The sequence below is a fragment of the Ammospiza nelsoni genome, chromosome Z (genome assembly GCF_027579445.1).
Source record: "Ammospiza nelsoni isolate bAmmNel1 chromosome Z, bAmmNel1.pri, whole genome shotgun sequence".
NCBI lineage: Eukaryota > Metazoa > Chordata > Aves > Passeriformes > Passerellidae > Ammospiza > Ammospiza nelsoni.
The window spans coordinates 5,644,221-5,715,195 of record NC_080669.1 but is presented as its reverse complement, the minus strand read 5'-3'; the positions used below and the strand labels follow the sequence as shown (position 1 = coordinate 5,715,195).

The following is a 70,975-nucleotide window of genomic DNA, read 5'->3' as shown; positions in this document are numbered from 1 at the left end:
CTGGAACCCATTCCCTCACTCATAGGGCCCTGCCCCTCACCATTTCAGCCGTGCCCCTCAAACATGGAGCCCAGCCCCTCTCTGCATGGAGCCCGATCCCTAACTCATGGAGCCCCGCCCATCACTACCTAGAGCCCCGCCCCTCACTGACTGGATCCCCACCCCGGACAGCCTGGAACCCCTTCCCTCACTCATTGGGCTCTTACCCTCGCCATTTGAGCCCTGCCCCTGAAACATGGAGCCCTGCCCCTCACTGCATGGAGCCCGATCCCTAAGTCATGGAGCCCCGCCCATCACTGCCTAGTGGCCCGCCCCTCACTTACTGGATCCCACCCCTGACAGCCTGGAAACCCTTCCCTCACTCATAGGGCCCTGCCCCTCACCATTTGAGCTCCGACCCTGAAACATGGAGGGCCGCCTCTCACTTCATGGAGCCGAATCCCTAACTCAGTGAGCCCCGCCCATCAATGCCTATAGCACCGCCCGTCACTCACTGAATCCCAAGCCTTGACAGCCTGGAACCCCGCCCATCACGCATGGAACTCCTTCCCACACTCATACGGCCCTGATCATCACAATTTGAGCCCCGCCCCTCAAACATCGAGCCCTGCCCCTCACTGCATGGAGCCCGATCCCTAACTCATGGGGACCCGCCCATCACTGCCTAGAGCCCCTCCCCTCACAGACTGGATCCCCACCCCTGAACGCCTGGATCCCCTTCCCTCACTCATGGGGCCCTGCCCCTCACGATTTTAGCCCCTCCCCTCAAACATGGAGCCCTGCCCCTCACTGCAAGGAGCACAATCCATTACTCATGGAGCATCGCCCATCACTGCCTAGAGCCCCGACCCTCACTTACTGAATCGCAGCCACTGACAGCCTGGAACCCCGCCCATCACGCATGGAACCCCTTCCCTCACTTATGAGGCACTGACCCTCACCATTTCAGCCCCTCCCCTCAAACATGGAGCCCCTCCCCTCACTTCATGGAGCCCAATCCCTTACTCATGGAGCCCCGCCCATCACCGCCTAGAGCCCGCCACTCACTGACTGGATCCCCACCCCTGAAAGCCTGGAACCCCTTCCCTGACTCATGGGGCCCTGCCCCTCACCATTTCAGCCGCGCCCCTGAAACATGGAGCCCTGCCCCTCACTGCATGGAGCCCAAACTCTAACTGATGGAGCCCCGCCATCACCGCCTAGAGCCCCGCCCCTCACTGAATGGATCCCCACCCCTGAACCCCTGGAACCCCTTCCCTCAATCATGGAGCCCTGTCCCTCAACATTAGAGCCCCGGCCCTCAAACATGGAACCCTACCCCTCACTGCATGGAGCCCGATCCCTAACTCACGGAGCCCTGCCCATCACTTCCTAGAGCACCGACTTTCACTGACAGTATCCCAGCCCCTGAATGCCTGGAACCCCTTCCCTCACTCATGGGGCCCTGCCCCTCAACATTAGAGCCCCGCCCCTCAAACATATATCTCTGCCCCTTACCGAATGGAGCCCGATCTCTAACTCATGGAGCCCCGCCCATAACTGCCTTGAGCCCTGCCCATCACTGACTGGATCCCAGCCCCTGACATCCTGGAACCCCGCCCATCACGCATGGAACCCCTTCCCTCACTCATGGGGCCCTGCCCCTCACCATTCGAGCCCTGGCCCTCAAACATAGAGCCCTGCCCCTCACTGCCTGGGGCCTCATCCATAAATCATTGGGCCCCGCCCATCACATCATAGAGCAGCGCCCCTCACTGACTGGATCCTCACCCCTGACAGCCTGCAACCCCTTCCCTCACTCATGGGGCCCTGCCGATAAACATTTGAGCCCCGCCACTTAAACATGGAGCCTTGCCCCTTACTGCATAGGGCTTGATCCGTAATTCATGGAGCCCCGCCCATCACTGTCTAGAGCACAGCCTCTCACTTAATCCCAGGCCCTGACAGCGTGGAACCCCGCCCATCACGCATGAAACCCCTTCCCTCACTCATGGGGCCCTGACCCTCACCTGGTAGCCCTGCCCGTCACTGCATAGAGCCCGATCCCCAACTCATGGAGCCCCGCCCATCACAGCCTAGAACCCCGTCTCTCACTGACTGGATCCCCACCCCTGACAGCCTTGAACCCCTTCCCTCACTCATGGGGCCCTGCCCCTCACCATTTGAGCCCCGACCCTGAAACATGGAGCCCTGACCCATACTTCATGGAGTCGAATCCCTAACTCATGGAGCATCGCCCATCACTGCCTAGAGCCCCGACACTCACTGACTGAATCGCAGCCACTGACAGCCTGGAACCCAGCCCATCACGCATGGAACACCTTCCCTCACTTATGGGGCACTGACCCTCACCATTTAAGCCCCTCCCCTCAGACATGGAGCCCTGCCCCTCAATTCATGGAGCCCAATCCCTTACTCATGGAGCCCCGCCCATCACTGCCTAGAGCCCCGCCCCTCACTGAATGGATCCCCACCCCTGACAGCCTGGAACCCCTTCCCTCACTCATGGAGCCCTGCCCCTCAACATTAGAGCCCCGCCCCTCAAACATGGAACCCTACCCCTCACTGCATGGAGCCCGATCCCTAACTCACGGAGCCCCGCCCATCACTTCCTAGAGCACCGACTTTCACTGACAGTATCCCAGCCCCTAAATGCCTGGAACCCCTTCCCTCACTCATGGGGCCCTGCCCCTCAACATTAGAGCCCCGCCCCTCAAACATATATCTCTACCCCTTACTGCATGGAGCCCGGTCTCTAACTCATGGAGCCCCGCCCATAACTGCCTTGAGCCCTGCCCATCACTGACTGGATCCCAGCCCCTGACATCCTGGAACCCCGCCCATCACGCATGGAACCCCTTCCTTCACTCATGGGGCCCTGCCCCTCACCATTCGAGCCCCGGCCCTCAAACATAGAGCCCTGCCCCTCACTGCCTGGGGCCTCATCCATAAATCATTGGGCCCCGCCCATCACATCGCAGAGCCACGCCCCTCACTCACTGGATCCTCACCCCTGACAGCCTGCAACCCCTTCCCTCACTCATGGGGCCCTGCCGATAAACATTTGAGCCCCGCCACTTAAACATGGAGCCTTGCCCCTTACTGCATGGAGCTCGATCCGTAATTCATGGAGCCCCGCCCATCACTGTCTAGAGCACAGCCTCTCACTGAATCCCAGGCCCTGACAGCGTGGAACCCTGCCCATCACGCATGAAACCCCTTCCCTCACTCATGGGGCCCTGACCCTCACCTGGTAGCCCTGCCCCTCAAACATGGAGCCCTGCCCGTCACTGCATAGAGCCCGATCCCCAACTCATGGAGCCCCGCCCATAACAGCCTAGAACCCCGTCTCTCACGGACTGGATCCCCACCCCTGACAGCCTTGAACCCCTTCCCTCACTCATGGGGCCCTGCCCCTCACCATTTGAGCCCCTGCCCTCAAACATGGAGCCCTGCCCCATACTTCATGGAGCCGAATCCCTAACTCATGGAGCCCCGCACATCATTGTCTGGAGCCCCGCCCCTCACTCACTGAATCCTAAGCCCTGACAGCCTGGAACCTCGCCCATCATGCATGGAAACCCTTCCCTCACTCATAGGGCCCTGACCATGACCATTTGAGCCCCGCCCCTCAAACATGGAGCCCTGCCCCTCACTGCATGGAGCCCGATCACTTATTCATGAAGCCCCGCCCCTCACTGACTGGATCCCCACCCCTGACAGCCTGGAACCACTTCCCTCACTCATGGGGCCCTGCCCCTCACCATTTGAGCCCCGACCCTGAAACATGGAGCCCTGCCCCTCACTTCATGGAGCCGAATCCCTAACTCATGGAGCCTCGCCAATCATTACCTAGAGCCCCGACCCTCACTTACTGAATCGCAGGCACTGACAGCCTGGAACCCAGCCCATCACGCATGGAACCCCTTCCCTCACTTATGGGGTCCTGACCCTCACCATTTGAGCCCCTCCCCTCAAACATGGAGCCCTGCCCCTCACTGCATAGAGCCCGATCCTTAACTCATGGAGCCCCGCCCATCACATCCTAGAGCCCCGCCCCTCACTGAATGGATCCCCACCCCTGACAGCCTGCAACCCCTTCCCTCAATCATGGGGCCCTGCCTCTCACCATTTCAGCCGCGCCCCTCAAACATGGAGCCCTGCCCCTCACTGCATGGAGCGCGATCCCTAACTCATGGAGCCCCGCCCATCACTGCCTAGAGCACTGAATTTCACTGACTGGATCCCCACCCCTGACAGCCTGGAACCACTTCCCATCACGCATGGAACCCCTTCCCTGACTCATAAGGGTCTGACCCTCGCCATTTGAGCCCCGCCCCTCAAACATGTATCTCTGCCCCTCACTGCATGGAGGCCGATCTCTATCTCATGGAGCCCCGCCAATCACTGCCTATACCGCCACCCCTCACTGACTGGAACCCCACCCCTGAGCCCATAGAACCCCTTCCCTCAATCATGGGGCCGTGCCCCTCACCATTTGAGCCCCGCCCGTCAAACATGGAGCCCTGCCTCTCACTTCATGGAGCCCAAACCCTAACTCATGGAGCCCCACCCATCACAGCCTAGAGCCCCGCCGATCTCCGCCTAGAGCCCCGCCCCTCACTGACTGGATGCCCACTCCTGACAGCCTGGAACCCCTTCCCTCACTCATGCGGCCCTGCCTCTAACCATTTGAGACCCGCCCCTCAAACACTGAGGCCTGCCCCTCACTGCATGGAGCTCGATCCCTATCTCACGGAGCCCCGTCCATCACTGCCTAGAGTCCTGCCCCTCACAAACTGGATACCCACCCCTGACAGCCTGGAACCCCTTCCCTCACTCATGGGGCCCTGCCCCTCACCATTTGAGCCCCGCCCCTCAAACATGGAGCCCTGCCCCTCACTGCATGGAGCCCGAACCCCAACTCATGAAGCCCCGCACATCACTGCCTAGAGCCCCGCCCCTCACTGAGTGGATCCCAAACCCTGACAGCCTGGAACCCCTTCGCTCACTCATGGGGTCCTGACCCTCACCATTTGAGCCCCACGCCTCAACTATGGAGCCCTGAGCCTCACTTCATGGAGCCCGATCCCTAACTTATGGAGCCCCGCCCTTCACTGCCTAGAGCCCCGCCCCTCACTTACAGAATCGCAGCCCCTGATAGCCTGTAACCCCACCCCTGACAGCATGGAACCCCTTCGCTCACTCATGGGGCCCTGCCCCTCAACATTTGAGCCCCGACCCTCAAACATGGAGCCCTGCCCCTCACTGCATGGAGCCGAATCACTAACTCATGGAGTCCCGCACATCACGGCCTAGATCCCCACCCCTCACTGACTGGATCCCCACCCCTGACAGCCTAGGCGCCCTTCGCTCTCTCATAGGGCCCTGCCCCTCACGATTTGAGCCCCGGCCTCAAATATCCACCCCTGCCGCTGACTGCATGGAGCCTGATCGCTAACTCATGGAGCCCCTCGCATCACCGCCTACAGCCCCGCCTGTCACTGACTGGATCCACACCCCTGACAGCCTGGAACCCCTTCCCTCACACATGGAGCCCTGCCCCTCAACATTAGAGCCCCGGCCCTCAAACATATATCTCTGCCCCTCACTGCATGGATCCCGATCTCTATCTCTTGGAGCCCCGCCCATCACTGCCTAGAGCCCCGCCCCTCACTGACTGGATCCCCACCCCTGACAGCCTGGAAACCCTTCCCTAACTCATGGGGCCCTGCGCCTCACTATTTGAGCCCCGCACGTACAAGCATGGAGCTTTGCCCATCAGTGCATGCAACCCGATCCCTAACTCATGGAGCCCCGCCCATCACTGCCTAGAGCCCCGCACCTCACTTGCTGAATCCCATCCCCTGACGGCCTGGAACCCCACCCTGACCCTCTAAAACCCCTTCCTTCTCTCATGGAGACCTGCCCCTCACCATTTGAGCCCTGGCCCTCAAACATGGAGCCCTGCCTCTCACTGCATGGAGCCCGATCCCTAACTCACGGGGCCCCGGCCATCACTGCCTAGAGCCCCGCCCCTCACTTACTGAATCCCAGCCCCTGTAAGCCTGGAACCCCACCCCTGAAAGCATGGAACCCCTTCCCTCACTCATGGGGCCCTGCCCCTAACCATTTGAGCCCCTGCCTCAAACATGGAGCCCTGCCCCTCACTGCATGGAACCCAATCCGTATCTCACGGACGCCAACCGATCACTGCCTAGAGCCCCGCCCCTTACTTACTGAATCCCAGACCCTTACAGCCTGGAACCCCGCCCATCACGCATGGAACCCATTCCCTCACTTATTGGGCCCTGACCCTCAGCATTTGAGCCCCGCCCCGCAAACATGGAGCCCTGCCACTCACTGCATTGAGCCCAATCACTTACACATGGATCCAGGCCCATCACTGCCTAGAGCCCTGCCCCTCACAGACTGGATAACCACCCCTTACAGCCTGGAACCCCTTACGTCACACATGGGGCCCTGCCTCTCACCATTTGAGCCCTGCCCCTGAAACATGGAGCCCTGCCCCTCACTGCATGGAGCCTGATCCCTATCTCATAGAGCCCCGCCCATCACTTCCTAGAGCCCGCCCCTCACTGACTGGATCCCCTCCCCTGACAGCCTGGAACCCCGTCCCTCACTCATGGGCCCTGCCCCTCACCATTTGAGCCCCGACCCTGAAACATGGAGCCCTGCTCCTCACTGCATGTAGCCGGATCCCTAACTCATGGAGTCCCGCCAATCATTGCCTAGAGCCCCGACCCTCACTTACTGAATCGCAGGCACTGACAGCCTGGAACCCCACCCGTCACGCACGGAAACCCAACCCTCACTCATGGGGCCCTGACTCTCAACATTTGAGCCCCGCCCCTCAAATATGGAGCCCTGCCCCTTACTGCATCAAGCCCAATCCCTTACTCATGGAGCCCCGCCAATCACTGCCTAGAGCCGTGCTCCTCACTGACTGGATCCCCACCCCTTACAGCTTGGAACCCCTTCCCTCAGTCATGGGGACCTGCCCCTTACCATTTGAGCCCCGACCCTGAAACGTGGAGCCCTGCCCCTCATTGCATGGAGCCCGATTCCTAACTCATTGAGCCACGCCCATCACTTCCAAGAGCCCCGCCCCTCACTGACTGGATCCCTACACGGGACAGCCTGGATCCCCTTCCTTCACTCATGGGGCTCTGAGCGTCACCATTTGAGGCCCGCCCCTCAAACATGGAGCCCTGCCCCGCACTGCATGGAGCCCGATCACTAACTTACGGAGCCCCGCCAATCACTGCCTAGAGCCTTGCCCCTCACTGATTGGATCCCCACCCCTGAAAGCCTGGAACCCCTTCCCTAACTAATGGGGCCCTGCCCCTCACCATTTGAGCCCCGCCCCTCCAAAATGGAGCCCTGCCTCTCACTGCATGGAGCCCGATCCCTAACTCACCGAGCCCCGTCCACTACTGCCTAGTGCCCCGCCCCTCACTTGCTGAATGCCAACCCCTGACAGCCTGGAACCCCACACTGACCCCTTAGAACCCCCTCCCTCACTCATGGGGCCCTGCCCCTCACCATTTGAGCCACGCCCCTCAAACATGGAGCCCTGCCCCTCACTTCATGGAGCCCAATCCCTTACTCATGGAGCCCCGCCCATCACGGCCTAGAGCCCGCCACTCACTGACGGGATCCCCACCCCTGACACCTGGAACCCCTTCCCTCTCTCATGGGGCCCTGCCCCTCACCATTTGAGCCCCACCCCTCATACATGGAGCCCTGCCTCTCACTGCATGGAGCCCGATCCCTAACTCATTGAGTCCCGCCCATCACTGCCTAGAGCCCTGCCGCTCACTGACTGGATACCCATCCCTGACAGCCTGGAACCTCTACCCTGACTCATGGCGCCCTGCCCCTAACCATTTGAGCCCCGCCCCTAAAACATGGAGCCCTGCCCCTCACGGCATGGAGCCTGATCCCTATCTCATAGAGCCCCGCCCATCACTTCCTAGAGCCCCGCCCCTCACTGACTGGATCCCCTCCCCTGACAGCCTGGAACCCCTTCCCTCACTCATGGGCCCTGCCCCTCACTGCATGGAGCCCGATCCCTAACTCACAGAGCCCCACTTATAACTGCCTTGTGCCCCGCCCCTCACATACAGAATCCCAGCCCTTGACAGCCTGTAACTCCACCCCTGACCGCATGGAACCCCTTCCCTCACTCATGGGGCGCTTCCCCTTACCATTTGATTTCCACCCCTCGAACATGGAGCCCTGCCCCTCACTGCATGGAACCCCACCCCTGACAACCTGGAACCCCTTCCCTCACTCATGGGGCCCTGCCCCTCACCATTTGAGCCCCACCCTTCATACATGGAGCCTTGCCCCTCACTGCATGGAGCCCGATCCCTAACTCATGGAGCCCCGCCCACCACTGCCTTGAGCTCCGCCCCTCACTGACTGGATTTCCACCCCCTGATAGCCTGGAACCCCTTCCCTCACTCATGGGGCCCTGCCCCACACCATTTGAGCCCCGCGCCTCAAACATGGAGCCCTGCCCCTCACTGCATGGAGCCTGATCCCTAACTCATAGAGCATAGCCCACCACTGCCTAGAGCCCCACCCCTCACTTATAGAATCCCAGCCCCTGACAACCTAGAACCCCACCCCTGACAGCATGGAACCCCTTCCCTCTCTCATGGGGCTCTGCCCCTCACCATTTGAGTCCTGCCCCTTAAACATGGAGCCCTGCCCCTCACTGCATGGAGCCCGATCCCTAACTCATGTAACCCCGCCCATCACCGCCTAGAGCCCCGCCCCTCACTTACAGAATCCCAGCCCCTTACAGCCTGGAACCCCACCCCTGACAGCATGGAACCCCTTCCCTCACTCATGGGGCCCTGCCCCTCAGCATTTGAGCCCCGCCCCTCAAACATGGAGCCCTGCCCTTCACTGCATGGTGCCCGATCCCTAACTCATGGAGCCCCGCACATCACTGCCTAGAGCCCCGACTCTCAATAACAGAATCCCAGCCCCTGACAGCTTGGAACCCCACTCCTGCCAGCATGGAACCCCTTCCCTCACTCATAGGGCCCTGCCCCTCACTATTTGAGCCCCGCAGGTCAAACATGGAGGCCTGCCCCTCACTGCATGGAGCCCGATCCCTAACTCATGGAGCCCCGCCCATCACTGGCTATAGCTCCACCCCTCACTGACTGGATCCCCACCCCTGACAGCCTGGAACTCCTTCCCTCACACATGGGGCCCTGCCCCTCACCATTTGAGCCTATTGGGCTCTCCACTATATCATTTGTATTAAGTTCATCTCCTCTTCTCCGCCTATTGGTGTTCTGTAAACCCCTCCCGGGTCCACTGCTTCCCTTTATAACCCCTAAGCACCCTTTGTTCTTGGTCATTCGCTGGGACATCTTGGGCTTTCCAATAAACCAAGTTTAGCCCCCCAGCTCCTTCCTTCTTGTCGTTTAGCAGCGATCCAGTCCACAACCAGCACAGCCCGAGGCCTTACAACGCCAAGGTGTGCTGGCAGGTTATGCAGCAAGGTGTCAGCCTTAACCTCAGCTAGCCGGACTCTGACCTTCTCTGCTCTAGAAGGCTAGATACTCGTCGCTGCAAGAGCTCCTAAGAAGCAAATGTTGTGTTAGAATTCTCATGAGTGTATCCCTTAAGTTCATTGCTAGGAAACAGAAAGTAAAGCCAGGGTAGCAGAGCAGCTGGAAGCTGGTCACTCCCTGCAAAGTGCTAGTGTATGATGGGTGGGTATCACCACCACGTTCCAGGATGGGTGAGAAAGGTAAATCTGCTCAAGGTGCTGCAGATGAGGTTTGGGTTCACTCAGAGAGCAGTCAGGGCTGGTGAGCACTGGAAGGTCCAGCTGCAGTCCCCATCCATGTCCCTTTCAGTGCTGGCTTTAGGGTGTCTGCAGCCTGGGTCCAGAGCGCTCTGGGGGGCTCCTGTGGCTGCCTTTGCACCCAGGCTGAGGATGCCCAGGAGCCGCTGAGGCCGGCAGTGGGGACCAGGGCTGGGGCTTGTGGCCTGGCAGGTGTGGCTTTGGGGGCTGTGACATGCCAGGGCATGGGTCACTGTCACTGCCCTCCAGAGCCCTGGCTAGCTCTGTGGTGTTGCAGGGACAATGGCAAGAGTGGGGAACTGGCTAGGTTAGGGTTTTGCCTGAGCCAGAACCTCTAGGCCAGCTGCCTAGCAGTAGAGACCCCTGGAGGACTGAGTGAAGGAGGCAGAGGAAGCTCTTCTACAGTGTAAAGTGCAGAGAATTTGTCAGGAGAGACAGGGGGAAAGCACACAAGACAAAATTGCCAAAGGCAAGCAGAAGTAAAAACAACTCCCAGCACCCCTGTGCACGGCTTTTTAAAATCTTTCAAAACGGGGGGTGGACACCATATAGTAACCAATAAGGGACTCTCATAGTGCGGTTTCGAAGGCTACAACAAATCAGAACAAGGGGAGGTGTCCAGCTTTAGAGCAAATTTGGGGAAGAATCCCCCAAAGGAGCTCCGGTGGGAAAAGCAGATCCAATTGACCCCTTCCCCCAACTGGTCTGTGAGGAAAACATACCTCCTTGGAGAAAGGTGGAATAAAACTGTTTATTAAACAATAAGACCAAAACAATATCAAAACAATGAGACCCCTTGCCACTCTAAAAGAGATGACAAACTGAGAAAACCCCGGGTTCAAGCAGCAGCTCACTCAGTCTGATCAGTCCCTCCGGTGTTGGGATTGTCGCAAGCCAGGCCTGGCCTGGTGGACCACAGCTGCAGCTGCCGGTGCTCTCCTGGGTGCTCAGTCCAGAGCAGTTTCAAGAGGTCCAAAGAAAAAGGAAAAGAAACAGTCCAGGGAACTTCTTTGCCTCAGCTAGCTAACACTAACTAAAAAGCAAAAGAAGAGCTCTCTGCCCCGCTGTCTGTCCACAAACAACAGAGTCAGGAGCAGGAATGTGGAGGAGTGAATGCAGTGTCTGAAAACAAACTGCGCGCTTCTTCTCTACCCCCCTTCACTCTCTGGAACACTCTTAAAGGTACAAAACTTATTATTATTCAACATAAACAGAATGAGATGATTGGGGATAAAAGCATCATATAGTCAACCCAGGACAGGAGGAGAGAGGGTTGGGATAGGGATTGGATCTTAGGGTGAGGGACAGGGAACTTTCTGGAACAAAGGGTAGGGTTTGGGCTGATGGATGGGCCCAAGGGGCCGGGTCATCTTGACAGACAGGGAAAAATCTGGTGAGGAGGGAGGGGATTCCTTGAGGGACACTTGGGTAGGAGGGCATAACACAGGGGAGAAACTAACTGTAATAACTCAGGGAACACTTGAACAAGATAACAGAAGATCTGAGTCAATAAACTAGCACATTACAATAGAGAAATTCAGGGTTTCAGCAGCCGAGAGGTGGCACTGTTAGAACCCGCAGGAGCTGGTGAAAGCCATCTCTGTCCTTCAGGTTCCTGCTGTGTGGGAAGGTGCTGCGAGTTGTGGTGGCTGCACTCCCCCTTTGCTGGGAGGATGATCTGTACCAGGGGAGAACAGAAAGCTGCCGTGGTGAGCAGAACATGCTCAGAGCACTCCAGTTCAGAGAATGACACTGCCCCTGAAGGGCAAAAAGCTTGAAAGCATAGAATTCTGTGCAGAATCATTTTACAAATTTTGTCTTCTAGAACCTGCCCATTTTTGTATTCTGTAGATGAATACTCTGGATTTTATAAAATACATGGGGTTTTTTCCTTAAGGTTTTTGGGAGAACTTTCAAGTTTATTTCTATTTGCATTTTACATCCAGCAAGTATGCAGATTTTTTTTTCTTTTGCAAATACTTAGGGGAAAAATACCCAAGCATCTTTTAATCCTTTGGGATATTGTGATTAATATTCTTAGAAAGAAAACCTTGTTGAACAAGTGCGAAAACAGAGATAGAGGAAAAATAGCATAAAAGTCTTTTAGGGCTATACAGTGTAATAAGGACTGCAGAACTCTGTAATTCCTCCAAGGGCAGAATTAGCAAGTTATATTGCTAAGAATACCTGCCAAGATACTTCCTTAAATCAAGGGAAATGTGACCTGCAGCCATACGAAGTACAGCCAAAGCAAATGAAAACCTTTGGAAAAGAGGGAATTTTGCCAGTGACATGAGTCTGTCTGGATAACTGAGGTATGCCCATCAACCTTGCACTGCATTCCTCAATATTTGCAATGTCTTTTCTCCCAGCTTCTATGAAATGAATAAGCTGCAGTTGTTTACCATTAACTGAAGCTCTTAGGGGAATTACCCAGCCCCATAAATGTTTTTTGTAGCTGAGCAGGACTTGAATTTCCCAAATCTTTTACAAAGCAGAAGGGAACCACACAGTTACTTGTGCTAATGTTAAGGAAAGGTTTAATGAAAGCAGGTGAATGAGAGCATTGCATTATAAAACTTCCACATTCAAGAAAACAGGAGTACACTAAGAATAATACATATGAGGCTAGCATAACATCAGAACAGGATAAAATGAAATTGTTAGACAGGAAGTTATCTATCAGAAATGAAGTGTATCATTTCTCATACATCTGCATGCATTTGCAAGCTAAAACAGAAAAAGAAGGGCAGAGATAGAAAGGAATGAAGATTTTAAAGTTGCACTCTGCAGAAGAGAGACGTGAACCACCAGTGTAAACACATTTGAGAGATTCAGCTTGGAGTTGGATTGGAGTGGAATTCATTCACTGGAGGTTTTTGGTGCACAGGAGGGCTAAGACTGAGAAAAAAAGGAGAAAAGTTTAATTTCTGAAAGCCATTTAGATTCCTGGAAGCATTTTCTAAAGATCTAAGAAGCTAAAGCCTCAGAGAATCTGAACCTAAAACATCCCCAAATGGGTTGATAAGGTATTATGGGCACATCTCTGCTGTTTTCAGCGTCACTGAAACTGACTCTGTTACTTTAAGAACACCTTAATAAGGGACTTTAGGAACCGAACACTAACATTCTCACTCTGCTCTATTGAGTTTACATTTGAATACAGGCTGGTAGAAGGAGAGATCTGGCTTTAAATTCTCCCCAAGTTACCTGTTGCACATTCAGGTTAGGAGTAGATGTAAAATTCAGCTAATCACTCTCTCTATCCATGAATATTCCACTAGTGAACTGACATGTAGAAACATCCTTTTCTCTTGGTACCTTCCTAAATGGTGCCCTAATGAACAGGAGACTTACATAAATCTCACAGAAAATCACCAAAATTGCTGAAATTAACCCTCAATTCCATGATAAAAGCTTCTGAGAAAAGGCTTGACAGGATCACTGAACAAACTAAAGCTTGGAAAAGAAACATGCATTTTAGCACTGATCAAGGGGAAAGAAAGAGAAATGTAAAAATTCCAAGTGGAAGATAAGGAGAAAGACAGGCAGCACAGGAAGAACAAGGTCCTCCCTGTCAGATGACCTGTGGAAGGTAACTTTGTGCCCCAGCACTGTTAGAGGACGTTCCCTGTCATTGGTGCAAGCAGCTGGAGACATAAATACTGATTGATTTGGGAGCCACAGTCTTGGTAACTGCAGAGGTGGTTCAGTAACGTGACATGAGGGAGTTCCCTCAGAACAACTGGGATGCCTGAAAGAGGTGGACAGCTCATCACAGCCCGGCCCGCTCAGCTGCTTTTCCTTCTGACCCTCCTGGGGAGGCTCTGACATTTCCTCTTCCCTGACTGAAGTGCAGCAGCTGCCAAAGGAAACATCCCCATACTGACTCAGTGTTCCCTTTGCTTGCCAGATGTCCCATCTGCTGTCCCTGTCCAGGAGAGCTGCTCTGCACGGGAGGAGGAGCCCGAGGGAGAGCCTGGGAACATCGGCGCTGCAATCCCTCCTGACCTCGTGCTGTTTATGGATGTGTAGAGTTAGACTTGGATAGTTACAAGTGTAGAGATATTTACATGCATTGACTGGTATTTGTATGGGGATATTATGAATGTGTATCTAGTTACATTTATGGATGTATGTTATGCGTACATATATATGTATATATATGTGTAAATATAGATATAAACATAGATATGTATGCAGTTATGTGTATCTATGTATCTAGTTATATGTCTGTGTTCACTTTACATCCCTGCTTTCTTATATTCACCTATGTGTACAGTTGTACAGCTGCATAGTTCTACTGGTAAAGTTAGATGGATTTTTATATTGGTACATTGATATTTGTATTTACAGATAGGATTCTTATGTATATATTTACATGTGTCTTCTTATATGTAATATGTACACTTAATATATATTTATAGTGTACATTTGTGTGTTTACTTCTATTATATTAAAATGTGTATGGATTTGTATAGTTCTGAAATTGTATTCCTTTAATTTTAGGCCTAGGGTTATTTAGAGAGGGATATTGATATTTCTGTGTTTGTATATGGGCTGTACAGTTGTAGAAGTATGTAATAAATTTATTAAACTTCAATTGATATTTCCTTATAGTTAATGAGACAGAGTAGAGATCCATTCTGAATTAAGTGAAGTGTCTAAGAGAAGTGAAAAGTCTGTGAAGCCAAAGCTGAAAGAAAAGTCAGATGCCAGAGACAGCAAAATGACAGAGAAAGAAAAACAGAAATGACCACAAGGTCAATTTGCCCCCGACCTAAGAATTCCTTTGATAAAGGAGAACTAGCAATAAATGTCATGCAGAATGAATATGTATGAACCTATTGTGAAACTATATGCATATGCATTTAGAAAGGGAGATAAAAGGAGACCTGAGATCTTCAAGGGCACGCATGCCTTTTGAAGAGAATTTTCTCCGTATGCGTCCAACGCCGTAAATAAACATACCGGGCTTTACAACTTTTATAAAGTTGTGAAGTTTCTTCTTTTCTCTGCAAAACACTTAGTGTTTGTAGATGGTTTCAGTACATTAGTTTTTTAACTGCATTTGATATTTGTAAATATTTACATTGCATGATAGTAACAATAAATTTCTTTTGTAACCTTAAATTGATATTTGTATGTTGGCAGCACAGGTGTAGTAATTTATAAAAAATTTCATTTTTTAACTTAAGTTGATTTTTGTGTATTTGTTCACTGTTGCAGCATTGCAGGATGGTGGAAATGCTGCAGCCTTCTTTGAGGTGTCTCATGCAGAAGCTGCTCAGAGGAAGGCCACAAGAACAGCCACTTCCAGTCCATGTGTGCATGGACTCATGGACTCACAGATAGCTCAGCAGAGGAAAGACAGCAAAGGTCTTTTCACGAGATATTCCAGGGAGGGTTTTATTGCATCACTCACATCAAAGGGACCAGAGACAAAGGAGCAAACCATCTGTTTTGCATGACCTAAGTGTGGGGTCAGTGACCAATGACCGGAGGGCACAGGGGCGGGCAAAGGGCAGGGCCAAGGGCAACAACAACCTGTAGGGGGGATGAGGGATGAATAATTGGGGTGGGCAGTGTCAACGGGCCAATGGGGGAGACAAACTGATGTAGATTGGCAGTAGTGCTGCAGAGGGTCATGGGTTAAGTCTTCTCTATCAGCCTGGGTGGGGAAAACTGTATGATACTGAGTTTGAGGGGGGGAGTCAGAGGATTCCACAACTCCTCTGTTTTTCCTTACTATGAAGACTTCCCCAGTGGACCTCTGCAGACACTTAACTAAACAGGGAAACAGGGGTAAAAACAATGATTACAACCCAAAACATTCCTCTAAGAAATGATGAAATCTATCCTGTCAACCTCCATTGTCCAAAAAATTCATTGATGTCATCTGAGTTCTTCTCACCTTTTAAGTCCTTTACTTGCTCCTTCAGCCCTGGATGTTTACGTGCATAGATGCTGAGTGTGAAGAAAAGTTGAAGCAGAGCATCCTCTCAAAGTCGTGGCAGCTGTGTCCACAGGCAAGCAGTGAAAAGTCTATTGCTGCTGGTTTTATAGTGTTACATGCTTAGTGCCATTAGCATTTGTTAGCAGCTCACTTGGTGCTTAGGATGTAGCACTGGTTTGTTTCCTGAGCTAGCAGTTTCAATTCACTTAGCATTTTTTTTTAAGTTTTTTGCAGCAGTAACCCCAAGGACCAATACTGAGGCTGCTGTTTTCTTTTTTCTACCTCAAAATCAATTTTGTTTCTGCAGCCAGATTTAAACTGATGGACAAATCTGTTGAGCTTAATCTTTTTGGTCACAAATTATGGTAATGTTAGGTGCTGGCAGAGCAGGCTTCCCCAAGTCACGTGGGTCACTTTGGCCATGGGACCATTTATTTTCTGGTGGGGAGCAAGATTTCCAAGAGGCTTCATGGGCAAGCAGGGCTGCCTTGGAGGTAATTTCTTGGAAAACAACCTGTAAATAGAATACATCTGCAAGAAAAAATTAAATTGTAATAGGCTGCAAGATTTAATAAAGACTGAGTATTTGCAAACTTCAATTCACAAATTTGTTACGTCTAGAATACACCACTTGTTTTTTCAAATACATAGAGAGACAAAATTGTATTTAGTTACACATCCTTTTAGTGAGGCTGTTAGAGGGTTTTAGCTCTCTGCTTCTCAATGGCTTTAAAGACTCCTTATTCTTAAGACAAATTCACTTGGATCTTCTAATTACCATTATAAAAAGGAGACAGAGCTGTGCAGTTAGAATATAACAGAATTTTGAAAATGGAAAGCGTTCTTAAAAGCTCACAAGAAATAGCTATAAAAGAAGCTATTCCTTTTTTTGTAAATTTTTAATTATTTTATCAGATGACTTGTGTGTGTTTGACCAGTTGAACATTGGTATATATCTTTGCATGAAATTCACACATATAGAACAAAGAGTCTTATTTGTGGGCAGAATGGGGGGCGGCCAGTGGCAGGAGCGGCTCCTCGCCATGAAATGCGATGCTGCAGTGCAGGAGGGACTGTGGTGCAGGAGGGGCTGTGGTGCAGGAGGGGCTGCAGTGCAGGAGAGGCTGCAGTGCAGGAGGGGCTGCGGTGCAGGAGAGGCTGCAGTGCAGGAGGGGCTGCGGTGCAGGAGGGGCTGCGGAGCAGCAACGCCCGCTTCGTGGCCTCCATGAGCCGTATCCTGGAGGAGTATAATCGTCCCTTTGAAGACAACATACTTGTTCCCCTGGATGCTCTCACTTATAATACACCAGACAGACCAAAGAGAAGGGAGCAAGTGTCAAGGAAAGATTTTCAAAAATGGAAGAAGAAAACATTTAGGCATGATAGATGAAGTCAGAGAAATACAGAAATATCAAAGCAACAGAGCAGTTGCTTTGATATTTCTGTATTTCTTTGACTTGCCTTTTTTTTTTATAATCAGATGACTTGCATGTGTTTGAGCAATTGAACATTGGTATATGACTTTACATGACATTCACACATATAGAGCAAAGAGTCTTCTGCACTTCTGAAGTTGCTGCAGGTGAGGTTTGGGTTCCCCTAGAGGGTAGACAGGAGTGGTGAGCACTGGAAGATCCAGCTGCAGTCCCCATCCATGTCCCTTTCAGTGCTGGCTTTAGGGTGTCTGCAGCCTGGATCCAGAGCGCTCTGGGGGGCTCCTGTGGCTGCCTTTTCACTCAGGGTGAGGATGCCCAGGAGCTGCTGAGGTCGGCAGTGGGGACCAGGGCTGGGGCTTGTGGCCTGGCAGGTGTGGCTCTGGGGGCTGTGACATGCGAGGCCATGGGTCACAGTGGGAGCTGTTAGCAGGGGTGTTGAGAGTTTTTGCAGGACACTGGACATATGCAACATATGCACAATCCAGCCTTCATAGAAACTGAGAAAGGTCACAATGCCATTGAAGGACATGAAAGGAGAAAAATACACTGAGAAGCAGACAGTTCAGGATGCCAAGGCAGACAAGAAAACCGCAGCAAGATGCATGAAGAAGAAAGACTTAACCAAAATTAACTGAAATATTAAAATGAGTGTGTAAAAAGGGATTTAACCAATCAGGTATTACCTTGAGGCGTGAACAATAGAGAACAGCATAAATATAGTTTGCTTTTCATAATAAATCCGTTTCAACTGATCATATTGATGATGGCATGATGTCCTGTTACTGATCCTCCGCACAGGGGCATGGCCAGCTTGGCAGCTGAGTGACATGGTTCTGATGGCCGTGACATCACAGACGACAGGTCACGCTGGCACCTGTGTCCAGGGGCAGCACTGGGCAGTTGGATTCTGGCAGTCAGTGAGTGCACACACAGGGGGACAGCTGGGCTGGATGGGGGCTGGGAAAGATGTCCTGGGGATTTAAAGCCACAGGGAGAGTGGGGACTCTCGGGGCAGGGCACTGTCCCCAGGGCTGGGAGAAGTGGGGCTTGGGGCTCTCAGCATGGCAGGTGCCCAGAGAGGCTCTGGGGACATTGCAGTGTTTCCAGCCCCTTGCTCCCTCCCAGCCAGATGTGCTGAGCCCCCTTTCTCCCACCAGGCCATGTCTCCAACACTGGCCTTCATCCTGGCCCTGTTATGCACCCCCAGTGGGTTGAAAGCGGACATGAAAATTGATACGGATGTGGTCAGGCGGATGTGGGAGCGGGAGGAATTTCTGCATCAGAAGATGATTCAGCTTCTGCAGGAGGTGGATGACAACAAGTCTATCATGGAAAGCCTGTTCCTTTCTGCATGGCAGCTGCTGTGGCTGCCATGGCTCACCAACACTGGGCAGAAGGTGAATCCAGAAACTGAAAAGAGTGAAGCTGAATGGATGCAGGAGCACGAGGAGTATCTGCTTCAGGAAATGACTTGGCTCCTGCAGGAGATGGATGGCAACAATTCCATCATGGAAAGCCAGTTCCCTTCTGCACAGCAGCTGCTGTGGCTGCCTTTGCTCACTGAGGCTGTTCTGCTCTCTCTGGCCTTCTGGCTGGTCAGGAGATGGAACCGTGGCTCTGCCAGCTGCAGGACGCAGGAGGGATCCAGCAGCAAGTGGAACACTGTCAGGGGGAAGTTCAGCAGTAAGGAGAAGGTAAGTGAGCATGAGAAGGACAAAGGTGCAGACTGGAGTGGCAGCATTTTGTCTGTGCCCAGCCCATCACCAATGGGCACATCCAGGATAAGGCTGGAGTGGGCTGTGAGCAACCTGATCTCATTGGGAATGTCCCTGCTCATTGCTGTGGGGTTACACTGGATGGTCCACAAAGGTCACCCCCAAGCCCAGCTGTTCTATCATTCTGTGATTCTGCAGCAGGGCCTGCCCAGCATGAAGATGCTGCAGGAGCTGGTGGATGAGCTCCTCAGTGTCTGCTGAGTGCTCTCCCGGAGGAGCTTCATGCCGGAGCTGCACCCAGCTGTTGGGATGGACACCAGCCCTGCAGTCTATGGCATCCAGGAGAACAGCAGCACCTACCACACACTGGTCATCCTGCGGCCACCCCCCGGCCACTCCTTCAGCCTGGAGAACAGGAAGTGGCGGCCAGCCAGGCGCATCCGTGTGGCCCTGGAGTGCCTGTGCTCCAGGGAGCAGCTGCTCGGGCACACGTGCTTTCTGCATGCCTCTGATGGCCAGCTGCCCACGGATCAGGAGTGGTACCTGATGGACACCCTCTGCACAGGCTCTTACTTGGATGCCAAGAAAGTCACCCACTGGGTGCAAATGTTGGTGCTGTCGGCCTGGCTGCTCCTGCCAGCTCACGGCGCTGCCCTGCGGCAAGTCCTGCAGTTTCCGGCTGAGCGGCGCCTCTGGCCTGCACTGCAGCATCAAGATGGCTCTGGCCATGCAGCGAGGCTGCTCAGGTGCCTGCCTGAGCCTGGAGTAGGCAGCAGCCGGCTCTGCCAGCAGCCCCGTGTGGGCCAGAGAGCTGCCGCCTCTCAGACTCACTGCTGCAATGGCACTGCTGCTGAGGTGACAGCACAGCCACCGAAAAGGAGTTGAGGAAGGTGAAGAGAACCATTCCTCATGGACATTTTTTGTTTTCTGTTCGGATTCTTTAGTTCCTTATTATGAAATCTGAGAAATGTAGCCAGACCATTGTTTTGTGGAGAAAAGAAGAAACCTCACAACTTTATAAAAGTTGTAAAGCTCAGTATGTTTATTTACGGCGCCGGACACATGCAGAGAGAACTCTCCTCAAAAGGCATGCATACCTCTGAGAACTTCAGGTCTCTTTTTATCCTCCTCTCAAATACATATGCGTACAGTTTCACAATAGATTCATACATATTCATTTTTATGGGTTTCTTGTGACTTTTACCACTAGTTCCTTTTTATCAGAAAGAATTCCGAGGTCAGGCTGACTTGCCCTTACAGCAGTCCCTGTCTCTCTCTATCATCTTCTGTCTCCTCCCCTTTATCTCTGTCCTTCGTTGAAGTAACTTCACTGAGCTTAGGCCTTGCAGCCTGGCTAAATAACTACGATTTCCAACCACAGGCTCAACTCAAAAATGTACATTTCACCTAAATTAAAATGGATTTCTATCCTGAAAATTTTTCACTTTGCTTCACCATAATAATTGTAAAACCTCCCAAGGCAGAGCTGGGAAGGTTAACATGATTTCAAATACGTAGAAGTTTATGTTGATAAAAATTATACATCCATAGGAGTTTTCCTACACCACTTGTTTTTTCATTCAAAAAATAAAATGAAGTTCTTTAACTCATATTTAGTCTCCCAACATGTCACTTGTGATGAGAATACAGACAAGTCATAAATTAGTAAATTGTCAATAGAAGCAACTGTGGTGGCAATTCAAAATTTCATTGGCTCAGCCACAGCTCCATCTCAACTGTAGGAAGGTTTCTTTATAAAAGAAAAGAGAAAATTTGGCCCATTACATACCCATTATTAAAAGGAAAGAAAAGCCTCTTGTATCTATGCCAAAGGTGACAGAGCCTAAGTGAAAAATGATCATCACATCTCAATTTAAAACTGCTGGCAGGTGCCCCACACCCAGACTGGGTCTTCTGATCTTTAGCAGGGAGCTGGGGCCGTTCCTAGGAAAAGAAAACAACACAAACTTCCTGGGCAAAACCAAGCTGTGTAACTGCATCAACTTGGGATCTTTTGGGCTGGGTTCTAACTTGTATTGCATGAAGTGCTTGCTGCACTGCTCTTGTTGGTTCTCCCAACTTAATAACTACTGTGACACTACTTGCAAGCATAACTTAGCACCAACACCGAACCTCCTCTTTGTCTTCCTTCTGGGTTAGAACAAAATAAATTTGAAGAGGAATAGTGCCTGAAAATTTGTTCCTCTACAGCTGCAAGTTGATCCATAACAATTCTAAGAGACAGCAAGAGACTATCAGCTCTTCCAGAAGCTCTTGCGTGGTCATGGCTGAGGGAGCTTTTCCTGCAGCACTGGAAAGGGCTCCAGGGGCCCTTGGCCGAGGACGGGGATCAGGGCTCAGGGAAAAGAACCAACAGGCTCAAGGCAAAGGCTGAGAGGGCAGAGCTGCCACAGTGTGGCACAGAAAGAGCCTCATCATTTTTTTCCTTTTTTTTTTTTTTTGCTGTGAGGGAATGGAACCAAAGAAATTGGTCTCAGCGTGCCTTCTGGGACTGCAGAGATCCCCACACATCAAACCCCAGGTGAACCTTTACCCATACTAATTAGACCAATCTTGCATTTCTCCCTCATTTACAAACTGTATGCAAACTCTGAGGCAAAGGCTTAGGGATGCCAGATGAGAGTAATGGCCTCCTTCTAGTGACTGCATCTATGTGCACTTTGCAAACTTGCAGAATTATTCAAGAGAACTTAAAGAATGAAAGAGATTTCATCTCTCCTATCTCTTCCCGCAAAATCCCTGGTGTTTCTGGTCATTCAATGTCTTTTCTTTATGGTAAGTATTGCTGGCCGAGGGTCTATATACAAATAACAAACAGGATGGGACTTCTGTGGAACGCTCCTTGAGCTGTTTTGTTTTTCAGCGTCAGTCTCATTACATGGTTATGACAATGGGAAGATGCCAGCAGCTCACATCCCCAGCAGCAGACCAAGAACTTAATGTTACAACTTACGTTATAAGTTTTTTGACCAATCACACAAAGCAAAAGCATATTGACAGTAGTTCTATCCAACCACTATAAGCACATGTATCTGGTTAAAGCAATGGCTGCTTATTCCAAATACAATACCTGCTTGTAAGCCTTAAAACACAATGCATAGAGCTCCATTATTAAGCTTCAAACTTACTAATATCTTGCTAGATACACTTTTCTGAAGCTTAGGGACTTTATCTAGAGAAGCATTAATACACAAATTATTGCTCTATTTCTTTTTTATTTTCTACTTATGTAACTTTTCTGCTGACAAAACTGATTGCTACTTCTCAGCTTTAATCAAAGATCAGCTGTCTCTGAGGCCTGCCTTTTGCCACTTTCTCAAAACCCTCTTATTTGACGATGCCCACAGAGAGGTACTCTGTTTTCTGACTATTTCTGTTGCCTTGTTTTGTTTTTGTCACCCTGAGTTTCGTGAGAGAAAGAAACCCCAGGGACAGAAAGCACAATTTCTAGAGCACTGGCAGGGCAAAAGTCCCAGCAAAATGAAGCAACCAGAACAAATGGATGAGTGGGTTTCTGGGCCAGGTTTACCTGTGATGGCAAGGTCCTGCACATGAAGATAGAGGTGCAGATTGTCCCTATGCTCCTTATTCTGTGTCTTTCTAGGAACTAGAGGAATCCCGATGGAGCCTGTGAAGCACTTGAGCTTGGTAAGTCATGCTTCACTGTTCTTTATTGTTTTGGGCTTTATTTGTGAGCAGCATCCATTTGTAACATCAGCCAAGCCTGCTTCCTTCCTGGTGCCACTTATCATTTCAGTGAAGAGGAGGAAGGAGACGTTAACACTGTGATAATGACATCAGGACCATTTACTCCATAACTAGCTTAGAGTACGACTGTAGAGTAGGATTACAGAGAAGGATTGTAAATAAAGTTTCAGAAACTTCAACTCATCTGGAAGATTCCATTCTTTCTCACCCTGTGAATACGCTCACCATTTCTTTCTGAGTTGTCAGTTGTCCCTTGAATGTGCAAAGTTACATTTATGGCTTCTTTAGTGTGCTTTGAAAGTGGGGAAGGATCTTCTTCATTCATATTCTCCAGACCACAGTGCCTTTGGAATATGACCCACTGGCTGGTTTTTGCCTAGCTGTGGTATTTCTAGTTGAGACAGAAAGGGCAATGGCATTTGCAGGGAAAATCAAAAGAAGAATGGGGTAGCCCAAACATCCTGTGTGGATTCAGGCACTGAGCTATGATTCGAGAGCATTTGGGTTCCTGCCACATGGATTTGTATCCCTAAATGCAATTTCTTTGGCAGAAGGAGAGCCTTGCTCAAGTGAGAAAGCAGAAAGATCAGAGAGGGTGCTCAGGAAGGTCTCCTGTGGTGCAGAGCTGTCAGCACCTCTGAGGTGAGAGCGGGCCCGGCCTTGACCAGGGTGGAGCCCCAGCAGAGCACCGGCAGAGGCCGGAGCAGGCTGAGCCCCGGCAGAGGCAGGCTGGAAGGAGGCCCTTGGAGCTGGAAGAGGCAGCAGCCGGGCCCTGGGTGCCTGTTCCCGGCAGTGGGCGAATCCTCCGCTCTCAGAGCCCAGGTGGCAGCTGGCTGCTGCCGAGGGGAAGCGCAGCCGTGCTGGGCACAGCCCAGCCTGGAGGCATTGGCTGTCTGGAGTGTGCCCAGGAGCAGAGAAAGGCCCAGGGCAGCCGAGGGTTGCTGGGCTGCCTGAGGATTCCTCCTCTTCTGCCGGCTGCCCTGCAACTCCTGGCAAAGGTCAGCAGTGTGTGCAGCACTCTGGGCACCGGGGCAGGGAGCTGGGCTGCTCGGCAGGCTGGAGCGCAGGGCAGCCTCCTTCAGGCCCAGCTCTTGTGCCAGGGCAAGCGAGGCCAGCGTGAGGCAGGGACAGCTTGGCAGGGCACATCTGCAGGAGCCAGCGCCTCACGCAGCTCTGGGAGGAAGCGCCCACAATCCTGCAGTTCTGCACTGAGCCAGAGCAAAGGTGTGAGATGCAGAGTGTTTTGCAGGAATATTCAGGCCCACCAGGCCAGCCGCTTTGTGTTCTCTGACACACAGCAAGCGCTGTGCAGTGCAGCTCTGAGCTGCTGGGAGAGAGGCAGTCGGGGATGTGCCTGAGGGTTTTGCTTGAGTAGTGAACTGATTAGGAAGGGAGCAGAAGAGTTGCAGTAGGCAACTTGTGGTTTTTTTATTAGTTTCAGAAGGAAAGATGCAATGTTTCTTCACTCAGCTAAAGCACTTGCAGGATTTTTTAAAGAAATGCTTGTGTTTGATTTCCAGAGTAGGAAGAAGAGGCGTTGGAAAAATGTTAAAGCGTAACAAATGGGGCTTAGCCTTGTGAATTCCTTGAGCTTTAACAGGCAGTGCTGAAGCCTGTATTCCCCCAATACAGTGCTTAATGCGTGCTAGTGGCTATACTAATCCTGAGAATAAAGAGAATGGTCTTTCCAAGAAGGTAGCTGGAATGCATTCAAGGGAAGAAAGTGTTTTTAGGATGCTCCTGATTAGTAAAGGAGAATTTGAATGGGAATATTTCTCAAACAACTGTCTCCAAGGCCCTGTCATATTTGATGTTTCAGCAGGTTGACAAGGCAATGAAGAAAAGTATCTTGTTTAATGGGTGGGAACTTGACCCTTTGTCCTGGTTGAGGGCAAATTTGGGAGAGAACCCCTGAAAGTGTTCCTCTAGAAAGCACATTCAATCAGCCCCTTTCCCAACCAGTTTGGGAGAAAATACCTCCTTGGAGAAGAGTGGAGAAAACTCTTTATTAAACAATAAAATATAAACAATAATAAAGAATAAAACCCATTGCGGCTCCAAAAAAAAGACCAACTCAAAAAGTCTCCTCCGTGGGCTGTGGCTCAGCTCACTCAGTCTCCTGTCAGTCCCTGTGGTGCTGGAAATGCTGCAGCCCAGGCCCGGCTTGGTGTGTCACAGGTATGAGCTGCCAGTGCTCTTCTGGTGTTGATTCTGGAGAGGGTCTAAACAGGTCCAAAGAAAAGGAAAAAAAAAAAAAAACCACAGTCCAGAGAACTTCTTTGCCTCAGCTAGCTAAAACTAACAAAAAGCGAAGGAGAACTCTCTCCTGCTGTCCATCCGCAGCCATCACAGTGCAGGAGCAGGAAATATGGGGGAGTGAGTGAAGTTTCTGAAAAGAAACTCCATGCTTCTTCTCTCCCCTTCTTCACTCTTGGAACAAGTTTTAGGAGTGTAAAACTTATTATTCAGCAAAACCAGAACAGGTGACTGGGGATATAGTCAGGCCTGGACACCCTTGAAAGAGAAACAATGTATTGGTCAATCAGTGGGCAGTCAAGCTTTGAAAGGGGAGCAGTGCATAATGGAGCCCTTGGTGGCAGGGAGTCGGTATCCTGAGCCATCATGGCCTCATCTCACACACCGGCCATGTGTGGGCCGATGCTGTAACTGGGAAAATTCCACTCCTGAACAGGAGATACAGGGCCTGGTTCTGGGGTGGAGGGGTGAGAAGGATGAGACGCACAGCGTTTTGATCCAGGGGATGTCCTGGAAGTGCACTGCCTACCTGCCCCTGGTGCCGAGCACCACAATCCATCTCTTCCTGCTCAGCAGATTTTGGGAATCCAGGGGTTGGTATGTCACACTTCAGAGTAGGTATGAGGTCCTGGATAGAGAGACCCAACTAGATGATTTAGGAGAAAATTGTCTGCCCAGTGAACCCCCAAATTATGATTCATCTGTAAGATGGATCACTACCTCTAAGATCAAGAAGAAAAGAAGGGTAATCATAGTTGGTGATTCCCTTCTGAAGGGAACTGAGGGCCCCATATGTCAGCCAGACCCATCCCACAGGGATATCTGTTGCCTCCCTGAAGCCTGGGTACAAAATATCTCTGAGAGACTTCCTGGGCTGACTCAGCCCTCTGATTATTACCCACTGCTAATACTCCGGGCTGGTAGTGATGAGATTGAAAAGAGGAGTGTCAAGGCAATTAGAAAGGACTTCAGGGTACTGGGTCAGGTAGTTGATAGGGCAGGAGCACAGGTAGTGTTCTGCTCAGTCCCTCAGGTGGCGAAGGAGAATCCACATCATGAACACGTGGCTTAAGTGTTGGTGTCATTGGCAAAATTTTGGATTCTTTGATCATGGGGAAACTTTTACAGCATCTGCTCTGCTGGAACCAGATGTGGTACATCTCTCTGTTAAGGGCAAAAGGTTTTTAGCTCATGAACTGGCAGACCTCATTGAGAGGGCTTTAAACTAGGTTTGAAGGGGGAAGGGGAAGCAGCTTAGCTGTCTGGAAGCAGGCCCAAGGGTTGCAAGACTAAGTTAGGGGTGAAGTCAGTAGCCCAGATGAGGTGCATGTATACCAATGCACACAGCTTGGGCAACAAACAAGAAGAGCTGGAGGCCATGGTGCAACTGCAGAGCTATGATGTAGTTGCCATCACGGAAACATGGTGGGATGACTCACATAGCTGGAATACTGCACTGGATGGATACAAGTGCCTCAGAAGAGACAGGAAAGGAAGAAGAGGAGGAGGGGTGGCCCTTTATATTAAGCAGACTTTTGATGCCGTAGAAATTGAAACTAAGGAAGATGGAGTTGAATGTCTATGGGTAAGAATTAAGGGGAAGGCCAACAAGGCTGACACCCTACCGGGAGTCTGCTGTCGTCCACCCAAACAGGAAGAAGAGGTAGGTGACTTATTTTATAAGCAGCTAGGTAATGTTTCAAGATCATCAGCCCTTGTTCTTGTGGGTGACTTCAACCTACCAGACATCTGCTGGAAACTTAATACAGCAATAAAGAGGCAGTCCAGGAAATTCTTAGAATGCATGGAGGACAACTTTTTGTCGCAGCTGGTGGGGGAACCCACCAGGGGAGGGACTATGTTAGATCTGCTGTTTGCAAATAGAGATGGGTTGGTGGGAGATGCGGTGGTTGGAGGTCGATTGGGGCAGAGTGATCATGAAATAATAGAGTTCTCAATATTTGGTGAAGTCAGGAGGAGCACCAGTAAGACTCTGGCACTGGACTTCCGGAAGGCAGACTTTGGCCTGTTTAGGAGACTTATTCAGAGCGTCCCTTGGGAAACAGCCCTTAAAAACAAAGGAGTTCAGGAAAGGTGGGCATGCCTCAAAATAGAGATCTTGAGGGCATAGGAACAGACTGTCCCTGTGTGCTGAAAGATCAGTCAATGGGGTAAATGTCCAGCCTGGCTGGGCAAGGATGCTTTGGAGGAACTTCGGAATAAAAAGAGGATGTATCAGCATTGGAAGGAGGGTCAGGCCTCTAAGGAAGTATTCAAGAAGGCTGCTGGAGCATGCAGAAAAAAAAAATTAGGGAGGCCAAAGCTCATTTTGAACTTAAAATGGCAACTTCTGTAAAGGATAATAAAAAATGTTTTTACAAATACATTAATGCTAGAAGGAAGGGCAAGACCAGCCTTTGTTCTTTATTGGGAAAGGGAGGGAACTTAGTATCTGTAGATGAGGAGAAGGCAGAAGCGCTTAATGCCTACCTTGCCTCAGTTTTTAGTGGGAAGATGACTTGCCCTCAAGACACCTGCCCACCTGGGCTGGTTGATGGTGTCAGGGAGCAGAATGGTCCCCACATTATCCAAGAGGAGGCAGTCAAAGAACTACTGAAATGCTTGGATGTTCATAAACCTATGGGACCAGACGGGATCCACCCCAGGGTAAGGAAAGAGCTGGCAAATGAGCTTGCAAAGCCACTGTCCATTGTTTACCAACAGTCCCGGCTCACTGGTGAGGTTCTGGATGACTGGAAGCTGGCCAATGTGGTACCCATTCACAAAAAGGGTGCAAAGGAAGATCCTGGTAATTATAGACCCGTCAGCCTGACCTCAGTACCTGGCAAAATAATGGAAGAGTTTATATTAAGTGCCATTACACAGTATTTACAGGATGGCCAGGGTATCAGACCCAGCCAGCATGGGTTTAGGAGGGGTAGTTCATGTTTAACCAACCTTTTATGACCAGGTAACCCACCTAGTGTATGCAGGGAAGGCTGTAGATGTTGTTTATTTGGATTTCAGCAAGGTCTTTGACACTGTCCCCCCCAGCATACTCCTAGACAAGCTGGCAGCCTGTGGCTTGGACAGGAGCACTCTTTGCTGGGCTAGGAACTGACTGCATGGCCAGGCCCAGAGAGTGGTGGTGAATGGTGCTGCATCCAGCTGGTGGCCAGTGACCAGTGGTGTCCCTCAGCAGTCTGTGCTGGGGCCAGTTCTGCTTAATATTTTTATTGACGACATGGATGAGGGTTTAGAGTCTTTCATTAGCAAATTTGCAGATGACACTAAGCTGGGAGCATGTGTTGATCTGTTAGAGGGACGGAGGGCTTTGCAGAGGGACTTGGAATGGTTGGATTTATGGGCAGAATCTAATGGGATGAAGTTCAGTAAGTCCAAGTGCTGAGTCTTGCACTTTGGCCACAATAACCCCCTGCAACGTTATAGGCTGGAGACAGTGTGGCTGGACAGTGCTCAGGTGGAAAGGGACCTGGGGGTGCTGGTTGACAGTTGGCTGAACATGAGCCAGCGGTGTGCCCAGGTGGCCAAGAAGGCCAATGGCATCCTGGCCAGTATCAGCAATAGTGTGGCCAGCAGGAGCAGGGTAGTCATTCTTCCCCTGTACTCAGCACTGGTGAGGCCTCACCTGGAGTATTGTGTCCAGTTCTGGTTCCCTCACTTTAGGAGGGATGTTGAGATGCTTGGAGCATGTCCAAAGGAGAGCAACGAGGCTGGTGAGGGGCTGGGAGCACAAGCTGTGTGAAAAATGACTGACGGAGCTGGGGTTGTTCAGCCTGGAGAAAAGGAGACTTAGAGGTGACCTTATCACTCTCTTCAACTTCCTGAAGGGTGGCTGTAATGAGCTGGGGGTCGGTCTCTTTCTCCGGGCAACAACAGACAGAACAAGAGGACACAGTCTCAAGCTGTCTCAAGGGAGATACAGGCTAGAATTAGGGAGGAAGTTTTTCACAGAAAGAGTGGTCAAACACTGGAATGATCTACCCAGGGAGGTGGTGCAGTCACCATCCCTCGATGTGTTTAAAAAAAGACTGGATGTGGCACTTGGTGCCATGATCTAGTTGAGGTGTTAGAACATGGGTTGGACTCGATCTTAAAGGTCTCTTCCAACCTAGAAATTCAGTGATTCTGTGTGATTCTGTGTATTATTTGCTTTGCAGGCCTGGTTGTGTCTTAGGTTCTTTTGTGCATGGGTCTCCTCCTGAACCTGTGACAGTGACCACCAGGGACCTACAGGACACTCCTACTCTGATGTCAATAAATTCTGAGAGTGATTGAAATATGTCGGATAAAACTGGAGCAATGTTTAGCATGTGAGTTTCCACAAAGTATTGAATATGTCTTAATTCCATGGATACAAAGTAGTAAGTGAGATTGCTGGGTGTGCATATGTAAGAGAAGTGATTCCCTATGCATGGAGTACTAAAATACAGTAATGCCTCCTTTCCAACCCTGAACTGGCAGCAGGGATCAGACCCTGCTTGGGAACTTTAATTTTGGCAACTTCTGTTAGCAGTTAAGAAAGGTCAAAATGAAACCTCTACAGCTGTTTTACTCTCATTCACCTTTTTGAGAGCCAAGGGTGGCCTGGGTGTGTGCAGAGCAGAGCAGCCCCAGAAACCCCTTGGCTTGCCCACCAGTTGTCATGCCTTGTTCCAGGTGTGCCCAGCTCTGGCAGGAGAAAGAGCCCGCAGCGCAGTGGGCACCGTGCCCTGCCCAGCCGGGGCTCTCTGGCACAGAGCAGCAGCAGCAGCAGCACCGTTCAATCCGCTCCTGCCTTGGCTTCCCCTGGCACACAGAAGCCTCTGGAAATCAGCACCGCCAGTCGCGTTCCCAGCCTGGAGCAGCTCCTGCATGCAGGCAGATGCTGCCAGTTCGACTGCTTCCAAGGGGAATAAAGGGAGAGATGTACATGCACCAGAGCCCTGGGCATGTCCAATAATGTGCAAATATGTGGGGAGATTTTGTAGGAATGATTTCAGCTGTTATGCCAGCAGTGGCTTCTCTCCTGGTTCTGTGCAATGCTGTGGGCCATTTTCTTGGCCTGGTTTTCTTTGCTTGGGTCCCATCTGAGTGCTCAATTGGGGTCCATCCTGTAGCTGCTTTGTGCACTCTTGGAGTTCCTCTTGGATCTCTTGAACAACAGGGTTTGGCCCATGACGGGAATTTGTGCTGCTTTTTGACAGAGGAGAACTTTGCAGGCTATTTTGTGTTTGCTGTAGGGAAGGTTGGTTATTGCTTGGCATAAATTCACAGACCAACATAGAAGGTTTGCTTTGTGATGTCAGGGCATGGTTTCCACGTTGTCGTAGTGACATCAGAAGGTTGCCTTGGTGCACAGAAGGCCTGAGTGTCAGAGCAGCTGTAGGTCTTGCTGAGAGCAGGAGCATCCTCCTGGTTAAGACATTTGTCATTGGACAGCTGCGCACTGACAAGAGCCTTGTCTTTCCAACTGTGTGAGCACAGCCTGCACACCTGTAGAGCAGTGCCACAATGAGGGAGGAACTCACTGCTGCAGTTTTTGCTGCTTTTACCATCTTTTATTCTGCTTATTACCTGACTCAGCTGGCACGTAAGTAGAGGTTTTCCCTGGCTGTAACCTAACCGATAACTTTTGTATGCCTTCCTGCTCTTTCTTAGTGACTCCATTGAATTAGAAAGAAAAGAATATTAGGAGGCCATTGGTTGTGTAAGGCTCCTGTCAAGTCATTCAGCTAAAAAAGGGGTTTCTGTACCCACAGGGGCAGCATTTGCAAGGGAACCTGGAAGGACAAGCAAGACAGCTTTGGAAATGTAGACTGGCAGACTTTCTTGGAGAGCCTTCTAAAACCTCTGCAGTTGTTCCCAGAATTCAGGGAAAGCTTCTTTCTTTCTAAATTTTGTCATGAAAGGGGATTTCACTGTCTAATTTGATCTTTTACTGAGTACTAAAATATTGATTCCCTTTGCAAGGAAGTGCAAACTCCAAAACAGTAAATGTCTGCTCCAGAACCCTGGAGCTGCTGCTGTGGTGTTTCACAATAGAACTGCCAGAGCTCAGGAGGATTTTGGAAAAGCTTTTCTGGGCAACTTGTTTCCAGCAAGTTAATGAGAATTAGGGTATGCAAATGATTTTTTTAAAAAAAGTACCTAAGGGAGAGGATAAAAAAAGCTGCTTGATGTGTTTGGTAAAACAGGAGCATTGAGTGTTACAGATGAATTTGCATTTTCTTGGTCATGTTTGTATTCATTTACTGGCAAAACAGGCCAAAGTGTAGGCACAAGCAAGAATATTGTCCTGATCTCTTGCTGGCCGTGTGAATGAAATGTGTCTCCTGGAGGGATTTTGTGAAATGGAAAATCATCTGTTTGGGTTGACTTGTTCTGTGGGATTCAGCAGCCCAAGCAGTTTTCTCATAGCCTTTGTTCATTTTCCCTTGCCCACTACAGGTCAACTGAAGCATGTATTCAGAGGTGCTGATCATGAGGTGAGTGAGAAAGGGAGATTTCATGTTCATTTCTTGTGTTAAGGAATTGTAGAGCCAGCTGTCAGCTTGGCCAGTACAGTAGAGGGTAGAGGGCCAGCTAGGGAGGCTGAAAGGAAATAATTTTCATGCCTTGGACAAAAACAAAAAAGGAATAAGTGGATATTTTTAAATTTCCATCTCAGAGTCCTGAAAAATATAAACTAAGTTTGGCAGAGAGAATGTCGTATCCTGACAGCAGCTAGAGGGACGTACTGAACTAAGAGCAATTTCCTATAGATTAGAATTAGCCCATTTCAATTTAGTCAGAGTGACTGAGAATTCTATTCCTATAGATTTAGAATCCAATTGCAATCAAAGTTTCTCATTCCTCCTTAGAAGATGTGGTGGTAAATGTGAAAAGAAATGAGTTTCTGAATGATAGGTGACGGCCTGTCCCTCATGCTTCTCTCGTGCCACAGCTGACAGAACCAACAGCTGTCTCTCCTCTGGCTCCCGCTGCTCCTGGAGAAGAAGCCCAAGAGGAGCAAATTGAGGTGTATGAGCACCAGACTCCATCAGTGCTCACACCAGAGCCTGGATATCCTGAGCCTGTAAGTGCCAGTTGTGTGTGGTGCTGTCTTTCGAGCAAGGCAGAGGTGCAAGTTTTGGAGCAGCCAGCACGTCCTGTTGCTGGCTGAGGAGGCTGAGTGCTGGAGTGCTGCAAGGAGCTCAGGATTTCCTGCCGGCAACAACAGCAGAATTAGGCCTTTGACCTGGGATGTTGAGGCCGAAAAAGCTGGTGCCCAGAGAGATTGGCTCAGGGAAACTCTGTCTCTGGGCTTCTGAAGGTCTGTAGACGGGGTGCATGTGGTAGTGTTGGAGGTCACGGGACTTTGTTTCCTTTTATTCCCATTTTGGAAAGGTGTGTTTGGCTTGTGAAATTAGTCTATAGATTTCTTGAGTTATTCTTCAGTTCTACAAAGTCTTTTTGGCCAGGTGTCTTTCGGCTTTTCATAAGGTGCAAGGAAACATTGTATTGTCCATGAAGGTATGGGAGCAATCCTTGTCCTGTGTGGCCAAAGAAACAAATGGCATATTATGAAGCCCTCTAGTGAGGCATAAGGCAGAAGGGGAAAGTTTCTTTTGATGCATTTATGATGAAGTCAGCTGCTTTGGCAAGAGCCTTGGAGCCTGGAGAGGGGATGAAGCTGCAAGTCCTTGACTGCTGTCTTGTGTTGCTCAGAAGAGGAACATGTAGAAATGGTGGATGCTGTATTTGAACTCAAACAGGCCATGCTGTGGCTGGGGAACTGCATGGGTTAAAAGGCCCCAGGGGTGCAGTAGAAGACCAGCTGAAAAAGAGCCAGGCTGGGACCAGGTGGCCAAGAAGGCCAAGGGCATGGTGGGTTGGGGCAGCAGCACTGGGGCAGCAGGAGCAGGGCAGTGAGCGTGGCCCTGTGCTGGGGAGCACTGCGGCCACAGCTGAAGTGCTGTGTGCAGCTGTGGGCCCTGGGAAGCAGAAAGTCATGGAGGGGCTGCAGTGTGTGCAGAGGAGGACAGGGGAGCTGGGCAAGGGAGTGCAGCACAAGCCCAGTGGGAGGTGCTGGGGAAGCTCTAGTCTGGACAATGGGAGGCGCAGGAGGGACCTTCAGGCAGAATTCCATCAATCCCTACACTACAGTGCTCAGCACAGTTGCTGTTTCCCTATCAAACATGCCCACACTGAATCCAAGTGCTTTAGACTCGGGAATGGGTGATACTTCTATCTTGTGGTTTGCTAGAAGAGGAAGCCCTGTTTGTTTTCTCTTTTACCAGCAAGCAATGATACTTCTGCACAATGTTTCCTGCTCTGTTGCGGCACTGGATGAGATTGTGATCCACTTTGAGTTTTCCACGTCTGTAGCAGCAGTAGCAATGGATTGCTGTCTCTTTCCAACTCTTCCAATTCAGAGTTTTCAGGAACTAAAGCTGCGTTTTACAGAGAAAATGTTGCTTACTGATAGCAGCCATGGAGCAATATCAACCTCATATCCATCGAGAGTTCTATTCACTTGGTTAATATTAATTTGGTGGGTGGGACTTAGAATCCATGTGTTGCTATGAAATGTTCTGATTTCTCCTCAGAAGATGTGGTGGTAGATCTGGAAAGAAATGAGGTTCTGAATGATAGGTGGTGACCTGTCCCTCTTGCTTCTGTCTTGCCACAGCTGACAGAACCAAGAGCCATCTCTCCTCTGGCTTCTGCTGCTCCTGGAGAAGAAGCCCAAGAGGAGGATATTGAGGCGAATGAGCACCAGGCTCCATCACTAGTCACAGCAGAGCCTGAATATTCTGAGCCTGTAAGTGCCAGTTGTGTGTGGTGCTGTCTTTCAAGCAAGGCAGAGGTGCAAGATTCGGAGCAGCCAGCGCATCCTGTTGCTGGCTGAGGATGCTGAGTCCTGGAGTGCTGCCAGGAGCCCGGGATTTCCTGCAGGCAGCGACAGCAGAACTTGGCCTTTGACCTGTGATGTTGAGAGTCCAAAGGGCTGGTGTCTGTGGGAAAGCATGTGGCTGCTTGGCTCGGGAAAGCTCTGTCTCTGGGCTTCTGCAGCGCTGTGGCTCAGGGCACACGTAGTAGTGCTCGATGTCACAGGCATTTGTTTCTTTGTTTTCCCTTGATGGAACGTTGTGTTTGTCTTGTGAAATTGGTCTGCAGTTTTCTTGAGTTATTCTGCAGTTCAACAAATTCTTTTAGGCCAAGTGTCTTTTGTCTTTTTATAAGCTGCACGGTGATGGTTGTGGATGAAGCTGTGGGGATCCATTCTTGTCATGTGTGGCCAAAGAAAGGAAGCACAGAGTTGGGAAGCCTTCTTGTGAGGCAAAAAGCAGAAGGGGCAAGTTTCCTTTGTTGCACTTAGTGATGAAGTCTGCAGCTTAGGCAAGAGGCTTGAGCCTGGAGTGGGGCTGAAGCTGCAAGTCCTTGAATGCTGTCTTGTGTTGCTCAGAAGAGGAACATGTAGAAATGGTGGATGCTGTATTTGAACTCAAACAGGCCATGCTGTGGCTGGGGAACGGCATGGGTTAAAAGGCCCCAGGGGTGCCATAGAAGATCAGCTGAACTAGAGCAGCCAGTGGCCAGGTATCCAGGAAGGCCAAGAGCATTGTGGCCTGTGCCAACCGTGCTGGGGCAGCAGGAGCCGGGCAGTGAGCGTGGCCCTGTGCTGGGGAGCACTGCGGCCACAGCTGGAGTGCTGTGTGCACTTGTGGGCCCTGGGAAGCAGAAAGTCATGGAGGGGCTGCAGTGTGTGCAGAGGAGGACAGGGGAGCTGGGCAAGGGAGTGCAGCACAAGCCCAGTGAGGAGGACCTGAGGGAGCTTTAGTCTGGACAATGGGAGGCGCAGGAGGGACCTTCAGGCAGACTTCAATCAATCCCTACACAACAGTGCTCAGCACAGTTGTTCTTTCCCTATAAAACATGCCCACACTGAATCCAAGTGCTTTAGACACGGGAATGGGTGATACTTCTATCTTGTGGTTTGCTGGCTAGTTGGTTTGCTGGCTAGTTGGTTTGCTAGAAGAGGAAGCCCTGTTTGTTTTCTCTTTTTCCAGCAAGCAATGATACTTCTGCACAACGTTTCCTGCTCTGTTGCGGCACTGGATGAGATTGTGATCCACTTTGAGTTTTCCACGTCTGTAGCAGCAGTAGCAATGGATTGCTGTCTCTTTCCAACTCTTCCAATTCAGAGTTTTCAGGAACTAAAGCTGCGTTTTACAGAGAAAACGTTGCTTACTGATAGCAGCCATGGAGCAATATCAACCTCATATCCATCGAGAGTTTTATTCACTTGGCTCATATTAATTTGGTGTGTGGGACTTAGAATCCATGTGTTGCTATGAAATGTTCTGATTTCTCCTCAGAAGATGTGGTGGTAGATCTGGAAAGAAATGAGGTTCTGAATGATAGGTGGTGACCTGTCCCTCTTGCTTCTGTCTTGCCACAGCTGACAGAACCAAGAGCCATGTCTTCCCTGGCTCCTGCAGCTCCTGGAGAAGAAGCCCAAGAGGAGGATATTGAGGCGAATGAGCACCAGGCTCCATCACTAGTCACAGCAGAGCCTGAATATTCTGAGCCTGTAAGTGCCAGTTGTGTGTGATGCTGTCTTTAGAGCAAGGCAGAGGTGCAAGATTCGGAGCAGCCAGCGCTTCCTGTTGCTGGCTGAGGATGCTGAGTCCTGGAGTGCTGCAAGGAGCTAGGGATTTTCTGCAGGCAGTGACAGCAGAACTTGGCCTTTGACCTGTGATGTTGAGAGTCCAAAGGGCTGGTGCCTGTGGGAGAGCATCTGGCTGCTTGGCTCAGGAAAGCTCTGTCTCTGGGCTTCTGCAGTGCTATGGCCGAGGGCACACGTGGTAGTGCTGGAGGTCACGGGCATTTGTTTCTTTGTTTTCCCTTGATGGAAAGGTGTGCTTGTCTTTTGAAATTGGTCTGCAGTTTTTCTTCTGTAATTCTTCAGTTCTATCATGTCTTACTGCCTAGCTGCCTTTTTGCTTTGATAAGCTGCAAGGAGATGGTTATGACGTCTATGAAGCTGGGCAGGCTCATTCTCCTCCCATGTGGTCAAAGAAACAAAGTGCATATTATGAAGCCTTCTCAAGAGGCAAAAAGCAGAAGGGGCAAGTTTCTTTTGATGCATTTTGTGATGTAGTCTGCTGCTTTGGAAAGTGCATGTGAGCCTGGAGTGGGGCTGAAGCTGCAAGTCCTGGACTGCTGTCTTGTGCTGCTCCAGAGGGGAAGGCTATCTTGAAATGGTGGATGCTGTATCTGAAGTCAAAGAGGCAACTTTGTAGTTGGGGAGCTGCGTATGCGAAAGGACCTAGGCGTTCTGCCAGTCTTGAGCAGCTGAAGATGAGGCAGCATGTGGCCAGATGGGCAAGAAGGCCAAGGGCATGGTGGGCTGTGTCAGCAGCAGTGGGGCAGCAGGAGCAGGGCAGTGAGCGTGGCCCTGTGCTGGGCAGCGCTGCGGCCACAGCTGGAGTGCTGTGTGCACTTGTGGGCCCTGGGAAGCAGAAAGTCATGGAGAGGCTGCAGTGTGTGCAGAGGAGGACAGGGGAGCTGGGCAAGGGAATGGAGCACAAGCCCAGTGAGGAGGACCTGAGGGAGCTTTAGTCTGGACAACGAGAGGCACAGGAGGAACCTTCAGGCAGACTTCCATCAATCCCTACCCGACGGTGCTCAGCACAAGGGCTGTTTCCCTACCAAAAATACCCACACTGAATCCAAGTGCTTTAGACACTGGAGTGGGAGACACTTCTCTCTTGTGGTTTGCTGGCTAGTTGGTTTGCTAGAAGAGGAAGCCCTGTTTGTTTTCTCTTTTTCCAGCAAGCAATGATACTTCTGCACAATGTTTCCTGCTCTGTTGCAGCACTGGATGAGATTGTGATCCACTTTGAGTTTTCCACGTCTGTAGCAGCAGTAGCAATGGATCGCTGTCTCTTTCCTACTCTTCCAATTCAGAGCTTTCAGGAACTAAAGCTGCGTTTTACAGAGAAAACGATGCTTACTGATAGCAGCTATGGAGAAATATCAACCTCATATCCATCTAGTGTTCTATTCACTTGGCTCATATTAATTTGGTGGGTGGGACTTAGAATCCATATGTCGCTATCAAATGTTCTGAATTCTCCTCAGAAGATGTGGTGGTAGATCTGGAAAGAAATGAGATTCTGAATGATAGTTGACAGCCTGTCCTTTATGCTTCTCTCTTGCCACAGCTGACAGAACCAAGAGCCATGTCTCCCCTGGCTCCTGCTGCTTCTAGAGAAGAAGACAAAGAGGAGGATATTGAGGCGAATGAGCACCAGGCTCCATCACTAGTCACAGCAGAGCCTGAATATTCTGAGCCTGTAAGTGCCAGTTGTGTGTGATGCTGTCTTTGGAGCAAGGTACAGGTGCAAGATTCGGAGCAGCCAGCGCATCCTGTTGCTGGCTGAGGATGCTGAGTCCTGGAGTGCTGCAAGGAGCTAGGGATTTCCTGCAGGCAGTGACAGCAGAACTTGGCCTTTGACCTGTGATGTTGAGAGTCCAAAGGGCTGGTGTCTGTGGGAAAGCATGTGGCTGCTTGGCTCGGGAAAGCTCTGTCTCTGGGCTTCTGCAGCGCTGTGGCTCAGGGCACACGTAGTAGTGCTCGATGTCACAGGCATTTGTTTCTTTGTTTTCCCTTGATGGAACGTTGTGTTTGTCTTGTGAAATTGGTCTGCAGTTTTCTTGAGTTATTCTGCAGTTCAACAAATTCTTTTAGGCCAAGTGTCTTTTGTCTTTTTATAAGCTGCACGGTGATGGTTGTGGATGAAGCTGTGGGGATCCATTCTTGTCATGTGTGGCCAAAGAAAGGAAGCACAGAGTTGGGAAGCCTTCTTGTGAGGCAAAAAGCAGAAGGGGCAAGTTTCCTTTGTTGCACTTAGTGATGAAGTCTGCAGCTTAGGCAAGAGCCTTGAGCCTGGAGTGGGGCTGAAGCTGCAAGTCCTTGACTGCTGTCTTGTGTTGCTCAGAAGAGGAACATGTAGAAATGGTGGATGCTGTATTTGAACTCAAACAGGCCATGCTGTGGCTGGGGAACGGCATGGGTTAAAAGGCCCCAGGGGTGCCATAGAAGATCAGCTGAACTAGAGCAGCCAGTGGCCAGGTATCCAGGAAGGCCAAGAGCATTGTGGCCTGTGCCAACCGTGCTGGGGCAGCAGGAGCCGGGCAGTGAGCGTGGCCCTGTGCTGGGGAGCACTGCGGCCACAGCTGGAGTGCTGTGTGCACTTGTGGGCCCTGGGAAGCAGAAAGTCATGGAGGGGCTGCAGTGTGTGCAGAGGAGGACAGGGGAGCTGGGCAAGGGAGTGCAGCACAAGCCCAGTGAGGAGGACCTGAGGGAGCTTTAGTCTGGACAACGAGAGGCACAGGAGGAACCTTCAGGCAGACTTCCATCAATCCCTACCCGACGGTGCTCAGCACAAGGGCTGTTTCCCTACCAAAAATACCCACACTGAATCCAAGTGCTTTAGACACTGGAGTGGGAGACACTTCTCTCTTGTGGTTTGCTGGCTAGTTGGTTTGCTAGAAGAGGAAGCCCTGTTTGTTTTCTCTTTTTCCAGCAAGCAATGATACTTCTGCACAACGTTTCCTGCTCTGTTGCGGCACTGGATGAGATTGTGATCCACTTTGAGTTTCCCACGTCTGTAGCAGCAGTAGCAATGGATTGCTGTCTCTTTCCAACTCTTCCAATTCAGAGTTTTCAGGAACTAAAGCTGCGTTTTACAGAGAAAATGTTGCTTACTGATAGCAGCCATGGAGAAATATCAACCTCATATCCATCGAGAGTTCTATTCACTTGGCTCATATTAATTTGGTGGGTGGGACTTAGAATCCATGTGTTGCTATGAAATGTTCTGATTTCTCCTCAGAAGATATGGTGGTAGATCTGGAAAGAAATGAGGTTCTGAATGATAGGTGGTGACCTGTCCCTCTTGCTTCTGACTTGCCACAGCTGGCAGAACCAATAGCCATGTCTTCCCTGGCTCCTGCAGCTCCTGGAGAAGAAGCCCAAGAGGAGGATATTGAGGCGAATGAGCACCAGGCTCCATCACTAGTCACAGCAGAGCCTGAATATTCTGAGCCTGTAAGTGCCAGTTGTGTGTGATGCTGTCTTTAGAGCAAGGCAGAGGTGCAAGATTCGGAGCAGCCAGCGCTTCCTGTTGCTGGCTGAGGATGCTGAGTCCTGGAGTGCTGCAAGGATCTAGGGATTTTCTGCAGGCAGTGACAGCAGAACTTGGCCTTTGACCTGTGATGTTGAGAGTCCAAAGGGCTGGTGCCTGTGGGAGAGCATCTGGCTGCTTGGCTCAGGAAAGCTCTGTCTCTGGGCTTCTGCAGTGCTATGGCCGAGGGCACACGTGGTAGTGCTGGAGGTCACGGGCATTTGTTTCTTTGTTTTCCCTTGATGGAAAGGTGTGTTTGTCTTTTGAAATTGGTCTGCAGTTTTTCTTCTGTAATTCTTCAGTTCTATCATGTCTTACTGTCTAGCTGCCTTTTTGCTTTGATAAGCTGCAAGGAGATGGTTATGACGTCTATGAAGCTGGGCAGGCTCATTCTCCTCCCATGTGGTCAAAGAAACAAAGTGCATATTATGAAGCCTTCTCAAGAGGCAAAAAGCAGAAGGGGCAAGTTTCTTTTGATGCATTTTGTGATGTAGTCTGCTGCTTTGGAAAGTGCATGTGAGCCTGGAGTGGGGCTGAAGCTGCAAGTCCTGGACTGCTGTCTTGTGCTGCTCCAGAGGGGAAGGCTATCTTGAAATGGTGGATGCTGTATCTGAAGTCAAAGAGGCAACTTTGTAGTTGGGGAGCTGCGTATGCGAAAGGACCTAGGCGTTCTGCCAGTCTTGAGCAGCTGAAGATGAGGCAGCATGTGGCCAGATGGGCAAGAAGGCCAAGGGCATGGTGGGCTGTGTCAGCAGCAGTGGGGCAGCAGGAGCAGGGCAGTGAGCGTGGCCCTGTGCTGGGCAGCGCTGCGGCCACAGCTGGAGTGCTGTGTGCACTTGTGGGCCCTGGGAAGCAGAAAGTCATGGAGAGGCTGCAGTGTGTGCAGAGGAGGACAGGGGAGCTGGGCAAGGGAATGGAGCACAAGCCCAGTGAGGAGGACCTGAGGGAGCTTTAGTCTGGACAACGAGAGGCACAGGAGGAACCTTCAGGCAGACTTCCATCAATCCCTACCCGATGGTGCTCAGCACAAGGGCTGTTTCCCTACCAAAAATACCCACACTGAATCCAAGTGCTTTAGACACTGGAGTGGGAGACACTTCTCTCTTGTGGTTTGCTGGCTAGTTGGTTTGCTAGAAGAGGAAGCCCTGTTTGTTTTCTCTTTTTCCAGCAAGCAATGATACTTCTGCACAATGTTTCCTGCTCTGTTGCAGCACTGGATGAGATTGTGATCCACTTTGAGTTTTCCACGTCTGTAGCAGCAGTAGCAATGGATCGCTGTCTCTTTCCTACTCTTCCAATTCAGAGCTTTCAGGAACTAAAGCTGCGTTTTACAGAGAAAACGATGCTTACTGATAGCAGCTATGGAGAAATATCAACCTCATATCCATCTAGTGTTCTATTCACTTGGCTCATATTAATTTGGTGGGTGGGACTTAGAATCCATATGTCGCTATCAAATGTTCTGAATTCTCCTCAGAAGATGTGGTGGTAGATCTGGAAAGAAATGAGATTCTGAATGATAGTTGACAGCCTGTCCTTTATGCTTCTCTCTTGCCACAGCTGACAGAACCAAGAGCCATGTCTCCCCTGGCTCCTGCTGCTTCTAGAGAAGAAGACAAAGAGGAGGATATTGAGGCGAATGAGCACCAGGCTCCATCACTAGTCACAGCAGAGCCTGAATATTCTGAGCCTGTAAGTGCCAGTTGTGTGTGATGCTGTCTTTGGAGCAAGGTACAGGTGCAAGATTCGGAGCAGCCAGCGCATCCTGTTGCTGGCTGAGGATGCTGAGTCCTGGAGTGCTGCAAGGAGCTAGGGATTTCCTGCAGGCAGTGACAGCAGAACCTGGCCTTTGACCTGTGATGTTGAGAGTCCAAAGGGCTGGTGTCTGTGGGAAAGCATGTGGCTGCTTGGCTCGGGAAAGCTCTGTCTCTGGGCTTCTGCAGCGCTGTGGCTCAGGGCACACGTAGTAGTGCTCGATGTCACAGGCATTTGTTTCTTTGTTTTCCCTTGATGGAACGTTGTGTTTGTCTTGTGAAATTGGTCTGCAGTTTTCTTGAGTTATTCTGCAGTTCAACAAATTCTTTTAGGCCAAGTGTCTTTTGTCTTTTTATAAGCTGCACGGTGATGGTTGTGGATGAAGCTGTGGGGATCCATTCTTGTCATGTGTGGCCAAAGAAAGGAAGCACAGAGTTGGGAAGCCTTCTTGTGAGGCAAAAAGCAGAAGGGGCAAGTTTCCTTTGTTGCACTTAGTGATGAAGTCTGCAGCTTAGGCAAGAGCCTTGAGCCTGGAGTGGGGCTGAAGCTGCAAGTCCTTGACTGCTGTCTTGTGTTGCTCAGAAGAGGAACATGTAGAAATGGTGGATGCTGTATTTGAACTCAAACAGGCCATGCTGTGGCTGGGGAACGGCATGGGTTAAAAGGCCCCAGGGGTGCCATAGAAGATCAGCTGAACTAGAGCAGCCAGTGGCCAGGTATCCAGGAAGGCCAAGAGCATTGTGGCCTGTGCCAACCGTGCTGGGGCAGCAGGAGCCGGGCAGTGAGCGTGGCCCTGTGCTGGGGAGCACTGCGGCCACAGCTGGAGTGCTGTGTGCACTTGTGGGCCCTGGGAAGCAGAAAGTCATGGAGGGGCTGCAGTGTGTGCAGAGGAGGACAGGGGAGCTGGGCAAGGGAGTGCAGCACAAGCCCAGTGAGGAGGACCTGAGGGAGCTTTAGTCTGGACAACGAGAGGCACAGGAGGAACCTTCAGGCAGACTTCCATCAATCCCTACCCGACGGTGCTCAGCACAAGGGCTGTTTCCCTACCAAAAATACCCACACTGAATCCAAGTGCTTTAGACACTGGAGTGGGAGACACTTCTCTCTTGTGGTTTGCTGGCTAGTTGGTTTGCTAGAAGAGGAAGCCCTGTTTGTTTTCTCTTTTTCCAGCAAGCAATGTACTTCTGCACAACGTTTCCTGCTCTGTTGCGGCACTGGATGAGATTGTGATCCACTTTGAGATTTCCACGTCTGTAGCAGCAGTAGCAATGGATTGCTGTCTCTTTCCAACTCTTCCAATTCAGAGTTTTCAGGAACTAAAGCTGCGTTTTACAGAGAAAACGTTGCTTACTGATAGCAGCCATGGAGCAATATCAACCTCATATCCATCGAGAGTTCTATTCACTTGGTTCATATTAATTTGGTGGGTGGGACTTAGAATCCATGTGTTGCTATGAAATGTTCTGAATTCTCCTCAGAAGATGTGGTGGTAGATCTGGAAAGAAATGAGGTTCTGAATGATAGGTGGTGACCTGTCCCTCTTGCTTCTGTCTTGCCACAGCTGACAGAACCAAGAGCCATCTCTCCTCTGGCTTCTGCTGCTCCTGGAGAAGAAGCCCAAGAGGAGGATATTGAGGCGAATGAGCACCAGGCTCCATCACTAGTCACAGCAGAGCCTGAATATTCTGAGCCTGTAAGTGCCAGTTGTGTGTGGTGCTGTCTTTCAAGCAAGGCAGAGGTGCAAGATTCGGAGCAGCCAGCGCATCCTGTTGCTGGCTGAGGATGCTGAGTCCTGGAGTGCTGCCAGGAGCTAGGGATTTCCTGCAGGCAGTGACAGCAGAACTTGGCCTTTGACCTGTGATGTTGAGAGTCCAAAGGGCTGGTGCCTGTGGGAGAGCATCTGGCTGCCTAGCTAAGGGAAGCTCTGTCTCTGGGCTTCTGTAGCGCTATGGCCGTGGGCATACGAGGTAGTGCTCGATGTCATGGGCATTTGTTTCTTTGTTTTCCCTTGATGGAAAGGTGTGTTTGTCTTTTGAAATTGGTCTGCAGTTTTTCTTCTGTAATTCTTCAGTTCTATCATGTCTTACTGCCTAGCTGCCTTTTTGCTTTGATAAGCTGCAAGGAGATGGTTATGACGTCTATGAAGCTGGGCAGGCTCATTCTCCTCCCATGTGGTCAAAGAAACAAAGTGCATATTATGAAGCCTTCTCAAGAGGCAAAAAGCAGAAGGGGCAAGTTTCTTTTGATGCATTTTGTGATGTAGTCTGCTGCTTTGGAAAGTGCATGTGAGCCTGGAGTGGGGCTGAAGCTGCAAGTCCTGGACTGCTGTCTTGTGCTGCTCCAGAGGGGAAGGCTATCTTGAAATGGTGGATGCTGTATCTGAAGTCAAAGAGGCAACTTTGTAGTTGGGGAGCTGCGTATGCGAAAGGACCTAGGCGTTCTGCCAGTCTTGAGCAGCTGAAGATGAGGCAGCATGTGGCCAGATGGGCAAGAAGGCCAAGGGCATGGTGGGCTGTGTCAGCAGCAGTGGGGCAGCAGGAGCAGGGCAGTGAGCGTGGCCCTGTGCTGGGCAGCGCTGCGGCCACAGCTGGAGTGCTGTGTGCACTTGTGGGCCCTGGGAAGCAGAAAGTCATGGAGAGGCTGCAGTGTGTGCAGAGGAGGACAGGGGAGCTGGGCAAGGGAATGGAGCACAAGCCCAGTGAGGAGGACCTGAGGGAGCTTTAGTCTGGACAACGAGAGGCACAGGAGGAACCTTCAGGCAGACTTCCATCAATCCCTACCCGACGGTGCTCAGCACAAGGGCTGTTTCCCTACCAAAAATACCCACACTGAATCCAAGTGCTTTAGACACTGGAGTGGGAGACACTTCTCTCTTGTGGTTTGCTGGCTAGTTGGTTTGCTAGAAGAGGAAGCCCTGTTTGTTTTCTCTTTTTCCAGCAAGCAATGATACTTCTGCACAATGTTTCCTGCTCTGTTGCAGCACTGGATGAGATTGTGATCCACTTTGAGTTTTCCACGTCTGTAGCAGCAGTAGCAATGGATCGCTGTCTCTTTCCTACTCTTCCAATTCAGAGCTTTCAGGAACTAAAGCTGCGTTTTACAGAGAAAACGATGCTTACTGATAGCAGCTATGGAGAAATATCAACCTCATATCCATCTAGTGTTCTATTCACTTGGCTCATATTAATTTGGTGGGTGGGACTTAGAATCCATATGTCGCTATCAAATGTTCTGAATTCTCCTCAGAAGATGTGGTGGTAGATCTGGAAAGAAATGAGATTCTGAATGATAGTTGACAGCCTGTCCTTTATGCTTCTCTCTTGCCACAGCTGACAGAACCAAGAGCCATGTCTCCCCTGGCTCCTGCTGCTTCTAGAGAAGAAGACAAAGAGGAGGATATTGAGGCGAATGAGCACCAGGCTCCATCACTAGTCACAGCAGAGCCTGAATATTCTGAGCCTGTAAGTGCCAGTTGTGTGTGATGCTGTCTTTGGAGCAAGGTACAGGTGCAAGATTCGGAGCAGCCAGCGCATCCTGTTGCTGGCTGAGGATGCTGAGTCCTGGAGTGCTGCAAGGAGCTAGGGATTTCCTGCAGGCAGTGACAGCAGAACTTGGCCTTTGACCTGTGATGTTGAGAGTCCAAAGGGCTGGTGTCTGTGGGAAAGCATGTGGCTGCTTGGCTCGGGAAAGCTCTGTCTCTGGGCTTCTGCAGCGCTGTGGCTCAGGGCACACGTAGTAGTGCTCGATGTCACAGGCATTTGTTTCTTTGTTTTCCCTTGATGGAACGTTGTGTTTGTCTTGTGAAATTGGTCTGCAGTTTTCTTGAGTTATTCTGCAGTTCAACAAATTCTTTTAGGCCAAGTGTCTTTTGTCTTTTTATAAGCTGCACGGTGATGGTTGTGGATGAAGCTGTGGGGATCCATTCTTGTCATGTGTGGCCAAAGAAAGGAAGCACAGAGTTGGGAAGCCTTCTTGTGAGGCAAAAAGCAGAAGGGGCAAGTTTCCTTTGTTGCACTTAGTGATGAAGTCTGCAGCTTAGGCAAGAGCCTTGAGCCTGGAGTGGGGGTAAAGCTGCAAGTCCTTGACTGGTTTCTTGTGTTGCTCAGAAGAGGAACATGTTGAAATGGTGGATGCTGTATTTGAACTCAAACAGGCCATGCTGTGGCTGGGGAATGCATGGGTTAAAAGGCCCCAGGGGTGTGGTAGAAGATCAGCTGAAGAAGAGCCAGCCTGAGACCAGGTGGCCAAGAAGGCCAAGGGCATGGTGGGCTGTGTCAGCAACAGTGAGCCAACAGGAGCAGGGCAGTGAGCGTGGCCCTGTGCTGGGGAGCACTGCGGCCACAGCTGGAGTGCTGTGTGCACTTGTGGGCCCCTGGGAAGCAGAAAGTCGCTGGGAGGGGCTGCTGTGTGTGCAGAGGAGGACAGGGGAGCTGGGCAAGGGTGTGCAGCACTAGCCCAGGGAGGAGGTGCAGAGGGAGCTTTTGTCTGGATAACAAGAGGCTCATGAGGGGCCTTCAGAATCTCCTCAGTGTATCCAAATATTTTAGCCACGTTTGGAAGTGACTTTTTCCCCTTTGTTTTAATTGTTATATTTTGTTTTGCTTGGAGGAGGAGACTTATTAATTTTCTTTTTCTCCCAAGCATGGTGCTTTTTGTAATTATTTCCTGCCCTTTTAAATCTCTGGGCCTGGCTATGCTTAAATTTTATAATCCATGGTAGCACTTCTGGAGAATGCAGTGTTTTTGCATGAGAACACATCATTTGGTGCAGGGACCTTGGTACAAAAGGAGCTGTTGTGGTTCCAGGCCAGCCAGCATGGCCTTAGAAATCACTTTGAGCTTAGCAGTGCCCATGCCTTTTTGCAGCCCAGGGAATCAGTGTGTGTTGTGTTTAGGAATTAAGCAGGAGATCATTGTCCTTGCATTCCAGCCGCTCCTCAGAGATCACAGGAGCTGGGAGGGGCTGGGCTGCATTTCTGATTCCAGACACTTTAGCACCATCAGTGTGGTTGAGTCCAAGACAAGAACTTGATCGAGCACAGATGCACAAAGAGTGCAATTCCCAGTGCAATGCTCTGGGTCTGATCCCTGTCCATAAGGACCTACATGCTCCAGATCCCCCAAGAATGTGGTTTATTGAAGCAACAGGAGAGCAATCTCAGGATTGCTGCTGAGCGGGGCACTGGCTACCAAGTTTTGATGTGTGTGGCAACAGAGAGGACAGTAAAGAGATATTTCAGTAATGAGATCTCTCTATCTATCTATCTATCTATCTATCTATCTATCTATCTATCTATGCAACACTTACATAATTGAATCTTCCTGGTTCTGGTCCAAGGCATTTGGAGATGCAAAGGTCACCTAAAGCATCCCTCTCAGGAGGGGATTAGAGACATGTTCCCTTGACCAATTCTGAGCAGGCAGAGATGTTTTCCCTTCCAGATATGATAGTTTTTCCCCTCAGAGTTGTTTTAGTCCTCTGGCCTCTTCTGCCCTGAAGTCCCCAGTTAATTCTTTAAATTTCTGCCTGTCCTAGAGAGGTGGAACAATTCCAGGTTTAGGTGGTGTTCGGTGACTCTGGTCATACATGCCATGCATTACATGACGCATGGTTTCCTTCACTGGCATCCCCAGGGCTGTGTAAGTGCATTCATTAATGGGGCCTTAAGAGAGTCTCTGTAACTGCTGGTCAGAATTCTCAGTTGACAAAAGAGGGAGAAGAAACACCTTGGTCCTCTTCCATATACTGAGGTGGCCATAGGGGCTCAGTCACACCCATCAGAGAACTTTGCATTCATCCTCATCTTCTGAATGACCAGGTTTTCTAACAAGAGTGCAGATGTCAGAAAGGCAGGAATGCTGGTGCAGGCCTGAAGAGAACATGAACTCCAGAAGTGTCTTACAAGGGCTGAAGCCACCTGCAGAGCCAGGATGGAGCTGTGGGACAGGGCAGGGTGTCAGTCACTACTGAAAGACAAACAGGACATGGCAGAAGCAGAGGGAGGCCCTCACCAGACCCTTGAGAAATGCCACAGCTTCCCTGTCAGCTGCCTGAGAGGCTCTTGGAGCTTCAGTCCCAGATGGCCCCTGATTGTAGGGCCAGGGTCACTCTGGAATCTGTGCCTCCCCTCAAACAGAGAATGACCCCAGAGAGCAGCAGCACAGTGCTTTGGGAATGTGTGAGCCCAGCATTCTTTGAGTCTTGGCCCACAAGGGTTATATGGGAAGCTGAAACCCATCTTCTCTTGCTTTCTATGCAGGTGCTTCTAGAGAAAGAGCAGGAGCAGATTGCTTCAACAGAGATGCCATGGCAGATTCAGGGAGAGTTGTTCCCAGCCCAAGAACAGGAAGAGCAGCTTGGGCAGCAGGTGGAAGAGCCACAGGAGAAAAGCCAGGTAAGCCTGACTGGCCAGGGCACAGAGGGAACGGCAGGAAGAGGGGCATAAACCAGAGCTCTTGGGACTGAGGAGGCCAGGAATCCCACAGGCACTGGAATCACAGAGCCTTGGAATCTGCAGAGATCAGCTCTGGGACAGTAAGTTTGTAACGGAAGCAAAGGTGGGCAGGGAGGCAGAAAGAAGTGGCTGAATAAATGTGATTTTGAGGCTGCAAGAGGAAAAAGCTGAGCCTGATGGCAGCTCCCAGTCACTTGCTCTGCATTTGTGTGTACAGAAGATCAAGGCAGAGCCACAAGCAGAGCTGCCCGAAGCTCAGAGTGCCATCATGGACGTGAAGAGAAAGAAAAAGGAAGACATGGGAAGAATTCAAGAGGAGAATCTCAATCAGCAGAGGGGCGATCAACAAAACCAGGTGAGTGAAAGAGTGGCAGGCACTCCACTCATGAAACATCCTCTCTCTTGTTTTTTAGAGAAGATGAAGGAACAGCTGAACACAGAGCTTCAGATAGCTGACACTAGGATCAAGACAAGGCAGAAGAGGCTGGAGGAAGAAATGAAAATCATCAGGGATAAACTTAATTGCTTCCCTCATTCTCTACAAAAGCAAGTGAGTGAAAGAGGGATGCAGTCACTGCAGTCACCAAACTGGTGGTTTCTGCCCTTCTTGCCTTTCCAGTGCAGAGCAGCAGGGAGTGGGGTGATGCCTCTGAGTGCCATCCTGCTGTAGTGTGTATCACAGTCACTCCGAAGGGCATTTCCTGGTGTGCTCAATCTCTTCTGCTGCCCTGGATAGAGGGACTTGTCCTTTGGCCTTTGGGCCAGCAGTCATCCAAATTGATTCCTGCTGGCCTGTTCCTGCTCTCCTTGTTTCTTGAGGTGTTTTTACAGTGGAACATGGTGACCCAGGTGGAGGATTGAAACAAGCTGTCTGTATCCCTTGTCAATCTTCTTTCCCTTTCCTCACAGTTGATGACTCCTGGCTGACAGGCACAAGCTGTAGTGTCTGACTGCTTTGTTCTGTTTCATTTGAGGAGCAAGAGTTGACATCTGACCAGGCAGCCGGCGAAGACTTCCAGCAAATGTCTGGCAATGAAGGGCCCCCTGTTTGGAGTGAGGCACAGGAACAGTGCCCACCAGAAGTGCTCCAGGTCCAGCACATCAAGGGCTCTGAGCTTGCTGCCGCAGCAGCATTGCCTGGAAGAAGCCTTTCTATCAAACCTGGGACCTCAAGCTTGGGCAGTTCCTTCATCTCTCCGAAACAGGAGACTGAGAAGAGGTACCTGGAGATGCTGGGTACGTCTGGTGTGTTTCTTGTCTGAGGGACAGTGCATTGTGTGCAGGTGTCAGCAGAGCTGTACCAAATGCTCCTCCTGAGTTTGGTGTCACAGGGCCATTTAGGACTCCCCTGAGCAGTGCTGTGCTCTGAGGCAGCGAGAGAGCGCTCTGGGTGTTCCTGCTGCCTCTGAGGGCACCTTGGACTGGCTTGGGTTTGCCTGAGCTTCCCTCTCTGCTAAAGGCTGAAGCAGGGATTGTTCTTGCATCAGCAGAATGCTGTGACCTAGCAAATGATCTAGGAAAGTCCTGTGTGCTAGTGGCCAAACTGAATAGAATTTTCAGCTTCCTAAATTCTCCTTAGAGTCCTGACTTCCAACCAGTCATCAGAGCAGAAAACCTTCACAGAAATGGACTGGTTTTGGAGTTTTGTCTTTTTGATTGGGGATTTTTTTTTTTTCAGGGAGGATGTTTTTGTACTGTTTATTTTTTGTGGGGATTTTTGGTTTTGGTTTTTGTGTGGTTTTTGTTGTGTTTTGGGTTTTTTTTTTTTTTTTTTTGTTGATGGTTTGTGGGGTTTTTTTGGTGGAGTTGGTTTATCTCCATCCTGAAAGAGCTCTTCTGTGTCACGTCTAACTGCTGGCATTTTTATGACTGTTACTGTTACCACTACTACACCTGCAGTTTATTTTCATGAGAATGCTATATTTTTTGTCAATAAGAGAATACTATATTTTTGTCAATACGACCTACTTTGAAAGAACATCAGGTTACAGGACAAATAGAAAGCAAGAGGTGTTTTCCATGTGCCCCCCCCCAAAGAAACCAGATACTTTTGTAACAACCTTTATTTAATCTTCTAGTTTTATGCTTATCAAGATGTGTCCAAGAGACACATCCAAGTGGCGTGATCAGATAAAACTGTACTGCAGGCATTTCTCAGGAGAGAGCCTCCAGCCCAGCCATGGTATATTCCTCAGATCCATGGCACTTTCCCATACCAAATTCCCACTCTTTCCCCTGACTGTTAGGATCCTACCTGTTGGGCCAAGCCCTGCTCAGATCAGTTTCTAGGAAAACACATCAAGTCCTTTGTGATTCTGCAGCACAACCCAATGAATCTGCCTCTTGCCCATAACAGCTGCCAGTGCTGTGCTCTCAGATAAGACCTGGTGGGGCTGAGAGCAGAGCCCAGTGGATTCTGTGTCTACCATCACCTGTTGGGACAAAAAGGGCACTGATCCACGCCTCGGTGGGGCTGATGTCAAAGCCCATCCTGTTGTGTTCTGAATGGGGACAACAGGTTATACGGGGCTCAGACTGGCTGTGGCTTCTTCCCACTGCCTGTCAGTGCTCATGCTTGGGCTTTGTTGTGCTAGCTACCCTGTCCCTGAGGGTTGCTTTGACTGCAGAGGCTGGAGCCTTCTTTAGCTGAGAGAGGGGCATCTTTGAGCTCAGCCTCCTCATGAACAGGTCAGGGTCCTGATGCTGAAACCCCATCGGGATTGGTTCTAGCATGAGCTGCTCTGCTTTACAAACGGAAAGGCATTATTTTGGCAAACAGCTGAAAGGTAGAGAAGATGTCCTTCTCTCCTGGAAATGCATGTCCCTGTGCTTTTGTTTCCTGTTAAGAGAACTTCTCAAAGGACTGTACAAAATCAGTCTCTGTGCCAGCCATCTGCACTGCAGGGCTGCCCATCCTGTTGCTGTTGTGGTGGTTGTTACCCAGCTGAGCACAAACGGTGGGGAGCCCCAGAGAGTGGGGCTGCCTTTTGTATCTCCTGGAAGCTGGGATCTCTGCTTTAAAGTCAGCATCTTGCATTTTGTTTCTCTCAGGGAGAATGGTGAACCAGGAAAATCCTGTGATGATATACACTGAAAAGGAACGTATTGGCAGCGGGTGAGTCCAACTACAGACACCCCTGCACAGTCATGGGCCAGGTGTTTTTTTGGTGAAATGTGTATGCAGCATGAAGTCAGGCCAGCTGCAAACGTGTTCACACATTGGGGATAGATAATCACATCTCTCAGTGCTGCTCAGAATTTGTGAGTGTGCTCAGAAGGCACTGTCAGAGACATTTCTATGCTGACAAAGTCTTGCCTGCATCAAAGAACAGGATCTGGGAGATCTCCTTGTCTCTCAAATGTGGGAACCCTCTGTGTTAATTTCTTTAGCATTTTTCTGTGTCTCAAAATCATACTGGCACACTAATGGAAAAAGAAGAAACTTGCTTGCCTCAAAGAGTAACTTGTTCCCTATCAAAGCTGTTTGAGATAAGAGTTGCCAGGAGCATTTCTTTCCCCTTGTTTGCAGAAGGAAATACTCTGTGGTCAGGACAGGAACCACACAGTTTAGAAAGTGAAACCCAAGGGGAAAGAATAAACTCCCTTTAGAAGTTGAATTCCAGCGCTTCAGGAACAGGCCCAGTGCCTGCACTTGAGAGGAAAATGCATCATTTGCCTTCTGGCAGAGCCCTCCTGCATCCTGCAGGTTTTTGACACTGCCAGCACAGATCTCCTGTGTGGGCTGACTTTCACTCTAGGACCTAAACAGCTTCTCCTTTCTCTCCTTCTGTTTTGTTTCTAGAACTTTTGGACAAGTGGTCAGAGCACTCCACAATGGCACAGGAGGAGAGGTAAATGTCAACAGGCCCTCAGACCTCTTGAGGGGCTTTCCCCTCTGGTGTGAGCTGTGGCTGGAGCTTTGGGTAGAGCTGTGCTGAAAAGGCACAAGAAGCACAGACTGGTGCCAGCCTGCAAAATACATCTGGGCCAGTTTTTGTCCCCCTCAGCTGCCAGAAGGAAGGCGTGGAGGGAAGCGCTTCCTTTCAGAGAAGGACGTGCTCACTTGCTCTCCATTGCTAAAACAAAGGCGATGCCTTAGAGCACCTCACTGCTCTTTGGGGCTACAGCTTCAGAGTACTGAATTCTCGATTCTGGCTGCCAGCAAATCCATCTGAAAGTTACTGGTAGTTCCTTAGCCACCTGCAGTGCTGCACTTGGGAACTGCATGTAGGGAGAGATCTGCAAGGTGTCCCTAAAAGCTCTAAGCCCTGCCCATAGCCCAAGATGTATCCACAGAGTATTAAGGCATGGATTACTTCTTCTGAATCCCAAACAAAGCAGCAGAGAGTGTGGTCAGAGGTTTGTGGGTCATAGCTGAGACACCACTGTTACCAAGTGGTCAAGGCAAAACGTCAGTGGCTGCAGGTGTCCTGTAGCTGTCTCCCAAGGGAGCAGAGAAATGGGCTGTTGGAATGTCAGTTCCTAATTACTGCAGTGCCTAATCACAAGGCAGTTTGGCACAGCTCAGCTGTGTCATTGCAAAATCACTTCTCCATTGCATTGTGGTCTCGTGCCACACACTTCTCAAGTTACTGATTTTCAATGTCATTTTAGGTGGCCATAAAGAAAATAAATCTAAAAGGACTGAGGAGCAAGCAACTAACTGTTAATGAAATCATGATTATGAAGAGATACAGGAGTCCCAGTGTTGTGAATTATTTAGACAGGTGAGAGGTCTTGGTCTTATCCCATCAATAGGCATTTACATACAGCAAATATGAGAGGTTAAAAACCCACTTTGGTCAGTGGCAGAAAGTAGAGCTGTTAATTTTGATTCATTCGTATTTCTCTATTCATCTCCAATGGATGAGAAGAGAGTGCATCTTGTCAGCATGAGTCTTCCCTGGCACTCCTAGTTTGAAAATTATTCCAAAATTATTCAAAACCTGGATCAGCTGTATCTTCCTAAGTCAATAGCCTTGAAGTACATGGCCTCCACACTTTTTTGGGATAGATTTTTTAAAGTTTCTTAAATGCTGATGAACCATCCTGAAGTGGATTTCCCTTAGATCGTTAGCGCTCGTTGCCATTGCAATGACTAGGTGCTTATTTCCAGAAACACTATGCCTGACATATTTTTATCTGGGCTGTTACTAAACTGCACATTTCACTTGCTGTCCATCTAAGACATCTCCCTTTTCACAGCTGTGTCTTTCTCCTCCAGACTGCACAGACTGCAAACAATGCAGAGCTGACAGGGAACGTCTATTCCTTTGATTCTGTCCTAGTCACAAAGGAACCTGGAAACAAAAAACCCAGAAGTAAAAAATCAACATAGCCATGCATATTTATCTCCACACCCTTGTTTCCTTCTTTCAGCTACCTTCTGGGTGAGGAACTCTGGCTAGTTATGGAGTACATGGACGGAGGCACTCTGAGCGACGTCATCAGCAAGACTTGCCTGTCTGAAGACCACATGGCAGCCATCTGTTGGGAGGTCAGCAATCCATCTGTGTTTCCAAGGGCTTGTGCAGGGTTGTCTGGGAAACAGGGGCTCAGATCAGGAGAGGTTTCACGTTGTATTCATATTTCTAGAGTCCCATATTGTTGTTATATTATTTCTAAAGTCCGTATCTTCTGAGTAGTTTTCTCACATGCAGCTCTTCTTAGCAGTGCAGTTCCTTGTGACTTCATCAGGGCTGCTCCAGGGCTCTTAACCCACCCCCTTTTAGCTTAGTAACCTTCACGAGCCACAGCTACTGCCCAACTACGGGCTTCACAGCTGTGGCTCATTTAGAATAACTAGAACTGGGGCAAGGCCACTTATACAGTACATAGATTTTACAGAGATTCCTACTATACTACTATATTTTTTCCCTTTTACTTAGAAGAACAGGTTTCATAGACATATTTACATACAATACATATCTTTTACTGTGACTCCAAGGCCACCTATAGTTTCACGTGCCAAGCTGTGTTTCTGTGCTGCTGGTATGCCATAGGCAAGTAAAAGCACTTCAAGTGAAATGCCTGCCAGTGCCCCTGCATTCACTGTACTCAGTGCCAGTACTCTTATCTCCTGCTGTTGTACTCTCACTCTGCCTCATGTATTTGCTGTTGTCCATCTTGCCTCGCTAAACTTTTGCCTGTCTTCACTACATTTCTTGCCTGTGAAAGCAAAGGTGCTGGTGGCAGGATTTGAAACAAAGAGCAAAGGAAAAAAGAGAGAGACTCGTTTCTCTCAGTCCTCAGCTAAAAAGGACAAGAGTGCAGCCCAAATGCTCTTTACTTCTGAACACATGCACTGCAGCAGCCGTCATCCTGGCTGGTTTGCAGGGGACAGTCTACAACAGCAGGTGCTGTTGCTCTTTCAAAAGCTGACGTGCCTTTCCTCAGAAAGGTCCTGCTCTGCAAGTGTTGGAACAGCAAGCTCTTCCTCTCAGTGGCACTGTGTTCTGCCATTACTCCCCATTCCTCTGTGGAAAGGGAATCTTTTAGATTCTTTGATTCCTTTCTTGTGTGATGAAATCCCATCACTTATTTTTTCCTTCCTCTTTCTGTTTTCTCTTTCAGTGCCTGCAAGGACTGCATTTTCTTCATTCAAACCATGTGATCCACGGAGATGTGAAGAGCAGCAACATCCTTCTCAGAAGCAACGGTTCTGTCAAGCTGGGTTAGTATATTCTTCGTCACGTTCAGCATTCCAGGGATGTGGGGTGTAGGGCTGCTTTGAGTGACAGCCAGCTCCCCAAAAATGGTGCTGGTGGCAGCACAGGAACACCATGTCAACCATGAGCTGGTGACATGGTTGCAATGTGCACAGAGGTATGAGAAGGAACAAGCAGTGCACATTTTCAAACTTCTACTGGGGAATTCTTTTGCTTGCTTTCCTAATTGCACAGAATTCAAATAAAACCCGTATTTTGTTTTATCCTCAGCTGATTTTGGCCTCTCTACTCAGCTCACACCTGAGCAGAGCAGACGGTGCTCGGTAGCCGGGACAACTTGGTGGCTGGGGCCTGAAATGGTGACGCATCAACCATATGGCCCCAAAGTGGACATATGGTCTTTTGGAATCGTGGGCATCGAAATGGTAGATCAAGAACCTCCTTACTGGAATCGAAGTCCTGCCTCAGTAAGGAGCAAATACTCACTGATCCTACTGTCTTTCTCACCTGCCCCGTGTCCTGTGTGCCATTGGACAAAATCCCATTGCCATCTGCTGGAACTACTTCCACCAACGTCCCCTCCTAAAAATGTCCCTGCAACACATCAGCATCTGCTGTAGTTTTGGTTGCATCAGTGGGGGAACACAAGCCTTACCACATGAAACAAACTCCAAAGAAACTCTATTCTCAGGCAACACTTCCCTTTGGTTCCAGTTCTTTTATCTGTGAAGATGGCCCCAGTAACAGGAAACAAGCACATTAGAACTGCTGTTATCTTTCCAGACATGAAGGAAGGAAACCCAAACCCAACAAAGTTTCTAAAGTTTTTAGGGAGGAACCTTGCCCACTGTGCAGTATGTTCTCACTAGGAAACATGCCTGAAACCTGGGCATGAGGGTGTAAAGGCAACAGAGTCTCTTCTGCTTCTTGTGCAGTGTTGCTGAAATGCTCAGTGACTGTGTTTCTCTCATAGCCCAAGGCATGTTCTCCACGTCACCAAGCCAGAGTCTGGTGATGCAGAGAGCCTGCCAAAACCTCCCAGTGTTTCCTGGCATTTTCTGGGCCTACCATAAATGCATTCACTTGAGTAGCCAAATGAGCAGCGGGTGACCATAGGGATGGAACCTCTTCTTCTTCTGACCACAACAATTTTTCTTTTGCTGAAAAATGGGAAGCTGAAATTTTTTAGACTGCTGAGAGACAGAACTGCAGGTGACTCCTGTGTGCCCAAGCAGGCATTTTAATCCAAATACATTTGTGCATGCATCTTAATGTGTCTGTGTTGGAAGATGAGATTGTAAATGTTTGTTTCCTAACCTGGGGATTAACTGATGGATTCTTTCTTCCAATTACCATTGTTTTCAAGAACAGCACAAAAAGCTTGATGAGTTTTTTTCTACGGCAGCTGTTTTAAGGGACCAACAAGCACTGCAGAGATGCCTTTCATGTACTAATCTTTGAAATTAGTTAGTATAGCAAAGTCCCTCTTCCAAAAAGCCTCTCAAGCTGGTATGAATCCTTGGAGAAGCAAACATGCTTTTGTTGATGTAGTTCCAACTAACTAGGTCAGTCAATGAAATCAGCTGACAAGGCAAGATCTACTGGATGGTGGAAAAGCTGTGGTTGCATTGGGGTTTGGGTTTTTGGTTGGTAAAGGAAGGTCATCTCTGGGTCTCTGCCAGGGCAGGAACTGCCACTGAAGAACAGAGGTTAAACAAAGGGATCTGGGAGAGCACCTAGAGATGTGAAAGCAGCAGGTGGAGCCTCGTGTTTCCTTTCTTCCCAGGTTAAACCCATAATAGGGACCCCACAGCTGCAGCAGCCCAACAGATTCTCGTCTTGCCTGTGTGACTTCCTAAGCTGCTGCCTGCAGACAGATGAGCAGCAGCGCTGGTCTGCCAAGGAGCTCCTGAAGGTAAAATGTGAAGGGGCTGCAGGTGAAACAGGGGTCCGAGGGTTGGGCTCCTCCAACACTCAAGTCCAAGGCTGAGCCCCCTTCCTCCTCACCTCCACTCTTGCTGCTCTTCAACTGAAAATGGTGAGGAATCCTAGACTGGGCTGGGCTGGCAGGGCCCTGTAAAGTTCCTCTGGTCCAAGTGTCCTGCAATGAGCAGGGACATCTTTAAAGAGATCAGGCTGCTCAGAGCCCTTTGCCACCTAACCTGGAATGGTTCCATGGACGGGGCACCAACAAGCTCTTGGGACAACCTGTGCAAGGGTGGCACCATGCTCTGAGTGAACAAATTCTTGTTTAGACCTACTCTGATTAGATGTCCTTTGTTTTTTAAAAAATTCACCCACATCCTCTTCTAAGTGGCCTTGTAAAAAAGCTATCCACCACTTTCTTCAAAGCCATTCTGAAGTCTTGGAAAGTGGCAACAAAGTCTCCCTGGGGCCTGTTCTTCACAAAACTGAGTAACTCCACCTCTCTCTGCATTTCCTGAGAGGAGAGGTGCTCTGTTTCCTGACTGTTTCTGTCGCCCTCTTTTGTAATTTGGTGGGATGTTTCATTTTATCTAACCGCAAAAGAACTGAAGTAGAGCAATGCAGGGTGCAGAGACATGAAATGGTGGTGCAGGAACCCAAGGAAGCCAGTCCCAGCTGAGCAGTCAGAGATTTGGCTGTGGGCAGCAGGGGTCGTGGGGGGCTCACTGTGAGCCTCTGAGGGGCCCTGGTTTGTGCCCCCCAGCCCACCCTTAGAGGTTTCTGCCACGCAAACAGGGACAGCTGGGAGGGACTTGTCCCAGCCCCATCTGCTGCCTGGCACGCTCAAGCAGACGGGAACTGTGCCAGGGTTAGTGCCAAGTTGTGTGGCAGAGAGGGAACTGCAGGGCCCAGTGCCACTGGGCTGGCCCTGCTGGGAAGGAAGGTGCCATCCAGCACACGAGGGGCAGGGCATGGAAAGGTAGACACTGCTTTCTGTCCCTGTGGAAATCAGCACAGTGCCTGTCTTGCAAATGCAGGGACCTATGTGAGTCCTTGGAGTTTCCTGAAAGGAAGAAACCCCAGGGACAGAAAGCACCATTTCTAGAGCACTGGCAGGGCAAAAATCCCAGGGAGATGAAGACATCACAATAAACAGATGAGTGGGATTCTGGGCCTCCTTTGCCTGTGATGGCAAAGTCTTGCACATGACAACTGGGGAGCAGATGGTCCCACTGTTCTACTTTCTGGGTCTTTTTAGGACCCAGAGGAATCCTGATTGAGGCTGTGAAGCACTGAGCTTGGAAAGTATTGGTTCATTGTTGTATATTGTTTTGTTTTTGTATTTTTTTCCTGTGGACAGCATCCATTTGTAACTTCAGCCAAGCCAGCATCCATTTTGGCACCACTCATCAGCTCAATCAAGAGAAGTAGGAGACGAGAACGTAACAATTGTGTCAACACGTTATCTCCATAGCCAATTTTGAGTAGGATTGTAGAGTAGGATTCTAGAGTAGGATTGTTGAAGAGTTTTGTAGAATAGGATTATAGATTAGGATTAATTAAATAAAGTTTCTGAAATATCAACTCATTTGGAAGATTCCCCTCCTTCTGACCCCTTCAGAAAACTCAACATTTCCTTCTGAATTACCAGTTGTTTTTTACTGGTGCTAAGTCACACTTATGGCTTCTTTGGTGTGCTTTGAAAAGGGGGGTAGGATCTTCTTCATTCATCCTACCCAGAGCATATTGACTTTGGAATACAGCCCACTGGCTGGTTTTTGCCTAGCTGTGGTATTTCTAGTTGAGGCAGAAAAAGCAATGGCATTTGCAGGAAAAACCAAAGGAAGAATGGAGCAGCCCAAATCCCCTGTGCAGATGAAGGCATTGACCTGTGACTCAAGAGCATTTGAGTTCCTGCCACTTGGATTTGTATCCCTAAGTGCAATGTCTTTGGCAGATGGAGAGCCTTGCTCAAGTGAGAAAGCAGAAAGATCAAAGAGGGTGCTCGGGAAGGTCTCCTGTGGTGCAGAGATGTCAGCACCTGTGAGGTTGTGGAGGGATAGAATATAAGAGAATAGTGCAGAAGGCAATCTCACCCCTGAGGAGCTGCAGCTGTACTAATCACCAAAGATTAGGAACAGGCCTGTCCCTAATAGGCCACAGGTGTGTCCAATGAGAAGATGAGTGCTAAAAAAGAGTGGGTTAGTTGGGTGAGGAGAGAGATTGAGTTTGTTGCTTTGCTGTGGAAAAGAAGGAATCAGTGGTGTGAGGAGATGGCCATGAGAAATCACTGAGAAGGTATGAAACTTTTGAAATAAGATGACAACATGAGGTGAGAGCGGGCCCGGCCTTGGCTAGGGTGGAGCCCCAGCAGAGCGCCGGCAGAGGCCGGAGCAGGCTGAGCCCCGGCAGAGGCAGGCTGGAAGGAGGCCCTTGGAGCTGCAAGAGGCAGCAGCCGGGCCCTGGGTGCCTGTTCCTGGCAGCGGGCGAATCCTCCGCTCTCAGAGCCCAGGTGGCAGCTGGCTGCTGCCAAGGGGAAGCGCAGCCGTGCTGGGCACAGCCCAGCCTGGAGGCATTGGCCGTCTGGAGTGTGCCCAGGAGCAGAGAAAGGCCCAGGGCAGCGAGGGCCGCTGGGCTGCCTGAGGATTCCTCCTCTTCTGCCGGCTGCCCTGCAACTCCTGGCAAAGGTCAGCAGTGTGTGCAGCACTCTGGGCACCGGGGCAGGGAGCCGGGCTGCTCGGCAGGCTGGAGCACAGGGCAGCCTCCTTCAGGCCCGGCTCTTGTGCCAGGGGAAGCGAGGCCAGCGTGAGGCAGGGACGGCTTGGCAGGGCACATCTGCAGGAGCCAGCGCCTCACGCAGCTCTGGGAGGAAGCGCCTGCAATCCTGCAGTTCTGCACTGAGCCAGAGCAAAGGTGTGAGATGCAGAGTGTTTTGCAGGAATATTCAGGCCCACCAGGCCAGCCTGCTTTGTGCTCTCTGGCACACAGCAAGCGCTGTGTAGTGCAGCTCTGAGCTGCTGGGAGAGGGGTGTTAGAAATACAATTTAATGGAGAAAAAGTTATTTAAGCAAAAGAGAACCTTCTTGGTAAGGATTCAACTGAGCCAGCTGTGTATCTCTCTCTCCTGAGAGCCGAACATACACACGCCAAGGTAATACTGCTTTTTATTGCTTTTCCCAGCCCTGCGCGATCCCCGTCCCCTTTCCCTTTGGCTGGGTACTAGGGAACTTCTGTTCTCTCCTGACAGCCTAATTTTCTGTCCCCTCTCCACTTCTACTTCCCTTTTGGTCTAGTGTTCACGCCCTCCCCTTTTCCAGCTCACAGGAACACCCACTAAATTAACTGGAACAAATGCAAAGCATAATTAACTCCACCTAGCGCCAACAGCTTTCTTTTTTTTTTCTAATAACTTTTTGGTTGCAGCAAAATATTACCTCCTATCTCCCAGAGGGAATCAGGAATGAGTCTGTGGCTTGTGCTTGGGTAGTGAACTGATTTGGAAGGGAGCAGAAGGGTTTCAGAAGGCAGTTTGTGTTTCCTTCATTCATTTCTGAAGGAAAAAGGCAAAGCAGCTTCAGTCAGCAAAAGCATTTGTGAGGTGCACTGATGAAATGCTTGTGAGCAATTCCCAGAGCAGGAAGGTGTTGAGAAAAGTTGAATTGTAACAAATGCTGAATTCCTTTAGCTGTAGCAGACATTGTTGAGCCCTCTATTCCCCCAGTGCAGTGACTAATGCGTGCAAATTGTTGTCTTAGCCTTGAGAACAAAGAGAGTGGTCCTGCTAAGAAGGTTTCTGTCCTTTGGTTTGCACTGCAGCAGGCTCTTGGTGGCCTGGCAGGCAAAGCATGTCGCGGGCCGCGCCCAGGTGGCGGTGGCTGCGTGGTGGCAGGTGGCTGCCCTGGCCCTCGCAGTTTCGGCCGTGGGGCCTCCCCTGGCACCGGTCCCGGGGCTGCTCCCGGCACAGGCAGCGGGGCCATTCCTGCTCCTGTCCCCAGGGCCACCTCCCGGCTTTGGCCGCAGCTGCTGGCGGTGCTGGGATGGGTCCTGGCAGCAGGGCCCGGCGGCCCTGATGGGAAAGAGCCACCAACCCCACTGGGAAGGGGCTCAGCTGTTCCCGCAGCCTCCCTCGGAAGGCAGAAAGAGCTTCCTGCACCTTTTTTCCTCTCTTAAATATGTTGTCCCAGAGGCGTCACCAGCTTTTCTGATTGGTTCAGCAGTGGGCCTATTTTCAGAGCCAGTCAGTAATTGGTTTTGCCTGCGTGGAGAAAGCTTTTAGCAGCTCCTCAGAGAAATTCCACTTTGGTGGCTGCCCTCTTTCCTCCTCTCCAAAAATTAAGCCATGCAAAACCAACAAAACCAGACAGTGGTGGTCCAAGGGCTGGGGAACTAAGAGACACAGAGAAAACTTGAAAAACTTGTGTGGAGCCATTCAAAAATCTCACATGGCTTCATGTCCAGACACACAGCTAAAGCCCAGCTATTTCTCTCTTCTTTTTCTTTTTAACTGAGAAAGGAAGTCACAGGTAATGTGGTTTCTATTCCACGTCTATTGGAGTAGATGTGGAATAGAGACCCCAATATCCTATCTCTTTAAAATGCTGCAGTACTTAAGATTGTCAAATCAGCACTTCTATGAGCATTCATTTTGTAAAACTCAGTTCTGAGTAACAGTTGTAGACTAAAACAATAACATATCTCTGTATAAATTAAATCCCATTTTAAGGAAATGAATAGCCTAGGAGTTAAGTATAAAAGAAACCAACAAGCATTGTTGAAATGAAAGATGTTACTGCTACTCCTGCTGTCTGAAATACCTTTGAAATAAATTTAACAAGACCCTTCATATGTATTTGCAGGTGTACAAGTCCAGTTTCAAAAAAATGAAATCGTGTCCAAGAAAATTCTATATGGCGATGAAAAGCATATGTGCATTTTCCTTATAACCTTGGGAGTTTACTCCTTAAAAATGACAAAGTTTCTAGATCAGTCTATTTGCAAAGGAACTGCTTATCCTAATAAGTTTAGATACATTTCCCCTTTGATTACAAATAAAGCATTGCACCTTCAAGGCATATAATCTTAAACTGTGGTGTTGGCTATGCACAGGTGACATTGCGCTCATTGCCTCAAACAAGGGGAGTGCAAACATATAAATCCCCACAGCCACATCAACATACAAGCTGTTATCCAACTGCACAAACACCTTCTCTCCTAAACCAAATTAGTCCCTCTATGTTTGCTGTCAGGAACTCAGAATGCTCTTTTTAGGACTTTTAAAACAAGCAGTGTCTTTGGATTTTTAAAATGTCACCAATATTAAGAAAGTCAGTGCTGCAGCGAAGTTGCCCTGTGTCTGATGTAGGAAGCTAGCAGGAGGCTGTCACACAGGGATTGCCAATAGCATGTACGGAAGCCTATGCCTTGGGTTTTCCTCTGCATGGTATATTTTTTCCTTGAAAGATTTATGATTTGAAAGTGAATCAGTTAGTCAGCAGAAAGAAAAAGCAAGATTGACATGGGCTAATCAACAGTTCCAATTAATTTAAATATGTGTGGGATGATGATGAGAGTTCAATGAATAAGTTTTCTTTTGAGAAGGGTGTAAGGACATGACCTCAAGGCTGCAGGAGAAACCATTTTTTGTTAGCTAGAAATTCCTGTTATTGCCTTCCCATGCATAATTTTTAACCTTTCTGTAATCTCAAATGACTTCAGTTCTGTGATTATTGCATCTGCATACCAGCTGCCATGGTCATATTTTGGTTCAAAATACGTTTGTAAATGCCATGGTTATATTTTGGTTCAAAAAATAAGAAAACATTTATATCAATATTTCAGTGATAGCACTGGCAGACCTTTCAGGTTTAATCTTATTCCTGCTATATTTAGAAACCTGCTCTTGACTTCAGCAGGAGTTGGCATGAGTGCCTAACCATAAATAAATATGGAAGGTAGTTGTTAGTGAGTTTCAGCATGAAAATGATTTTATAGACACTGTAAACAGAAGTGACAGGTGGCAAATAGTCAGAAAACTCTGCAACTGAAACCTTCTAATGAAATACCTCTCTTCAGATTCAGCCTTCAAACACCTTTTTAAAATCTGTGGAGTTCATGGGGAACCTCTAATACCTTTATTTATAAGGGTAAATTTTAATTTAAAGCTGTGAACACAAAGGGTTTTTTGATGTTTTCTTTTGCTCTACCATACTATTTGAGGAAATAGTACTTATGCAAACCTGTGTGTCAGTGTAGTAATCACAGTGGTTTTGTATGGATGGATGTACGTACAAAGCTTTGAGATAGAAAATATCTCGAAGTTCAGACTTTGTTAATTCTTACTAATAGACTGGGAGTGCTTTGGTTGATGTGATTTCGTGGGATTGCAGTATCTCTTCTTTTAAGGCAGCCTGTAAGATATAACTCTCTACCCCATGTAGCCATGATATTTTCTGAAAAATCCCTTGGCCAGGATTTTTCCTCCTGAGAAGCTGAGAGGCCTCAGGAACAAAATGTAAACAATAATTATCTCCTGCTATGGAACGCAACAGGTGGATCTTTGATTGGTCTCATGTGGTTGTTTCTAATTAATGGCCAATCACAGTCAGCTGGCTTGGACTCTCTGAGAGTCATGAGCTTTTGTTATTCATTCCCTTCCTTTCCTTTCAAGCCTTCTGATGAAATCCTTTCTTCTATTCTTTTAGTATAGTTCTAATATATCATTTTAATAATATATATATAATAAAATAATAAATCAGCCTTCTGAAGCATGGAGTCAAGATTCTCATCTCTTCCCTTGTCATGGGACCCCTGTGAACACCACCACAACTCCACACCTAAGGTATTCTGTCAAACAAAACAAAACACCTTGAGACAGTTCTAAGTTTTTTTGAGAATTATAGCCCTAGCTTTGTTTATGTATAGCGACTATTTATTGAATTAGCACTCCCAAAAGGCAGATTTGCATGTGGCAGTGGAGAACAAAGCAACAGGGACCCCCTCATGCATCCAAAGGAGATCTGTTTATTGTAAAAATTGCATCCTTTTTATGCCTTTAATCTCAACCTGATATAACTGAAACCAAAGTGAAACCTAACACAACTGAGCAGAAAGAAGGCACCCGTTGGCTGGTGTTACCAAATGTCATGGATGAGCTTGCTACCAAGCCTCAGGACTGACTGCCAGGGGCTTCTCCCAGTCAGGTCTCTTAGGAAGCTGCAAGCATTTCACTGGCCAGATCCCCAGGGGGCGTGGAGTTCAGACCAATGAGCATATGCAGACCGGGTCTTTCAAATGCTCTATATTAGGGGTAGCCTGGGAAATAAACACTCTCTGTGCCGCACGAACCTTGAGGCTGAGCAATCTCTGTCTCCTGCACCCGCAACCCCCTCATTTGACCTAATACGTGGTAAACTCTGAAATGATAAGAACTCAGAAGCACAGAGCAAAGGAGACACACGACATTAGAGTTTGAAAATGGTGTAGAACTGGATTAGAAGCAGCTTGAGAGCTGGGAAGCGGTGTGGGAACCAGATTACAAGGGCATCTAACCCGGGATTGGTGTTTGGAACTGGAGAAATACAGCCTGGGAGCTGGAAACGGTGACAGAGCCAATATGGTGAAAACCCAGGACTTTGCTAAGTAATGTGAAGTGCTGTGAGGTTGCTAGCCTTGTTTTTGTGGACTGGAACCACTTAGGAGACCGTGGGAGCTTGGATGTCAGGACCAGAAAACTGCGTAATGAAGGTACTGATTTTCTTCTTTCAAAGAAGAGGGATAAACCATGATGAACGAGCTCTATAAGCTTTATTCACCTGGTGCGAAAACCATGAGCTGCACATATCAGAAGGGGACATTTTAGATTTGCCCTTTTGGGAGAGGGTTGGACAGAATATATTTGAGGCAGTGTCATTTGGTGATGATGCAGCCATCGGTATTATAAAACCATGGATGCTTGTTCTGGACTTATGAAATTGGATTATGAAGGGCAAAGGGGGAAGGGCAGCAGTGCAGCCACCTCTTTGTTCCACCCTGGGCATGAGCAGCATTGCCGCGGGAGCCGGCGGGACCCACTTCTGAGAAAACGTGTCCTACTACAATGGAACTGTGGCTGACTGATGCGGAGTGGTCATGGAAAACAGCACAGCCCCAGGGAGTGGGGGAATCTTGGAAAACAGAGAGCATCCAGGGGCTGCCCAAGCCGAGGACACCAACGATGTCCAGAGAGCCGGTGGCTGTTGGGAAGGATGAAAATTTGACAAGAAAGTCACACAGATATGCATGCTTAGCAGAAAGATTTTTAAATGTGGAAGGAATGAAGATGAAGGAATAGAGATGGAAGCAAGTTTTGATATAGAAGAAAACAATTGCTGAGCCAGTCTTACTGGATAACCAAGGAGGCAAAGGGTATGTTAGTTAGAAGGGGTTTTTATGACTTAGAGCAAAGTCTGAGAAACCTACCTCAAACAAGATGTTTTTACCAAGCAGAAAGCACAGGCAAACAAGTCAGCAAAACTGCAAGTAGAAAAAAGGTCTCAGAATTTCCCACTGCAAGAAAACTGAAAAACAACTCCTAGCTTAAACTGTAATGTGCTAACTTTTGGAGATTGGAGAATAGTAACATGAATATGGTAATTATAGTAGTTATGATAGGCTATAGATAATAGTTAAGGTATAGATTGGTTGTACCGTATTAACATGCTAAGCAAAGAAAAGTATATAATGCAATGTAACCAAAACCAAAGGGTCTCCAGGCCTGCCTGCAGCTGGAGCTGACAGCTGTAGGCATAGGCTCTGTCACCCATGACCCTGGACTGCTGTAATCTCTTGGATAGAATAAACTGCATTTTGGAGAGCTGCCTGGAGTCCCACACCCCTCAGGTGGTGCCGATTGCACAATCCAGACAAGTGGAGAGATGAGGGCCCCCACAGCTCTGGCAGCTGACTCAGGTGGGCACACCATGCCACCCTGCTCTGGGGGAGCAGAGCACATTGTGGGCACTTCTGCCCCTCTGGGTACACCACACCATGCAGCTGCTCCGAGCCCTCCGGGTTGAAGGGCAATTCCACAGCTATTGAACCGTGCCACGTGGCCGCTGAGATCGACCCTGCCATTGGCATCGGGTTCCCCGCACTTCCCATCACCATGGAAAGCGAGTGGGCTGGCTCCAAAGTCACACTTCTATGGAGCCTCGCCATGTCTGCACCGGGAGTGGCCCTGCCCCCGAGCCTTCCTCCAAGGATGGATCTGAGAAGAGCTGCAGACACCAAACCCAGAAGCAGAGTGTGGGAAAAGCCCCTGTGGAGGGCCCAACCAGCAAAAAACAGTGGAAAGGAGCATGCGAGGGTGTGGGGCCATGCCAGCAATAGCAACCCAGCCATCCTGAGAAGATGGTGCTGGCCACATGCCACAGCCATTTCACAGCAGCTAAGAGAGAGCCACTCTCTGACCAAGTGCAAGAGAAAGCGAGCATTTCCCTATTAATGTTTTTAAAACCTCACAACCACCTTAGTTCCTGAAAAATCAAGGCTCTCATGTTCCAAAAACTCTAATATAAACACACTGAAGGATTATCCTACAAAAGTTAGGAAAATGTACAATTGTTTGTAAAATATGCCCAGGAGTTCGTAGTAAAATGCACATTATGGGTGTTTGCGATTTTTAGGACCAAAATCAATATGCCTATGATTCAGAAAATGCATATTTCTGTCTCAGGCAACTACTGCTGTGCATCAAGGAAGTCTAATTGTGTGTGTATTAAGAAGTGTTTTCTTAATACTCCTACTCATTACTATTGCCTTGTTTCAAGAAGGATTGTTAAGATCCAAGGGATATCCACTAAGATACCAAAAAAAAAATCTATTTATCATAGCCAAATTTTAGTTGCAAAGTTCTTTAACTGAAGTTCTGCCACTTGTCATCATTTTGTCCTAGGTTGCAAGGTAATGTGTATATTCTATTTGCATCTGTTAGAGGCGTGGCTCTGTTATCTTCTGTTAATTGAGCAGTTTTCTTCATCTCTCCCACAAACCAGTCCTCCCTCCAGGGAGACATCTGCTCTTAATGTGCCATTGAGTGCCACAGCATGACTGATAAAATTACATCATCCCACATTGTGAGAAGCTCTGCCCAGAGGGAGGAGCCAAACATTCCTAACTGGATAGAAGCTGAGATTTTGGGACACCAGGACAGCCTTTTCCACTGGATTCCCAGAGAAGCAGCTGCCTTTTCCACTGGATTCCCAGAGGAAGACCAGGCCCATCTACACCACCACTGGATCTTCAGAGGAAGACCACACCCTTCTACAGGATCACTGCTTCAACAGAACCATATCTGCCTCTCCAGGAGGATGGCAGCCACCATTTCAATTGGATTGCTACCAGTCCCCTGATCAACAGGGTGTCTATTGGAATGTTGGAGGACACCAGACAGATGAAGGACTTTGGACCTGGTTAATATCAGAGATTTGATAACGGGATGCCTTGACAAAAGCAAACAGAACTTTGAAAATTAGACCTAGATTGCCAGAAGATGAAATCAAATGGATTTACTGGAAAAAGAAAATCCCATTAAACTCTGCAAGCAAGAGATGTTGATATATGCATAACTTTGTGTATGTGATTTTAACCCAATCATTGTAGTACACATTACTAGTCTCCCTGAAATAGTATATAAGCACTTGTATCCCACAATAAAGTTGGATTGTGATCACCAAGGCAGTCTTCTCCATCTCTCTCCATCCCTGACAGGTGTCACAGAATCACAGAATCACAGAAGTTCAAGGCTGGAAGAGACCTGTAAGATCATCAAGTCCAGCCCATGTTCTAACTATTCAACTAGATCATGGCAGCAAGTGCCACATCCAGTCTTTTTTTGAACTCTTCAAGGGAGGATGACTCCACCACCTCACTGGGTAAATGATTCCAGTATCTGACCACTCTTTCTGTGAAATATTTCCTTCTTAATTCTAACTTACATCTCGCTTGACGCAGCTTGAGACTGTGTCCTCTTGTTCTATCTGTTGTCGCCCGGAGAAAAAGGCCGACCCCCAGCTCACCACAGCCACCCTTCAGGAAGTTGTAGAGAGTGATGAGGTCGCCCCTAAGTCTCCTTTTCTCTAGGCTAAACAACCCCAGCTCCCTCAGTCGCTCTTCATATGGCTTGTGCTCCAAGCCCCTTACTAGTCTCGTTGCCCTCCTCTGGACACGCTCAAGTAACTCAACGTCCCTCCTAAAGTGAGGGGCCCAGAACTGGATACAATACTCCAAGTGAGGCCTTACCAGTGCCGATACAGGGGAAGAATGACCTCTCTGCTCCTGCTGGCCACTCCATTCCTGATACTGGCCAGGATGGCATTGGCCCTCTTGGCTACCTGGGCACACTGCTGGCTCATATTCAATCGACTGTCAACCAGCACCCCCAGGTCCCTTTCCACCTGAGCACTATCCAGCCACCCCGTCCCCAGCTTATATCGGTACAGGGGGTTATTGTGGCCGAAGTGCAATACTCGGCACTTGGACTTATTGAAGTTCATCCCGTTTGATTCTGCCCATGCATCCAACCATTCCAAATCTCTCTGCAGAGCCCTACACCCCTCTAGCAGATCTACAAACTTCCCAATTTAGTGTCATCAGCAAATTTACTAATAAAAGGCTCTAAGCCCTCATCCATGTCGTCAATAAAAATATTGAACAGAACTGGCCCCAACACAGACCCCTGAGGGACACCACTGGTGACTGGTCGCCAGCTGGATGCAACACCATTCACCACCACTCTCTGGGCCCAGCCATGCAGCCAGTTCTGAACCCAGCAAAGGGTATTCCTATCCAGACCACGGCCAGCGAGTTTGTCTAGGAGTATGCTATGGGAGATGGTGTCAAAGGCCTTGCTGAAATCCAGAAAAACAACATCTACAGCCTTCCCTGCGTCCACTAGCCGGGTTACCTGGTCATAAAAGGTGATCAGGTTAGTCAGACATGATCTACCCCTCCTAAATCCGTGCTGGCTGGGTCTGATACCCTGGCCATCCTGCAAATTTTGCATGATGGCACGTAATATAAACTGTTCCATTATTTTGCCAGGTACTGAGGTCAGGCTGACGGGTCTATAATTGCCAGGATCTTCCTTTGCACCTTTTTTGTGAATGGGTATCACATTGGCCAGCTTCCAGTCATCCGGAACCTCACCAGTAAGCCATGACTGTTGGTAAATGATAGAGAGTGGCTTTGCAAGCTCATTTGCCAGCTCTCTCATTACCCTGGGGTGGATCCCGTCTGGTCCCATAGATTTATGAATATCCAAGCATTTCAATAGTTCTATGACAGCCTCCTCTTGGATAATGTGGGGACCATTCTGCTCCCTAAAACCATCAACCAGCCCAGATGGACGGGAGTCTTGAGGGCAAGTCATCTTCCGATTAAAAACCAAGGCAAAATAGGCATTAAGCGCTTCTGCCTTCTCCTCATCTGCAAATACTAACTTCCCACCTTTGTCCAGTAAAGAACAAAGGCTGGTCCTACCTTTCTTCCTACCATTAATATATTTATAAAAACATTTTTTATTATCCTTAACAGTAGTTGCCATCCTGAGTTCAAACTGAGCTTTGGCCTCCCTAATTTTTTTCCTGCATACTCTAGCAGCCCTCTTGAATACTTCCTTGGAGACCTGACCCTTCTTCCAACGCTGGTACGTCCTCTTTTTATTCTTAAGTTCCTCCAAGATCTCCTTTCCCAGCCAGGCTGGACGTTTACCCCGTTGACTGATCTTTCGGGATACAGGAATGGTTTGTTCCTGCGCCCTCAAGATCTCTGTTTTGAAGTAAGCCCACCCTTCCTGAACTCCTTTATTTTTAAGGGCTGCTTCCCAAGGGACGCTCTGAATTAATCTCTTAAACAGGCCAAAGTCCGCCCTCCGGAAGTCCAGTGTAAGAGTTTTACTGGTGCTCTTCCTGACTTCGCCAAGTATTGAAAACTCTACTATTTCATGATCACTCTGCCCCAAACGACCTCCAACCATCACATCTCCCACCAGCCCATCTCTATTTGTAAATAGCAGATCTAATGTAGTCCCTTCCCTGGTGGGTTCATCCACCAGCTGCAACAAAAAGTTGTCCTCCATACATTCTAAGAATTTCCTGGACTGCCTCTTTACTGCTGTATTAAGTTCCCAGCAGATATCTGGTAGGTTAAAATCACCCACAAGAACAAGGGTTGATGATCTTGAAACATTGCCTAACTGCTTATAGAATAAGTCATCTACTTCTTCTTGATCGGGTTGATGATAACAGACTCCCAATATGATATCGGCATTGTTGGCCTTCCCCTTGATTCTTATCCATAAACATTCCACTCCTTCTTCCTTTGTTTCAATTTCGATGGTATCAAAGGTTTGCTTAATATAAAGGGCTACCCCACCTCCTCTTCTTCCTTTCCTATCTCTTCTGAAGAGTCTGTATCCATCCAATGTAGTACTCCAGTTATGTGAGTCATCCCACCACGTTTCCGTGATGGCAACTACATCATAGCTTTGCAGTTGCACCATGGCCTCCAGCTCTTCTTGTTTATTGCCCAAACTGCGTGCATTGGTATACATGCACCTCATCTGGGCTACTGAGTTCACCCCTATCTTAAGCTTGCAATTCTTGGGCCTGTTTCCAGATAGCTCAGCTGGTTCCCCTTCCCCCTTCAAACTTAGTTTAAAGCTCGCTCAATGAGGTCTGCCAGTTCATGAGCTAAAATCCTTTTGCCCTTAACGGAGAGGTGTACCCCATCTGATTCCAGCAAAGAAGATGCTGTAAAAGTTTCGCCATGATCATAAAATCCAAAATTTTGCCGATGACACCAACCCTTAAGCCACTTGATGATCATACAGATTCTTCTGTTTCTTTCATCATTTTCCTCCGCCACCAAAGGGACTGAGCACAGCACTACCTGTGCTCCTGCCCTGTCAATTACCTGACCCAGTACCTTAAAGTCCTTTCTAATTGCCTTAATGCTCCTCTTCTCAATCTCATCACTGCCAGCCTGGAGTATCAGCAGTGGGTAATAATCAGAGGGCTGAATCAGTCCAGGAAGTCCCTCAGTAATATTTTGTACCCGGGCCCCAGGGAGGCAACAAACTTCCCTGTGGGATGGGTCTGGTCGACATATAGGGCCTTCAGTTCCCTTCAGGAGGGAATCACCTACTACGATTACCCTTCTTTTCTTCTTGGTACTAGAGGTAATAATTCGTGTTGCAGGTGAATCATAATTAGGGGGTTCACTAGGCAGACAATTCATTCCTAAACCATCTAGTTGTATCTCTGGTTCCAAAATCTCATACCTGTTCTGAAGTGGTACTTGGCTGGATGATGGAGGGGGGCAGGTCTTTTCATTTTTACCACCCCGCACAGGGACCCGTTTCCATTCCTCTTCATCCACCAGATGCCCTTCTATCGTCTGAGAGTGGGAGGCATATAAGTCCTCAGTCTCTTGATTAGTAACCTCCCTTAAAGATGATAGGGCTGAACTCCACCAATCTATTTCCCTTTCACTTTCCCTAATACTCCTTAACCTTTCAACTTCCTCCCTAAGCTCAGCCACCAGTGAAAGGAGGTCATTCACTTGTTCACAGCGCAAGCAGTTTTCCTCCACAGCACTCCCTGATGCCACCAATAAACTCAAACACTCTGGGCACGAATGGGTCTGTACACTCAGGTCCTTTTTGGAGGGCCCAACTTGGTCACTTATACCAGCCACAGCTTTTGACCTTGTAGAAACCATTATTAACAAACACCTCAGAAACAACCAGACGGCAGGGGATTCAAAATCCAGAGGTTCGGGAATCCGGGGATTCAGGAAATCCGAGAGTTTAGGAATCCAAGGGTTCCAAAATCCGAGGTTACAGGAGTCCAGGGGTTCAAAAATGTGAAGATTTGGAAATTCAGGGATTTGGTAATCCGGGGTTTCAGAGTTCCAGGAATTCTCCAGCAGCAAGTCGGCGCCGCAGGGCTGCTAAGGAGGTAGCAGAGACTCTGCGAGGGATGCAGAATGTGGGGAAGGGAGGAGC

The 70,975-nt window shown here is 49.2% G+C and overlaps 1 protein-coding gene across 1 annotated transcript; it reads left to right on the top strand.

Moving 5' to 3' along the window:
• Positions 1-26,266: 26,266 nt before the first annotated feature.
• Positions 26,267-57,406, top strand: LOC132086411 (serine/threonine-protein kinase PAK 2-like). Its single transcript, XM_059492066.1, has 11 exons — positions 26,267-26,533; positions 31,895-31,969; positions 33,707-33,754; positions 47,144-47,278; positions 47,556-47,888; positions 51,953-52,065; positions 52,718-52,835; positions 53,912-54,011; positions 54,277-54,473; positions 55,793-55,921; positions 57,293-57,406. Exons 1-11 carry the CDS (start codon positions 26,267-26,269, stop codon positions 57,404-57,406), a joined length of 1,629 nt encoding a protein of 542 aa, XP_059348049.1.
• Positions 57,407-70,975: the final 13,569 nt, after the last annotated feature.

Coding starts and splice junctions, on each gene's coding strand:
- LOC132086411 (XM_059492066.1), top strand. CDS start 26,267: ATGAGGTGCATGTATACCAATGCACACAGCTTGGGCAACAAACAAGAA. Junction 52,836..53,911: donor TGGCAGCCATCTGTTGGGAG/GTCAGCAATCCA, acceptor TTTCTCTTTCAG/TGCCTGCAAGGACTGCATTT. Junction 54,012..54,276: donor CAACGGTTCTGTCAAGCTGG/GTTAGTATATTC, acceptor TTTTATCCTCAG/CTGATTTTGGCCTCTCTACT.